The sequence below is a fragment of the Archocentrus centrarchus genome, chromosome 3, assembly GCF_007364275.1.
Source record: "Archocentrus centrarchus isolate MPI-CPG fArcCen1 chromosome 3, fArcCen1, whole genome shotgun sequence".
NCBI lineage: Eukaryota > Metazoa > Chordata > Actinopteri > Cichliformes > Cichlidae > Archocentrus > Archocentrus centrarchus.
This window is the reverse complement of record NC_044348.1, coordinates 16,208,737-16,280,460: the sequence shown is the minus strand read 5'-3', so window position 1 is coordinate 16,280,460 and position 71,724 is coordinate 16,208,737. Positions and strand designations below refer to the sequence as shown.

The 71,724-nt window shown below is 42.5% G+C and overlaps 1 protein-coding gene across 3 annotated transcripts; it reads left to right on the top strand.

The window, feature by feature from the left end:
• Window positions 1–27,963: 27,963 nt before the first annotated feature.
• Window positions 27,964–63,723, top strand: mical2a (microtubule associated monooxygenase, calponin and LIM domain containing 2a). Of its 3 annotated transcripts, XM_030723930.1 has the most exons (22): window positions 27,964–28,088; window positions 38,101–38,469; window positions 43,446–43,653; window positions 45,465–45,572; window positions 46,758–46,859; window positions 48,336–48,491; window positions 49,541–49,641; window positions 49,979–50,236; window positions 50,924–51,039; window positions 51,147–51,273; window positions 51,369–51,459; window positions 52,121–52,268; window positions 54,705–54,904; window positions 55,422–55,525; window positions 55,684–55,752; window positions 55,841–55,975; window positions 56,355–56,459; window positions 58,010–58,273; window positions 60,148–60,255; window positions 61,418–61,598; window positions 61,675–61,760; window positions 61,842–63,723. In XM_030723930.1, exons 2-22 carry the CDS (start codon window positions 38,209–38,211, stop codon window positions 62,238–62,240), a joined length of 3,327 nt encoding a protein of 1,108 aa, XP_030579790.1. In that variant the 5' UTR covers window positions 27,964–28,088; window positions 38,101–38,208; the 3' UTR covers window positions 62,241–63,723. The 3 variants fall into 3 exon arrangements, with proteins under 3 accessions (XP_030579790.1, XP_030579797.1, XP_030579801.1); XM_030723937.1 differs by lacking the exons at window positions 56,355–56,459; window positions 58,010–58,273; XM_030723941.1 differs by lacking the exons at window positions 56,355–56,459; window positions 58,010–58,273; window positions 60,148–60,255.
• Window positions 63,724–71,724: the final 8,001 nt, after the last annotated feature.

Genomic DNA, 71,724 nt, shown 5'->3' with positions numbered 1-71,724 from the left:
TAACTTAAATTTTTATTAATTTTTAACAGAGCAGTTACACAGCCAGCATCAGCAATAATTAACAAACATGGTAATAATGTTGAATCTTTCCACAAATTAAACATCTCAGCATAATGATTTACAGTTTCATGTGGGTTCAGCATCATCATACAATCCAAGAATGAAAAAACGAACTAACTCCACTAATCCAGCTTCTACAGATACATTTTTAAGCATTTTACCCATCCTAGATATGGGGGTTTGAGAAACTGGTTGTATATCTAGTTTTGACAGTGTGCAATTAAAATCCCCCCATAATCAAAAGGCCGGAGCTGTACTCTGCAATCATATTAAAAACTGACTTGATAAACCCCAGGACATCTTCGTTAGGAGCATATACATTTATGAAGGATACTGCTGTTCCATCAATTATCCCATTTACCAATATGAATCTACCCTCCTTGTCTTTAAAATTAATTTGCAACACCCCTTTTCCTACCAGAACAATGTGATGAGTAATAAACTTTATCAGCCCAAGACTTGTTTAACTTCTTTTGTTCAACATCTGATAGGTGTGTTTCCTGTAACAGTGCTACTTGACATTTTTATTGTCTGAGTTGCAGGAAGAATTTCTTTCTTTTTTTATTGGACTACGAAGACCCTTCAAATTATAACTTATTACAGTTACCATACTCATGGCTAATTTGAAAAATGTATGGTAATGTTAAGTTGTGTTGGAGGCAGCAACGGCCAGTTGGCGGATAATACCAATCATTTAAATGGAGTGAATGCTGAGAACCGGAGTGATGAAAAAAAATGAAAATACTGATGCTTTGCTGTACAATATTTTAAGACTTGGCAAAACTGTGGTTCAAATGCTCTGTTGTTTTTTTTTTTTTTGTAGTTAGATCCTCGTAGAACAGATGGATCAGAACGCAAAGAACACAATAATTATTAAAAGTGTGTATTGCTAACATAGCGCAAGGTAGTGGGTTTAAGTCCCTGGCCACTATAATAAGCAGCAACAAACAGCCCGAGAAGAAAAATTAAAGGCTGTGTAGAGGAGCAACGAAAGGGAGGGAAATTAAAGGGAGAAAAAAAAGTGTGGGAGTTCAGGCTCCCACTGGTGAACATGAATGTAACTACTTGAACAACATATAAGATCTACCATTAATATTAATACAATCCTTATACATGAGGAAGTTCTAGTTGTGACTTTGTAATATAATAAAGAAATTAATTAAGAGCAACAATGTTAGGCACAATTCCGTAAGACAGACCAGTGTAGAAAAGTGAAATAGTCGATCATACTCACAGTTAGTAGTTGAGCAACTTAAAACAGAATATTTCAGTGTTAAGATCTACTGGTCCAAATTATACCAAGTTAACATTTAAGATTAAGCCTACGTTTCCATTTCAGTGGTTGTAGCGAGGCTGGTCTTCTTGATGTAGTCCATGGCCTTTACGGGATCCTGAAAGTCCTTACTGTCCTCTTTATATGTGATTTTGAGTCTTGCTGGATACAGTAATCCAAAGCGCACATCACTTTGTCCCTGCAAAGCTCTCCATACATCCATGAAGGCAGCGCGTGCTTTGGCCACACTGGTGGTGTAATCTGGAAAAATTGCAATTCTTTTACCATTGTAGGACAGAGGGGCTTGATCTTTGGCTCTCCTCAGAATGTCAGCGGCATCTCCATCATAATGCAGCTTGGCAATGATGGCACGGGGTCTTTCTCCATCTCTCAGTTTCTTGGGTGCAGACACCTGATGTGAGCGGTCAACTTTTACATCCAAGGTCCATCCATAGAGCTTCTTTAATCATTTTGGAGATCTCTTTAGGGCTGGTAGAATTCCGGTGCTCCTCAGCACCAAATATACGGATATTTCTGCTACCTCGTCAGACCATGATGGCCGTCCGCCTTTCACAGCTTCAATGTCTGTTTCAATAGAGGCGATTTCTGCATAGATAGCAGTGGCATTGCTGGCTATTCGGCCCTCACAGCATTAATGTCAAACCTAAGAGCGATGAACTGTTCAGACAGCGCACTCCTCATTTCCTCTCTTATAATTTTGGAGAGTTCCCCTCGTATAGAGGCTAAAATATCTGCTTTTATCTGCTCACCCATACTTGGGTTCTTGGGTTGTGGATCTTCGTCTTCTGGGGTGTGCTGCCTTGTGGATCTGGTGTTAGCCGTTAGCTTTGGTGTGCTACCGTCATATTTAAATTTGCAAAGTTTATCTGCCATTTAACGAGAAACGTCAGCTAGAACCGAGTTCTTCAAAGTCCAAAACTGTTATCAACCCGATTTAGGTCACCTTTAGTTAGGAATTGTCATTTTTAAAACAAAAATGTCCATAAAGCTGCGGAAGCACTGAATTATCCATCTTTACTCCATCTTGGCTCACTAGCGCCCCCCAGCTCTTGATGTTTCTGCTCAAAATCTTTACATTTCTGTTCCAGTTCTTGCTTTTCTTTCAGATATTTGTCATACTGAAATGTCTTGTTTTCATTCTCTATTTCAATTCTGATGTCTGCATCTTTCAATTTTTCCTTCAGTTCTCCCACTTCCAGATGCTTCGGTTCCTCAATTATTTTGTTTTCCAGCTCGAGTTGATTATTCCTTTCCTCAAGCTGGTTGTATTGGCTCTTTATGTTCGCCAGTTCTTGAGGCTTCTGCTGGCACTGCAAAAAGTTCTTCTTCAGCAGTTCTTGCATTTCTTCCTTCATTCTTTTGTTCCAGCTTTTAGTTCCTTTACTCAAGTTGCTTCATTTCTTTTTTAAGTGGTTCAAATTCATCTATGTGGACTAAATTTCTTCTTTCTGCCAGAAGCCTGTAGAGGCGTCCCCCTCAGCTTGTATGTGCTCTCTCTAAGGTTACAGTTTTCCATCAGGAGGCGGTCAATTTCGTTTGATGGAGGACACTGTTCCAGTGTGCTCCAGTGAGGAGGAGCCTCACTATTTTTTTGGATAGTTGCTTCGTTGGGACATGGCAGCAATCTAATGTTCTGTCTTATGTTTCAGCAAGATGAGTTTAAATCCTTCTTGGACACCAGTTAAAATCTTGTAGAAAATCTTTGCTAACTGCAAATCAAGTTTTGTGAAAATTTGACAAAGTCACTAACGTACAGACTGAATGCAGCTCCAACCTTAACTGCCTTTCATCTTTGTCTTTGATCCATCGTCATCCATCATAAAGACGCCACGGAAAGCTTGAATCTTTGTTACACAAATTAGTTTAAATGGCAAAATCAACTGCTACCACATGACATTTGTATAATGGGGACACCGGACGCCATAAGCTGTAATTCAGAACAAGGTTTTTTTTACTCCCCACCCCGAAACATGTACAGTCAAAACATTATGTGTCAAAAAGCATTATGGGAACACTGCTACACCTCCTCCTTTTAGCTAAAGTTATCTTTTTTTAAAAAAAAAATCAGGACATCTGAACTAGTTTACCTAAACTTGTGTTATTCTTAACTTTATATTCACAGGTCCATTCTCTCAGGTGGCTTAGAAACACGACCCAACCTGGTAACAGTCCCTGTAGGCCTAAGGTGACTTCTGTTTCTCCTCAGAAGACCCCTGTCAGTCTCAACCACATACGATCTTGGGGTGTGGGCAGGCCTAATTACTGCTCCGGTAGTCCCCTCAGTGGTAATCCAGACTTTCTCTCCTGAGATGAGCTTTGGAAGACGTCTAGAGCGATGTCTGAGGTTGTAGTGTGTTGCCTGCCTTTGCCTCCCCTTCTCATTCTTCTTGCGAAATGCCTGAAGATCCAGTCACTCTGGGTTAAGCTTCCCTATGTGCTGAGGTAGGGAGGTGCGTAGATTTCTCAGCATCAGCAGCTGCGCTGGCGAAAACCCATGCTCCAGTGGAGTGGCTCTGTATGCCAGCAGCCCTCTGCTGTTATCACTGTCTTTTCTCCGCGTCCTTGGTGGTTCAAACCACACGTTCTGCCTCTCCATTGACTTGAGGGTAACGTGGACTTGAGATGTGTGTGAACTGGTAATCCTTTGCAAACTGTCTTAACAGCTTAGAAGAAAACTGCGGTCCATTGTCTGTAACCACAGTCTCTGGTGTTCCATGTCTTGTAAAGACCTCTTTAACAGCCTGGATAGTAACTCCAGCAGTAGTGTGTCTGAGCTCTGCTATCTCAATATATCTTCAAAAAAAGTCTATGATCAAAAGATATTGTTTCATTGACCATTCATATAGGTCCATACCGACCTTCTGCCATGGACATTCTGGGACTTGAGTTGGTAATAATGGTGCTCTGTTTTGTACTCTGTGTTTCTGACATGTTTTGCACCTGTCCACCATCTGACTTATTTAGGTAGAGATGCCTGGCCACCAGACTGACCCTTTAGCTCTTGCCCAGCATTTTGAAATTCCTTGGTGTCCTTAGTGCAGGCGCTGAAGAATTTCGGCTCTTAATGGGGGTGGTATCACAAGTCTTCCTCTTTTCATGAGAAGGCCGTGAGCCAGGTGAAAATCCATTCTGTACTGCCAGTATGGCTTAATCTCTGGGTTCAGCTCACATTTCTGTGGCCATCCTGTGTGACATACTTCTGTTATTTTAGTGCACACATCATCCTATTTCTGTGTCATCTTTATCTCCTCCAGTTTTCTGTCTGTTGCTGGGAGATGAGCTACAACACAGTCCACAAAAACTTCTGCCTCTCTCTTCAGCTGAAGATTTCCTGCGGAGGGTGGCCCTGCCAGTGAGGCTCTAGACAGGGCATCTGCCGTAATGAGGTTCTTCCCTGGGACATGTATAATTTGGTATGAGAATCGCAGCAGCCGCAGGTGGAATCTCAGGATCCGTGGGGGAAGATCATCCAAGCTTCTTGTGCTCAACAATGGAGCCAGGGGTTTGGGGTCTGTCATTAGTGTGAAATATAGACCCAGAAGATATGATGAGAGTCTGTCACATGCCCAAGTGACCGCCAACGCTTCCTTTTCAATTTGGGTGTATTTTTTCTCTGTGTCTCTCAGCCCCCGTGAGATGTATGTGACTGGTCGCCATGAGCCATCTATCTGTTTCTGCGTGAAGACCGCTCCAATACTGTACGGCGATGCATCAGTGGCAACCCTTGTTTCAGCTGTGTTAGAGTACTGAGTGAACACTTCTGGAGAGCTCAGTAACTCTTTCAACTTTGGAAAAGCTGTTTCCTGGGGCTCCGCCCATATTCATTCATTTCTGTCTTTCTGTAGCTCTTTCAGTGGAGTGGTTAATGTGGCCAACTGTGGCAAAAACTTTGCAAGGTAGGTGGCTATGCCCAAAAGGCATCTCACATCCTCCACACAGGTAGGTTGTGGCAACTGCTGGATTGCCTTGACTTTATTTGGGTTGGGCTCTATGCCATTTGCTGAAACTGTGGCCCACAAACATGATTTCTTTCTTTGCAAATTCACATTTTTCATTCAGAGTGAGGCCCTCCTGTTGCAACTTCTGGAGCACACGGTGCAGTCTCTGGTCATGCTCCTGTCTGTCTCTGCCATATACTAGAATATCATCTGCATTATAGATCACTCTTTCGAAATTGTTGAGCATCTGAGACATTCTCCTCTGAAAATGTTCCAGTGTTGATGCTATGCCAAAAGGGAGTTTGTTAAATTGATATCTCCCAAAGGGGGTGATGAAGGTCGTGAGGGTCCTTGACTCTGATGTCAGAGGAATTTGCCAGAATCCAGATCAGGCATCGTGTTTTGTAAATTCTTTGGCATCTTTCATCATTGCCAGTGTGTGATCCACTGCAGGTAAGATGTGGTGTTCTCTTTTTTCAGCATTCAGGGGTGTGAGATCCACACAAATCCTAGGTGGCTTTTTTCCAGGTTTAGGGATGACTACCATTCCTGAACACCATGCTGTTGGCTCTGTGACCTTTGAAATTACGCCCGTCTCTATTCTGTTCAATTCAATACGCACTGCATCTCTGAGAGGTAGAGGGACCCATCAACGGGAGGAGAGGGCAACAGGTGTGGCTCCCTGTTCTATGTCTATATGATAGGGCTCTCTCAGCTTGCCTAAACCCTGGAAAACGCCTGGATAAGCTGCCCTGAAGTCTGTGTTAGGATCAACGACTGTATCTACTCTGGACACCAGTCCTAGGGCTTCACAATCTGGTCTGCTTAATAGTGACTGTGCTGGTCCCGACACAAGATAAATCTCTTGCACAGTATCGCGCCCTCTGGCAGACATTTCAGCTGTAAAACAGCCTTTTACTTTAAGTGGGTATCTACTTGGCCCCAATAGCTTCTTGTTAGGTTTGTGCAACTTACCATCTCGTTCTGGGTTGTATGTCTCCTCTGGAATGGAAGTAACATCTGCCCCTGTGTCTAGTTTAAATCTGATATTTTCACTATTTATCTGGACCATTTCTATCCATGGATCTGATGCCCGTGTTCCTAGCTCTCCTAAGAAAGCACATTCACTGCAGACTACGTCATCCTGGTTTTCTGTAACCTCACAAAGCCTCACCACTCTGCCTGAATGACAAACTGCAGCAAAATGGGCCTTTTTCTGGCACTTTCTGCATTCTACATCTCTTGCTGGACAGTCTCTCCATGAGTGTCTGGCCTTTTGCCCACACTGGCCACACCCTTCTTAATGTGGAATTTCAGTTTTCTGTCCCTTCTTTGAATTTTGCCATGTCTTTTTCTTTAGTTGTTTCATATTTGTTTTTATGGCATCCATGTTTGATATTTTGTCTTCTGCAGCACTGCTGTGCAGTATCACTTGCTGCTTCTTTATTGTTTTACTTTGTCTAACCTTTTGTATGGCTTTTGTTAGTGTTAATTCAGAGTCCATTTGAAGTTGTTCTGACAGCTTTTTGTCTTTTATTCCAACAACTATTCTGTCTCTTATCAGTTCTTCTTTCAGCACTCCCAAGCCACATTTTTCTGCAAGTTTGTGTACTGCTGTTATGAAGGCTTCTGCACTCTCACCTTCTTGCTGACATCTTGAATTAAACTGTGCTCTTTCGAAATTCATGTTGAGTTTTCCAACATAATGCTGTTCAAAGCTGCTTTGACCACATCATATTTCTTTTTGTCGTCATCAGTCAATGGTAAAACAGCCAGTACGTCATCAGCTTTGTCTCCCATTGCATACACAAGTGAATTCACCTGATATTCCTCTTCATTTTCATTTAGAGCAGTTGTGATACGAAATCTCTCAAATTTCCTGATCCATCTTACCCATTCTGCATGGCAAGAAAAGTCAAACGACTCTGGTGCACTTGTCTGTACAGTTGCAGCCATTTCTTCATTCTTTTTCCCACGTTTCACTCACATTCCAGACGAAAGCCGAGTCTCTCCACTTCTCCGTCTGCCTGCCTGTGCAGTGCAGGGCCGTATTCTAGCAACAGTCACTGACATCCTACGTTTCCACCGCCGGGGTGCCGGTGCTCGTGCCAGTGCTGGTGTCGGTTTAAATGAGACGGCGAAATGTTTAAGAACGGACCTGCATTTCCACTGAGCTTTGTGAACTGATCCTTTACGTATGAGTGTGGACGGGTCCATGTCTGGACACGGAAGCCGAAGGGTACACACGCGGGAGAACACGCTGTTGTGTTGCAAACATATTTTACAGTCCAAACAAAACTACTGCAGCATCTATACGCGGCACAAGGTATACACTGACAGTGATTATAAGCAAGACAATAAGTTGTCATGGTCCTGGGCCAGTGGCCTAGTGTTTTGAGTTTCTTTTGTGTAGCTTTCTTTTGTTATATTTTCCAGGTTGTGTTTCTTATAGTTTACTTTCTCAGTTTGTTGTTTGAGTTTGCTGTTTTCCTTGTTGTTTGGGTAATGTTCCGTTTGTTAAGTTTCCTGTGTTAGGTCTGCATGTGTCTTGTTCACTTTCTGTTTTATTTTGGTAGTCTTGTGCTCCATGTGTTTTGTGTTGTGTTTTACTTCCTGTTATTAGTCTTATTCATTTCACCTGCTGTGCTCAGCACTTTCCATTCCCCCTCGTTCCTTCTGTGTATTTAAGTCTCAGTGTTGTTTAGTTTGGTGTTCAGGTCCTCGTCAGTTTTCCATCTGTGTGTTTTGTTTTCTAGTTTTGAGTTCCAAGTTCCTGCTTTCGAGTTTGCTGTTTTTGTATTTATTGAAAATAATATCAATAAATCTTCACTATAACACTGCTCTCGCCGTGTCCTGCACTGGGGTCCTTCCTGCCTTGCCTGCACCAGCCATGACAGTAGGACCCGAACCAGTATGGACCCTGCGGACCGCGAGTTATTTGGGCCGGGAGTGTTAATGTGGGAGCCGCGGCTCGCTTCGAAAGGCGAGCCACAGTACATTAGCACTCGCCTGGCCGTGGGACGGCCCGGCTGGAGGAATAAGCATTGGCGTTGCTGTTTTCCGCCTTCGCCTCCAGCCCAAGCTTCCCCACAACAGCTGCCGTTCATGACAGCTGCTGTGTTTCCACCAGCCTACTCTTCTCCCGCCGCTTTCCTGGCAAGGATGTGGGATGGGGAAGAGGAGCCTGCCGCCGCTACGCTTCCGGTTCATAGGGGCGGATGGAAGCGCAGCTCACGGCGGCGAAAAAACAGCCTCTGGAATTCCTGCACAGCCCCAGCCTGGGACCGCTGTCCATCCACAGACCACTGCTGTCACCACAGCCTCCGCCCCTGTGTGTGATAACGCCAGACAACTCGTGTACACTGTGTTTACCGATCTAACTGGTAATAACACCTCATCCGGGATTGTTTACACACCAGAAAGACGCAAACAGGATATTGACTCTGTTATTTTGCTCTGTGAACAATGGATTGAGCTGCCAGATGAGGCCTGTCAGGATACCATTAAGCACATTATACAGAGACTGGTAACCACTCATTCAGGACTTTTGGATGATGTACCTGAGTTAATAAAGGACTTTGTTATGGAAGTAATCTTCGCTGGTTTTTCACTCTCCTCTGCTATGGTTATTGGACTGCCTGATAATGTTGCAACTATGGCATTGGAGACTGAGGATGAAACACGGACTTGTGATGAGGCTAGGTGTTTTGAGATGAACACTGAAAAGACTGAGAACAAAACTCCTGCAAGATGCCCTGCACCCGTTTCAGTTCCACGGGAAGGAGTAGCCGTGGACCGGCCCACTTCGGCTCCCGTTTTGTTTCTGTGGGTGGGGGCTCCCAAGGACTGTTCCAGTTCTCAGCCTCACATGGTGTCAGGGAGCCCTCTTAAGCAGCCCCAGCTGTCAGAGGAGACAGCTGTGCGCACTGCCGAGTGCATCCCACAATCACCACAGTCTTCGGCCTCAACCTCATCAGCCTGCTCATCTGCGTCTGTGTCTGCACCTTCAGCCCCTTCAGCGCCACCGGCCACAACTCACCCACAGTCTGAGTCACCTCATCCTGCTTCAGAGTCTTTAGCTTCGTCCCCAGCCTCAGAGTCTTCAGCTTCGTCCCCCTCAGCTCCTGCTTCAGAGCCTCCAGCTTCGCCCCAGCCTCAGCGCCCTCAGTCCCCTTAGCCCCAGCTCCAGCTCCCTCTGCCTGCCCTTTAGCTCCCTCTGCCTGCCCTTTAGCTCCCTCTTCCTTAGCTTCAGTGCCTTTAGCCTCAGTCCCTGTTCCAGTTCCCTCAGCGCCCACAACTCCTGCTCCTTCAGTCCACCCAGTTCCCTTTCAATCGATCAATGAATCAATCAAATATACTTTATTGTCCCCACAGGGAAATTTGTCTTGGACATCGTCCAAAAACAAGCTGCTACCACAATAATACAGTATAACAATAAAAGTCATTTTAAAAGTGCATAAATACCCCCCCCCAAAAAAAATCAATAAAAACATACAGTCAGAACTTTAAAACAATAGAACATATATTGCACATGTTGCATTCCCAAAAACATTCCTGCAATGAACAAGCCAATAAATCAGTCAGCTAGAGCATCAGAGCATCGCAGAATGTGTCATGTCCTGGGCCGGTGGCCCAGTGTTTTATGTTTTCTTGGTATGGTTTCCGTTTTCTCAGGTTGTTTTGTTATCTTTTGTATTTGCCCTCAGTTATTTGTAGTTCCTTGTGTCTCTCTGTATTCTGTGTCAGGTTTGCGTCTCTGTTCCCTTGTCATACTTCCTGTTTTATTTTGATATTCGTCCAGCCCCTGTCTGTTGTATTCAGTTTTGCTTCCCTCTGGTCTCGTCTTAGTTATCAGTGTCACCTGTGTTCCCACCTGTTTCCTCTTCCCTCATCAGCCCTTCTGTGTATTTAAGTCCTGCGTTTTCTCTGCCTGTTGTCGTGTCGTTGACGTTATTGTGCCTGCGTGTTCCTGTGTTCCCCATGTCTTCCCTTTGTCTCTCTTACATAAATAAATACCTTTTAAGTTATGCCTTTCTCTGGAGTCCCTCGTGTTTGCCCTTCCTCGCCTGTTTCCTCCCCGGCCATGACAGAATGCCCCTTTAGTTCCCTCAGCTTCAACTCCACCTGCTTTAGAGCCCTCGCTCCCCTCAGCCTCGCCTTCAGCTTCGCTCCTCTCAGCTTCGCCTTCAGCTTCGCTCTGCTCAGCCTCACCTTCAGTCAGTGCTTCGGAGCCCTCTGCACCCTTAGCTCCTTCAGCCCCTACTCCCTCTGTACCCTCACCTCCCCCAGCTTTAGTTCCCCCAGATCCCACTGTAGCTTCAGACCTCTCAGCCCCAGCTCTAGTTCCTTCCCTTCCCTCAGTCAGCACCTTGGAACCCCCAAGCAACGTCTCAGAGCCAGCTCCCACAGCCCACTTAGTTCCTGTAGCTCACGCTCCCTCACCCTCTTCTCTCTTAGCTTCAATGCCCTCAGCTCCCTCCTCTTTAGTCCCCTCGGTCCCTTTAGCCTCAGTCCCTGCTCCGGTCCCCTTGGCTCCCTCCACAGCTTCGGTCCCCACTATAGCCCCCTCGGTTCCCTCGGTCCCCACTGTAGCTGCAGTTTTAGCCTTGGTCCCCTCAGTTTCATTCCCCTCAGGTCCCTCCTCAGTTTCGGTCCCTTCGGTTCCCCTAGTCTCCTCAGCTTCGGTTCCCTCCTCTGTCTTGGTCCCCTCGGTTCCCCCAGCTCCTGCAACTTGTCTTGTTCACTTTCTGTTTTATTTTGGTAGTCTTGTGCTCCATGTTGTGTTGTGTTTTACTTCCTGTTATTAGTCTTATTCATTTCAACTGTTGTGCTCAGCAGTTTCCATTCCCCCTCGTTCCTTCTGTGTATTTAAGTCTCAGTATTGTTTAGTTTGGTGTTCGGGTCCTCGTCAGTTTTCCGTCTGTGTGTTTTGTTTTCTAGTTTCGAGTTCCAAGTTCCTGCTTTTGAGTTTTGTTGTTTTTGTATTTATTGAAAATAATATCAATAAATCTTCACTATAACCCCGCTCTCACCGTGTCCTGCACTGGGGTCCTCCCTGCCTTGCCTGCACCAGCCGTGACACAAGTACGCACTTTTCTTCCATTTATCTGTGATATGAACTGATACAAAGCAGCAAGTTCAGCCATAGGGCCCAACCTAATTCACAGCGTGAAAATTACATCGCTTTTCTCTACACACCATGCAGTGAAATAGCGGTAGAAAACTTTATGTTGAGATGGCAGAGTCGCGCCCTTCTGCTGCTTGCGTCACATGTTCTTGGTTCGAGACCAGCTAGCTTGCGGGAGCCGTTTTTTGGCCGAGCACCGAGTGCGTTCGCGGTGGAAAAAACGTTGAATGGTTCCAATACTGGTGCTGGCACCTGGTCGGTGGAAAAAGGGCCACACTGTTGCGCGGTGAAACTGAAAACACAGCGGAGAGTCGTAGTCCGTCACTTCTGAAACCATGTATAATGAAGACAGAGCCGGCCCGAGGCATAGGCGACAGATGCGGCTGTATAGGGCCCCCTGACCAAGCTCACCTACATTTGTGATGAAACTTTGTTCTTTTTTAACATGCCAGTGTCCTAAAAAGAAACTATTCCACCTCTTCATATTTGTACAATTGTAAAAACACTAATTTAATGAGTAAGCCTCTTGCTGACTGACTGCGTGTGTCAGGTAGTTTGGGCAGGCTGCGCATCAGCAGTGCTCCAGGTGACCTGATGGTCTGTTAGTTTCTGTCATTTTTGGATGAAGCTACAAAACAGAAATGTGACGGAAAGGATCTGTCCCTCTGAGGCAGAGAGGGGGGAAAGGAGAAGATTAGAGGACAAAAGAAAACAAAGGTGTCATGGTCCTGGGCCGTCTGCCCAGTGTTTTGTGTTTAGTTTTATTTTTCCTGAGTTTTTATTTCCCAGTTTGTTTTGATGCTCTTGTTCCCTTTGTGCCTGTCTCCCCTGCTTCCATGGTCTTGTCTGTTTTGTCATTTTGTACCGACCCTGACCTCCTGTGTTTTCTTATTGAGTTTTATTCCTAGTGGGCCTGGTGGGCCCGGCTCAGTCGGAGCCGCGTCTGAACCCCAAGGGTCACGCTCAGTACGAGCGTCTGGCTCAGTTCGAGCCTCCTGCCTCGGCTTGCCTCTGCTTGGAGCGCGGTCAGCCGCCTGCCTCATTGCCGCCGCTTGGAGCGCGGTCAGCCCCCCGCCTCGTCTCCTCGTCGCCACCGCTGCTTGGAGCGCGGTCGGCCCCCAGCCTCGTCGGTCGGCCTCCTGTCTCGTCGCCTCGTCTTGCCTCTGCTTGGAGCGCGGTCAGCCGCCTGCCTCATTGCCGCCGCTTGGAGCGCGGTCAGCCCCCCGCCTTGTCTCCTCGTCGCCACCGCTGCTTGGAGCGCGGTCGGCCCCCAGCCTCGTCGGTCGGCCTCCTGTCTCGTCTCCTCGTTGCCGCCGCCGCTGGTGCCGCGGTCGGCCTCCTGTCTCGTTTCCTCGTCGTCGCCCCGTCGCCACCGCTGGAACTGCAGTCGGCCGCCCAACTGGTTTGAACCCTACTTTTTGGCCCCTTGGCCTGGGCGGCCCCCTGAACTGTTGGGCTATTTTTCCCCGTGCCATTTGCTATTTTTGTTTTTGTCTTAGCTCCTGGACTGTTTCTTGTTTTGACCCCCTATTTTGTACATGGAGCTTTCCGGCCTTGTGCCGTCGCCTTTAGTTCTGGTCCTGTGTTTTTGTTTTGTTCTGTTTTTGTTTTTTGCTTACCCTCATGCCCTGTTCTGACCCCTGTGCTTCCTTGTCCTTGTGTTTTGTTTCCGTTTTTTGAACTATTGTTCCCTGCCTTTGTTGCTCCCTGCCTGGTTTTGTTTTTGTTTCGGTCCCGTGTCTGTGTGCCAGTCCCCCGTATTTAGTCTGCGTGTACCTTGGTTAGTCACTTCCTGTTTTATTTTGCCAGTCTTGTGTTCCCTGTGCTTTTTATTTAGTTTTGCTTCCCCTATGTTATTAGTTTCATTTGCTTCACCTGTTGTGCCCTGCTATTTCCTCTTGCCCTAATTACCTGCTGTGTATTTAAGCCCTCAGTTTTTGTCTGATCATTGTTGCATCATTGTCAGCGTTTCTCCTCCCTGTTGTGTGTTTCCCAGTTCACATATTCCCTAGTTCTCCCAGGATTGTTTTTTGTGGTTTTGCCTAGGTTGAGATTTTGTTGTTTTGTTTATTTTCCCTTGTGAGCTGCAGCATAATAAAGCTGTCTAAGTTTAGCTCAGTGTTACGCGTCCTGCATTTGGGTCCTACCCTTCACCCACACAGCCAACCATGACAAAAGGTATGTTTCCATGAGCAATTACAACACTGGCTAGTTTGTAACCAGCTCCAAATGTACTTAGCTATCGCTAGATGGCTAAGTATGGTATTTATCCTGTAGCTGTGTCTCTGTCAAAAACAACCTGTCAGCCTGTGTCACCATCCTCAGTGTGTTACTAGTTAATATACATTTTGTTTGGATCTTATCATCGTGGTCGTGGGTTTTTGACCCAGCGTTTTATAATTTTAGATCTTTCAGTTTTCAATTCATATTGTTAATGTTACGGTTTGATTCCTAGTTTATTGTGTTTTTGCAGTTTTTAATTTTTGTCTTTTTCTGCTAATTCCTGGTTCGTTTCACTGTTTACATCCCCAGGCTTCTTAGTTTTCTGAGTGCTGTTCTTGGCTATTCAGTTTGTATTTAATCCTGTTTTAGTTCTTAGGCTTCCCGTGTTCCCGGGTCTGTTTGGTGTTTCATTGTTTCTGGTTTGTTCTCCTGTTAGGTGGATTTTAGTCCTGGTCTCTGTTCCTTGGGCTATCTTTAATTCCTCCTCTTGTGTCTAGTTATGATGTTGTTCCAAAAGCAGGTCAAACACCCTATATCACATATTTCCAAAAAAGTATGAGGGGGGCACCCAAATCAAATGTCGCTTAGGGCTCCTCCAAGGCAAGGTCTGGCCCTGTATGGATTCCACAGTTGTGTAAGTTAGGCTAACAACTCCGTAGGCGAGTTGAAGGTCCAGGGGTGGTCATCTGCCATGACCGGTTGGGGCTGGAAGTAAAAAAGTTCAAATAAAGTTTGAAAGTGAAACAGTTAAAACCCAACAGTCAAAACAACCCTCTATGAGCAAGCACATGGTAACAGTGGGAAGGAAAAACTCCCTTTTAAAAAAGAAGAAACCTCCGGCAGAACCAGGCTCAGGGAGGGGCAGTCATCTGACGCAACCTGTTGGGGCTGGAAGTGAAAAAGTACAAATAAGGTTTGAAAGTGAAACAATTAAAACCCAACAGTCAAAACGACCCCCTATGAGCAAGCAAATGGCAACAGTGGGAAGGAAAAACTCCCTTTTAACAGGAAGAAACCTCCGGCAGAACCAGGCTCAGGGAGGGGCGGTCATCTGCCATGACTGGTTGGGACTGGAAGTAAAAAAGTAAAAATAAAGTTTGAAAGTGAAAACTCAACAAGCAAAACGACCCCCTATAAGCATGTACATGGTGACAGTGGGAAGGAAAAACTCCCTTTTAAAAATAAGAAACCTCTGGCAGAACCAGGCTCAAGGAGGGGCGGTCATCTGCGGCAACCGGTTGGGGCTGGAAGTGAAAAAGTTCAAGTAAAGTTTGAAAGAGAAACAGTTAAAACCCAACAGTCAAAACGACCCCTTAGAAGCAAGCACGTGGCGACAGTGGGAAGGAAAAACTCCCTTTTAAAAGGAAGAATCCTCCAGCAGAACCAGGCTCAAGGAAGGGCGGGCATCTGCCATGACCGGTTGGGGCTGGAAGTAAAAAAGTTCAAATAAAGTTTGAAAGTGAAAACTCATCAAACAAAACGACCACCTATAAGCATGCACATGGTGACAGTGGGAAGGAAAATCTCCCTTTTAAAAGGAAGAAACCTCCGGCAGAACCAAGCTCAAGGAGGGGCGGTCATCTGCCATGACCGGTTGGGGCTGGAAGTGAAAAAGTACAAATAAGGTTTGAAAGTGAAACAATTAAAACCCAACAGTCAAAACGACCCCCTATGAGCAAGCACATGGCAACAGTGGGAAGGAAAAACTCCCTTTTAACAGGAAGAAACCTCCGGCAGAACCAGGCTCAAGGAGAGGCAGTCATCTGCCATGACCGGTTGGGACTGGAAGTGAATGAATTCAAATAAAGTTTGAAAGTGAAACAGTTAAAACCCAACAGTCAAAACGACCCCCTATGAGCAAGGACGTGGCGACAGTGGGAAGGAAAATCTCCCTTCTAAAAGGAAGAAACCTCCGGCAGAACCAGGCTCAAGGAGGGGCGGTCATCTGCCATGACCGGTTGGGGCTGGAAGTGAAAAAGTTCAAATAAAGTTTGAAAGTGAAACAGTTAAAACCCAACAGTCAAAACGACCCTCTATGAGCAAGCAAGTGGCGACAGTGGGAAGGAAAATCTCCCTTTTAAAAGGAAGAAACCTCCGGCAGAACCAGGCTCAGGGAGGGGCAGTCATCTGCCATGACCGGTTGGGACTGGAAGTGAAAAAGTTCAAATAAAGTTTGAAAGTGAAACAGTTAAAACCCAACAGTCAAAACGACCCTCTATAAGCAAGCACGTGGTGACAGTGGGAAGGAAAATCTCCCTTTTAAAAGGAAGAAACCTCCGGCAGAACCAGGCTCAAGGAGGGGCGGTCATTTGCCATGACTGGTTGGGACTGGAAGTAAAAAAGTTCAAATAAAGTTTGAAATTGAAAAAGTTAAAACCCAACAGTCAAATTGACCTCTTAGAAGCAAGCACGTGGCGACAGTGGGAAGGAAAAACTCCCTTTTAAAAGGAAGAAACCTCCAGCAGAACCAGGCTCAAGGAAGGGCGGGCATCAGCCATGACTGGTTGGGGATGGAAGTGAAAAAGTTCAAGTTAAGTTTGAAAGTGAAAAAGTTAAAACCCAACAGTCAAAACGACCCCTTAGAAGCAAGCACGTGGCGACAGTGGGAAGGAAAAACTCCCTTTTAAAAGGAAGAATACTCCAGCAGAACCAAGCTCAAGGAGGGGCGGTCATCTGCCATGACCGGTTGGGGCTGGAAGTAAAAAGGTTCAAATAAAGTTTGAAAGTGAAACAGTTAAAACCCAACAGTCAAAATGACCCCCTATGAGCAAGCACGTGGCAACAGTGGGAAGGAAAAACTCCCTTTTAACAGGAAGAAACCTCTGGCAGAACCAGGCTCAAGGAGGCGCGGTCATCTGCCATGACTGGTTGGGACTGGAAGTAAAAATGTCCAAATAAAGTTTGAAAGTGAAAACTCAACAAGCAAAACGACCCCCTATAAGCATGTACATGGTGACAGAGGGAAGGAAAATCTCCCTTTTAAAAGGAAGAAACCTCCGGCAGAACCAGGCTCAAGGAGGGGCGGTCATCTGCCATGACTGGTTGGGACTGGAAGTAAAAAAGTAAAAATAAAGTTTGAAAGTGAAAAAGTTAAAACCCAACAGTCAAATCGACCCCTTAGAAGCAAGCACGTGGCGACAGTGGGAAGGAAAATCTCCCTTTTAAAAGGAAGAAACCTCCAGCAGAACCAGGCTCAAGGAAGGGCGGTCATCTGCCATGACCGGTTGGGGCTGGAAGTGAAAAAGTTCAAGTAAAGTTTGAAAGTGAAACAGTTAAATCCCAACAGTCAAAACGACCCCTTATGAGCAAGCACGTGGCAACAATGGGAAGGAAAAACTCCCTTTTAACAGGAAGAAACCTCCGGCAGAACCAGGCTCAAGGAGGGGCGGTCATCTGCCACGACCGGTTGGGGCTGGAAGTGAAAAAATTTAAATAAAGTTTGAAAGTAAAAAAGTTAAAACCCAACAGTCAAAACGACCCCTTAGAAGGAAGCATGTGGCGACAGTGGGAAGGAAAAACTCCCTTTTAAAAGGAAGAATCCTCCAGCAGAACCAGGCTCAAGGAAGGGCGGTCATCTGCCATGACCGGTTGGGGCTGGAAGTAAAAAAGTAAAAATAAAGTCTGAAAGTGAAAACTCAACAAGCAAAACGACCACCTATAAGCATGTACATGGTGACAGAGGGAAGGAAAAACTCCCTTTTAAACGGAAGAAACCTCTGGCAGAACCAGGCTCAAGGAAGGGCGGGCATCTGCGGCGACCGGTTGGGGCTGGAAGTGAAAAAGTTCAAGTAAAGTTTGAAATTGAAAAAGTTAAAACCCAACAGTCAAAACGACCCCTTAGAAGCAAGCACGTGGCGACAGTGGGAAGGAAAATCTCCCTTTTAAAAGGAAGAAACCTCCGGCAGAACCAGGCTCAAGGAGGGGCGGTCATCTGCCATGACCGGTTGGGACTGGAAGTAAATGAGTTCAAATAAAGTTTGAAAGTGAAACAGTTAAAACCCAACAGTCAAAACGACCCCCTATGAGCAAGCACATGGCGACAGTGGGAAGGAAAATCTCCCTTTTAAAAGGAAGAAACTCCGGCAGAACCAGGCTCAAGGAGGGGCGGTCATCTGCCATGACCGGTTGGGGCTGAAAGTGAAAAAGTTCAAATAAAGTTTGAAAGTGAAACAGTTAAAACCCAACAGTCAAAACTACCCTCTATGAGCAAGCACGTGGCGACAGTGGGAAGGAAAAACTCCCTTTTAAAAGGAAGAAACCTCCGGCAGAACCAGACTCAGGGAGGGGCGGTCATCTGCCATGACTGGTTGGGACTGGAAGTAAAAAAGTAAAAATAAAGTTTGAAAGTGAAAAAGTTAAAACCCAACAGTCAAAACGACCCCTTAGAAGCAAGCACGTGGCGACAGTGGGAAGGAAAAACTCCCTTTTAAAAGGAAGAATCCTCCAGCAGAACCAAGCTCAAGGAAGGGTGGACATCTGCCATGACCGGTTGGGGCTGGAAGTAAAAAAGTTCAAATAAAGTTTGAAAGTGAAACAGTTAAAACCCAACAGTCAAAACGACCCCCTATGAGCAAGCAGGTGACGACAGTGGGAAGGAAAATCTCCCTTTTAAAAGGAAGAATCCTCCAGCAGAACCAGTCTCAAGGAGGGGCGGTCATCTGCCATGACCGGTTGGGACTGGAAGTGAAAAAGTTCAAGTAAAGTTTGAAAGTGAAACAGTTAAAACCCAACAGTCAAAACAACCCCCTATGAGCAAGAACGTGACGACAGTGGGAAGGAAAATCTCCCTTTTAAAAGGAAGAAACCTCCGGCAGAACCAGGCTCAAGGAGGGGCGGTCATCTGCTATGACCGGTTTGGGCTGGAAGTAAAAATGTTCAAATAAAGTTTGAAAGTGAAAACTCATCAAGCAAAACGACCACCTATCAGCATGCACATGGTGACAGTGGGAAGGAAAAACTCCCTTTTAAAAGGAAGAAACCTCCAGCAGAACCAGGCTCAAGGAGGGGCGGTCATCTGCGGCGACCGGTTGGGGCTGGAAGTGAAAAAGTTCAAGTAAAGTTTGAAAGTGAAAAAGTTAAAACCCAACAGTCAAAACGACCCCTTAGAAGCAAGCACGTGGCGACAGTGGGAAGGAAAAACTCCCTTTTAAAAGGAAGAATCCTCCAGCAGAACCAGGCTCAAGGAAGGGCGGGCATCTGCCATGACCGGTTGGGGCTGGAAGTAAAAAAGATCAAATAAAGTTTGAAAGTGAAAACTCATCAAACAAAACGACCACCTATAAGCATGCACATGGTGACAGTGGGAAGGAAAATCTCCCTTTTAAAAGGAAGAAACCTCCAGCAGAACCAGGCTCAAGGAAGGGCGGTCATCTGTCATGACCGGTTGGGGCTGGAAGTGAAAAAGTTCAAGTAAAGTTTGAAATTGAAAAAGTTAAAACCCAACAGTCAAAGTGACCCCTTAGAAGCAAGCACGTGGCGACAGTGGGAAGGAAAAACTCCCTTTTAACAGGAAGAAACCTCCGGCAGAACCAGGCTCAAGGAGGGGCGGTCATCTGCCATGACTGGTTGGGACTGGAAGTAAAAAAGTAAAAATAAAGTTTGAAAGTGAAAAAGTTAAAACCCAACAGTCAAAACGACCCCTTAGAAGCAAGCACGTGGCGACAGTGGGAAGGAAAAACTCCCTTTTAAAAGGAAGAATCCTCCAGCAGAACCAAGCTCAAGGAAGGGTGGACATCTGCCATGACCGGTTGGGGCTGGAAGTAAAAAAGTTCAAATAAAGTTTGAAAGTGAAACAGTTAAAACCCAACAGTCAAAACGACCCCCTATGAGCAAGCAGGTGACGACAGTGGGAAGGAAAATCTCCCTTTTAAAAGGAAGAATCCTCCAGCAGAACCAGGCTCAAGGAGGGGCGGTCATCTGCCATGACCGGTTGGGACTGGAAGTGAAAAAGTTCAAGTAAAGTTTGAAAGTGAAACAGTTAAAACCCAACAGTCAAAACAACCCCCTATGAGCAAGAACGTGACGACAGTGGGAAGGAAAATCTCCCTTTTAAAAGGAAGAAACCTCCGGCAGAACCAGGCTCAAGGAGGGGCGGTCATCTGCTATGACCGGTTTGGGCTGGAAGTAAAAATGTTCAAATAAAGTTTGAAAGTGAAAACTCATCAAGCAAAACGACCACCTATAAGCATGCACATGGTGACAGTGGGAAGGAAAAACTCCCTTTTAAAAGGAAGAAACCTCCAGCAGAACCAGGCTCAAGGAGGGGCGGTCATCTGCGGCGACCGGTTGGGGCTGGAAGTGAAAAAGTTCAAGTAAAGTTTGAAAGTGAAAAAGTTAAAACCCAACAGTCAAAACGACCCCTTAGAAGCAAGCACGTGGCGACAGTGGGAAGGAAAAACTCCCTTTTAAAAGGAAGAATCCTCCAGCAGAACCAGGCTCAAGGAAGGGCGGGCATCTGCCATGACCGGTTGGGGCTGGAAGTAAAAAAGATCAAATAAAGTTTGAAAGTGAAAACTCATCAAACAAAACGACCACCTATAAGCATGCACATGGTGACAGTGGGAAGGAAAATCTCCCTTTTAAACGGAAGAAACCTTTGGCAGAATCAGGCTCAAGGAGGGGCGGTCATCTGCCATGACTGGTTGGGACTGGAAGTAAAAAAGTAAAAATAAAGTTTGAAAGTGAAAACTCAACAAGCAAAACGACCCCCTATAAGCATGTACATGGTGACAGTGGGAAGGAAAAACTCCCTTTTAAAAGGAAGAAACCTTTGGCAGAATCAGGCTCAAGGAGGGGCGGTCATCTGCGGCGACCGGTTGGGGCTGGAAGTGAAAAAGTTCAAGTAAAGTTTGAAAGTAAAAAAGTTAAAACCCAACAGTCAAAACGACCCCCTATGAGCAAGCACGTGACGACAGTGGGAAGGAAAATCTCCCTTTTAAAAGGAAGAAACCTCTGGCAGAACCAGGCTCAAGGAGGGGCGGTCATCTGCCATGACTGGTTGGGGCTGGAAGTGAAAAAGTTCAAATAAAGTTTGAAAGTTAAACAGTTAAAACCCAACAGTCAAAACGACCCCCGATGAGCAAGCACGTGGCAACAGTGGGAAGGAAAAACTCCCTTTTAACAGGAAGAAACCTCCAGCAGAACCAGGCTCAAGGAGGGGCGGTCATCTGCCATGACCGGTTGGGGCTGGAAGTAAAAAAGTAAAAATAAAGTTTGAAAGTGAAAACTCAACAAGCAAAACGACCCCCTATAAGCATGTACATGGTGACAGAGGGAAGGAAAAACTCCCTTTTAAAAGGAAGAAACCTCTGGCAGAACCAGGCTCAAGGAGGGGCGGGCATCTGCGGCGACCGGTTGGGGCTGGAAGTGAAAAAGTTCAAGTAAAGTTTGAAAGTGAAAAAGTTAAAACCCAACAGTCAAAACGACCCCTTAGAAGCAAGCACGTGGCGACAGTGGGAAGGAAAAACTCCCTTTAAAAAGGAAGAATCCTCCAGCAGAACCAGGCTCAAGGAAGGGCGGGCATCTGCCATGACCGGTTGGGGCTGGAAGTGAAAAAGTTCAACTAAAGTTTGAAAGTAAAAAAGTTAAAACCCAACAGTCAAAACGACCCCCTATGAGCAAGCACGTGGCAACAGTGGGAAGGAAAATCTCCCTTTTAAAAGGAAGAAACCTCCGGCAGAACCAGGCTCAAGGAGGGGCGGTCATCTGTCATGACTGGTTGGGGCTGGAAGTGAAAAAATTTCAAATCAAGTTTGAAAGTAAAAAAGTTAAAACCCAACAGTCAAAATACCCATTTAAATTGAAATTCCACCTTCAGGTTTGCCCTATGCTCCTTTAAAAAGAGCATGAAGGCATTTGGTGGCTACTTGATGTACGGCTGGCTCTCATCCTGCTGCTCATGACGCTTCCTCTTTGTACAGGAGTAAAACACAAAGTAGGAGCACATATTGCCACTGTGTGCAGCTGTGAGGTAAGTATTTTAAAAACGTGGGTCAAAGCTTCATTAAAGGAGGCTGAGTACAATAATTCATTCAGACATCTACAGCTAAATGACGGATACCTGCACATGACAAGGCAGTCCCACTCAAAAAAAAGTCTAAAAGCAGCAGAGCAAACTTACTTTGGAGGGGGTGTGTTGATTGGAGGAGCAGAACAGGCAAAATCACACATCAACACACTGTTCCTAAATAGATACAGAGAGACAGAAAGAGTTTACGAAGATACAGATGTTCAGCAGCTGTGTTGACTTGTGTGTTTGTGTGTTTTACTTACAGTACTCCAACAGGACGCAGGTTTTGCGTCATGGTATCAGGAGTCCTGAGCACATTGCTACACTGGAAACACAAAAACAATGTAACAAGTGGTCACACAAGCTGCAATAGTGTCATCTATCCACCAAGTGGCAGAATTTACCCTCTCTTTTAGACCAAAACACTGAAACTGAACATGCTACATCTGTCAGATGAAAACAATATGCAGGTGAACAATTCTAATATGCCTGAATGTTTCTGCTGAGGCTCACAGAGGTCAGTAATAGATGGGAGACCACAGTATGAGAACATTTGTACCAACAGTGTACTGTAGCCTCTTTCCCACCAACAGGGTTCCGGAACCGGTGCCTCAATTTGAACCGTTAGGCAGGTTTTCCACCCGCGGCGGAGGCACTCGGTGCTCGGCCGAAAAAACAGGTTCAACTCCAGCCCGCAAAAACTAGCTGGTCTCGAACCAAGAACGTGTGGTGAAAGCGGCAGAAGGGCGGAACTCTGCCATCTCAACATCAAGTTTTCTACCATATTACATGTGTATTACATGAGAAAAGCGAAGCGATTTTCACGGCTGTGAATTAGGTTGGGCTCTAAGGCCGAACTTGCTGCTTTGTATCAGTTCATATCACATATAAAAGGACACAAAGTGAGTACTTGTCGTCTTGCTCTAATCGTTGTCTGTGTTTACCTCTGTGCTGCACACAGATGCTGCAGTAGTTTGGTTTGGACGTCAGTGGCGGTTTCTGATATGGGCGACATGGGCAGCCGCCCAGGGCGGCATTTCATCTAGGGCGGCATGACCGCCCCCCTCCCCCCAACGCATTGCGATCCCCGCAGCAGCGCCTACCGCACTGCCCCACTTGTGGGGTAATGGGCGCCCTCTGCTTGCTGTGTATTGCATGTAGCTTTCTGCCATGGTCTGACAGGTTGTAACAGAAGGAAAGGGGCAGGCGGGGGATTCTCTCTCTGTCTCGCTGTCACTGCTTCACTCGATCGTCACACACACAGCGCTGCCCCGCCCCCTTCTCCTCTCAGCCTGGGGTGCGAGTCGAGTGAAGCAGTGATGGCGTGAGAGTGACAGTCAGCCGGGTTCATTCATTCATGCCTGTACAGTTTGGGCCTGGTTACAGCCAACAGTAACTGCTGAATTATAAATAAAGGCGACTTTTGCTGGCAGTCTCTCGCCAAACCTTTCATCCTCACTGACACTGCCGTATCAAGATTAATGCGAAGTGTATGTCCTAATATTGAAAAGTTTTGCGAGATCTCGCAAAACTGCCTCTTTTTTTTTTTGTCCTCCCATGTTTTTTTCCCCATGTTCCACAGAATGAATCTGTGCATCTAATAAAATTAGATGCACACAACTGATAGAGCACAAAGCCCATTTCATTTATAATACTGTAAATATGGTCATTAATTCACAGTATTTGTGTGAACCTGAATCCTAATGAAAAAAATAACACAAATACGAATCTAGACAGTTTGGACAAATGTTGGTGGATGGTGCAGTGTTGCCAGATTGAGCAGCTTGTGAACACATTGGGCTGGAAAATTATATAGATATATCTATATAATTGTAATATTATATAGATATATAATTTTACAATAAAAACTTCCTAAAAACCTACCAAATATGGTGAAAAGCAGCCAAAATTTTAGCAACTCACCCAAAGCTTGTATATTTACCTCCGCCAAGGAGGTTATGTTTTCGGTCACGTTGGTTTGTTTGTCTGTTTGTCAGCAGGATTACTCCAAAAGTTATGAACGGATTTCACTGAAATTTTGTGGAGCGGTTGGAAATGACAAGAGGAAGAAGTGATTAAATTTTGGTGGTGATCCGAATCACGATCTGGATCCAGGAATTTTTTTAAGGATTCTTCAGTATTGCGGGATACAGGCAGAGCCTTCCCCTTTAAGAGACACCACCCACTTTTCTCTGCCCCGTGTGTGTGTATGCGGGCTAGCGCGGGAGACGACGCGAGGGAAAAAGTGTGTTCGGTGGCGGTGGAAAAAGGAATAAAAGTTCTGTTGCTAAAATCCTTCGATTTGCTGCATTTCTCCGCCTTGCTGAAGCTGACCCACATGGATGAGCAAGTTAGTTACCAGCCACGAGCCAAGCGAAGTAGAGACCAGAGGTCTCCCTACTACGGTTAGGAGCCGCGATCTGGTCGAGGTCACACACTATTGCGGGATAGGGGGTTATTGTTGTCTGGGAAAGATGAAAGATTATTTCAAAGTATTTAGATACACGTATTACAGCGTCAGTGACCCTATGGCCTTGGCGGAGGTTTGCGCTCTCTGAGTGCTTCTAGTTAAATATATATCACACCTGGTGCTATTAACATGAGTTTCAATGGAGGTTTTGTTGTGTTGGGCTGGCAACTGTCAGTCAGATCTGACAACCCTGTGGATGGGCGGTGGTTATAACCTATTCAGCTTCAGTGCGAATTACGGCAGATGGAAAGGAAAAGGTCAAAGCCATCAGGTGTGCAGTTTAAGAAAAAGAGAAAAGAAGAAGAAAAGAAAGAAGCAAAGATGAAGGTAAGCAGAAGCTGTGTAATATTTCAGTTTCTTCCATGTTTTTTCAAATAAAATTTAAAATAAATTCTGAGTGTGCCTGTGATAGTGGGGGGACCTTCTGTTAAAACATGCACCACACAGCAGGTGCTCATTACCCCCCAAGTGGAGTAGTGCGGTAGGCGCTGCTGCGGCGATCGCTATGGGGGGTTGGGGGGGGGGGGCGCCGGCGGGGATGCTCGCCCGGGGCGCCAAACAGGCTAGGACCGCCACTGTTGGACGTAAAACGTATTTGCACCACAAGAAAGGGGAGCGTGTTCTCCCACGTTTGTGCACTTCGGCTTCAGTGTCCAGACGAGGACCCACCCACGCTCATACGTAAAGGAGCAGTTCACAGAAACGCGGTGGAAACGCGGGCCCATTCTTAAGCGTTTCGCCGGTTTGCTGGGAACAGCACGAGCACTAGCACGCGAACCGGCACCTCGGCGGTGGGAAAGTAGCATGTGTGACATAAGCTGCTGCTTTGCGTATATGTTTCGGATCATTTCTGATAATTTTGTTCTATTTCAAATTAATTCTTGTGTATTTTTTATTTCTTAAAATGATGCAAATGACTTCATTCAGTGCTCACACAACATCTCATTAATTCCAACTGAACTTTTGACATTTTCTGTTCAAGTTCAAGGACACGGCAACAAGTTTTAGGGAAAATATTTATGTAGAAACACAAATTGTGGCTTAAAAGTGTATTATTGAGAAGTTCCATTGTATAAAACTAAATAACCCTAAAAAAGATCCATGTGAGTACTTACCGTTGATAATCAGAGATGGATTTGTTCTGTGCTGTAAAATTTTTGTTTTTGGAGCTTTGAAAAGTAGGTGTTCACGCAGTGAAGTTCATCCATGAAGTGAATCATTTCAGCCTAAGATGTCTTTGATATTTCGGGTTCTATAGATCACTGCAGAGGAGCTACATTGTGACATCACTTCTAAACATTCCATTCCACTCCTGCCTGTTTCCAGCAGATTCTCGTCCATAATCTTTATCATGGCTAGATCAGTGTCCTCAGGGACTTCAGAAAACAGTTGGTGGGCCCCCACCGAGTCCACAGTACATATCAGAATCCTTATTCCCTTAGAAACCAAATTATAAGCACAGACACAAAACAGTCCTCAGAAATCCTCATTTTTGTTTCTGTTTGGAGCAATTTATTTTTTGAGTGGGTAGAGTGGAAACAACCCCTGTTGTTGAGTTTCCTTTTCCAGAACAGCTGATGGTAAATGGCTTTTCTACTCAGATATGAGCACTCAAAGCGCTTACACAACACGTTCACATTTACCCCATGCACACGCATTCATACAAGCACTTCCATGATTAATGAATTAAGCTAAGTGCTTTAATCATCTAACATTCACTCACATTCATACTCCGACGGAACGGTCGGAGAGCAACTTGGGGTTAAGTTTCTTGACCAAGGATACATTGGCACGCAGCCTGCAGTAGCCAGGAATTGAACCACTGACCTTCCAATCAGTAGGTGACCTGCTCTACCTACTGAGCTACAGCCACCACCCATCAGAGTTAGTTCAAGCAACAAGTATTATCACCCTGAGTTAGCGCATGCGTGAATAAAAAAAGAAAGCCATCACCAGTGGAGCTCTGATACCAGGATTCACCATGGCAACGGGTAAATAAAGGGCAGCGCCTCCATTTTAATCCGATGGATGGAGGATTGCACATGTCAGTGTGGAGTATGATCAGCCTGATCCACTCTGTCATCATCATAGACTGAATAAAAGTTTGTTATAAAATATTATCTTTTTTAAATAATATTTTCTGTCATCATTTACACAACTTGAATCTCCCTCAGATTAAGCTGAATCCTAGTTTCACATTTAATTAATAAAATTTAATTATTCAGCTGCGGCCTGATGGACAAAATGCAGGAGACAGAAAGTGAAGATTAAAAATGTGGCGATACAGCTGTTCTTTGTCTCGTGGTCTCACTTAGGTAGTGTGTTCCAGTTGGACTTTCCTAGCTTCCTTGTATCTGATGTGCATCCAAAAATAAAACGGCATATTTCACGCATTTTTTCCATTTTCTTTTTCTTACAGTGTTTGGGTCTTTATCGCACCTGTTACACTGTAAAATCATGACACTTATATGTCAAGGTTGTTGAATATTTGCAAGGTTCAGTGGATGGGACATTCTAGCTGGGCACATCTTGGCTTTATTCATGCATGAATGTTCAGACATAACTGTGCATTTGTGAGATGTAGTGGTTTAATCTGATTGGTTAACTCACTGTTCCTGTGGTGACAGTGTTTTGTTGTTTTCATGCTGTGATCAGATTGCATGGATAGACTAGTAGATCTCACTTTTATACTTCATTCATGGTCTCTGAGTGCCACCACGCAATTTTGTGGTATAGTTTTACAATATGTATCATATAGAAATACATTGTTTTTCAATGGGCTGAGACTAAAACAGCAATGCATCCCAAAAAAAATTAATATTCAACTTCAACCTTTCAGCATTAATAATGGTTAGGCTCAGGGGACAATGAAGTGGTATGAGGGGGGCCGCCAAATCAAATTTTTCTTAGGGCCCTTTCAATGCTTGGTCCAGCCCTGAATGAGGACACCGGACGCCATAACCTGTAATTCAGAACAAGGTTTTTTACTCCCCACCCCGGAACATGTACAGTCCAAAGATTCTGTGTCGAAAAGCATTGTGGGAACAGTAGTCTCACTGCTACAACATTAATGATTAAAATGTATTTATTTGCATGGCGGAAGTATCAATGATGTTTCAGTCTCTGAATAATGAACGATTTCAGAGCAAAATACAATTCAGTGATCGGGTTACAATATTTGCAATATTACAATACAATAACATAGTGGAGCAAAGAGCAGCACCAGAAATGATGTCCTTTGTTGCTGTTTCTGTTTAAATAAATGACAGCAAACTGCAATTGCGCTTGTGTCATTTCATGATGTATTCGGACATGCATTTCAAAAGAGGCCACAAGATGGCAAACTTGCTTTTGTTGTGGACCTATACATGTCCGCGCCGCGTTTTCAATGCTGCTGCGCTCTGTGTGAAGCGTTTGTTCAGTGGTTTTGTCCACGGTGCAGCGTAGATTACATTTTCTGCTGACTGGCTGCAAAAATGTGGCCTACAGTGTGTTGACTAAGTGGGGTCTGTGTCGCCTGATAGTCTCATATAAAAAGAGGAATTTCATCTTCCATCTGCATGACTTTTTTTGATATTTATAGGTTTATGAACTTCCCCATATTAATAGTAGCGTAATCGTGTTAAAAATGTTAATTTGGCCCATGCGCGTAAATGAGAGTTCATTTATTTAGGTATTTCATGCTTTTTGTCTGCAGGCCGTTGATATTCAAGGCTTATTGATCTTCAAAGCTACATCTAGGCTGTTTTGTGGGATCTTTCTGTTTCCTCCGCGCAGCTCTCAGTGTGGATTAAACAGCAGCCACAGTAGCTGCACTGGGATGTGTCCCGCATTAGAGCACCGCCCTCCAACAGCTGTACGGAGAAACTGCTGCCCGTCAGTCTGACTGAGGACGCACTTTACGCAGGGAGCTCGTTTAACCGAAGGCGCTGGAAGAAAGAAGAGTTTACACACATCAGACGTATGAGGTAAGTTCTGCTCTTTTACACTGTGTAAGTTTTTGACGTTATTAAATCCCAGCTGTGGGAGGTGTGACCGTGAGACACCTGACACAAGTTTTGTCCTGTTAAGCAACGCGATCAGACTGGACTTTATGAAGTTATTACACCGGCAGCGAATCACACACATGTAATCAGCAAGAAATCCTGGATTCACTCCAGTTGTTACTTTATGTGCTATTTTTGAAGGTGGGATAATTACTGATTTGTCCCGGTGACGTTTATCTGTAAGGAAAAAGGAATTGTGTCTGATATCTTTGGAGCTTTCTGAACTGGTGCCAACAACTGAGGTCTTATCATCTCACCTCCAGGTTGAAGGCTGCCTGAGAGGAGTCAGACATCTGGCTGGGCTTGTCCCTATTCCCTGATAACAAAAAGGTTATCTCCACTTTGCCCATCCTTGCCCATTTTTTTTTCTTTTTTTGTGTTAATGTAAGCCATAAAACACTTTTGAGTGCCTGTGTACTGTAGCTGCTTTTCAAACATGCCTCTTGGCAGAGCCATTCAAAACCAGAATGAGATCTTTTCTATGCATGCGAGCTCAAAGACAGTGCAGAGCAGAAATAGGTAAAGCTGCAGATTAATAGACTTTTCTTCTCACTGCACCTGATCAGTGGCTTCTAGACTTCATGGCACTTCAGCCTTTCTTTTGGGTTGCTCTGACTGCATAATAAAGAAAGGTGTGGTGTTGACAGCCTTTACGTGCCAGTCACTAAAAGAAGCTCAGTGAAAGGTACAAGCTACCTGTTAATGTTTTCCAGCATAACTGCAGGTTGATACACAATAAGGCGCTCCTGATGAAACAGGAAAAAAGCCCTTCAGCTGGACTCATCTGTTTGTCCTTCTTCCATGTGTTTGAACATACTGCACGAGCATGCCGTCTGGTATGATTCATGCGTCTTGCAAGATGATTCATTTGGCACAGTTTTCTGGAGAATCTAAAGAGTAACACAAACAGCGGTAGCTCTCGTTCCCGGTGCTGCGTGAGCAATCATTTCCTGTCTATGTTAAGAATGTGAAGTGTGAGAGTAAAAGATTACTCTCCAACATTGAAACAGTGTTGCTGATCCCTGCTGGACCATGTAATTTGTACTGAAGAGCCCCCTTCTACGTCAACATTCAACTGCAACCACATAATTCTCCACTTGCTGGAATTTCCCCTTCACTAAGCCTTTTTTGACTCCATGTATTAGTGTATAAAATATATGGAAAGTCACGGTAAACTGCGTATTGCTCATGTGTTCTTGCCAAATAGCTTTGATGCTTATGGGCCAAACATCCTGAGTGATTACAGGTTCAGCTGTGATTCATGGTTGTCTCCTTGCAACACTGATGTTATTGTAGAGCTGAAAGAACAGACAAACATAAAGAGTTAATAAGGATGTATGTCAGATCCTAGAACCACTGTCACACATGAGGAACCAGTGAGACAAATGGACTCACAAGACATTTGCATACAAACATCCACATTTGTAAACTGCCACTTTATTGTTGGTAAAATGTTGGGGGTGGGGGTGTAGTAGCTTACAATTGCAAATTCCAGTGCCATATTTAGTTTGTAATTACCAGTTTTTCTACCTAACAGCAGTGCTGCACAGGCCCCTTGAAGAAGAACTACATTTTTATGACACTTTTGAAGAGTCTAAGGTGATGCTAATTACATCGTCTGCCTTCAGTTTGATGCTGGTTTTCAGTGTTATAAGTCTTTTGCGGCTCAGACTGACAAACAGGTAAATTTTACATGGTGGTTAGCACCATCACTGCACAGCAAGAAGATCCTGGGTTCAAATCCACTGACCGGCTTGGAACTTTGTGTGTCAAGTTTCCATCTTCTCACCTTGTCTGCATTCTCCATACTCCAGTTTCCTCCCACTGTTCAACAGACTACCAATAGGAAGGTCGGTGGATCAATCCCTGATTCCTCCAGCTGGTGTGCTAAAGTGTCTTTGCCTCCCTGTGCCTCAATTGAAGTGTGAGTGTGTTTGTGAATGTTAGAAACCACTTAGTTATAGAAAGCACCTTGAGTGCTCAACTGAGTAGAAAGGTGCCAGTATAACTACCAGCCCACTGACCATTCACCAAGATCCCTCACCTGTAAGATATGATTGTGTCAAACTTGAGGCTTTACTGCTGCAACATAATTGGTCAACTCTTACAGTGTCTTGCATGCAAGTAAATATATAATTAATACTAACAATATGAGGCAGTATTTGTTGCAACAGACAACCCCTCACCCTATTTCAAACTAGACAACAAAAGCTGTTCTTCATACTGCAGTTATTGCTGAGCTTTGACCTTTTTAGACGTTTAGACGTTAGGTGAAGTATTGCCAGAAGCCTCTACCTTGAAAAATGTGTTTCCCCAGATGCCCAACACCTAGTCAATGAAAGTGTAAATTTCAGTCATTTAGCGGTTGCTAGAGGTTGCAAGGATTTTTGTGTGCCACAGGGTTCACAGGGGCTTAATCTGCAGGTGGCATGCAGCCACAAGGTGAAAAATATGAAGTCAGGCTGAGTTGAATGGAGTAAATGGAAAATAATAGAGCAAAATTTTGCTAAGGCTGTTCTTTTTTTATTGTTCTTCCTTCTGCTGCTCCCATTAGGGGCTGCCACAGCAGATCATCTTCCTCCATTCCTTTGTTAAAATTGTTCTTTTTCTTTTTTTTTTTATTGTTAATGAGTGATAAAATTTGTGGGGCGTGTGGCTTCTGAAGTTGGGCCAGAAAACGTTTGAGAACTGCTGCATTTTTCTCATAAGTAGGCAGGAAATTTGGTCAACTCGCGAGTCCTCAGGCTTTCCCCCCCGCCTCCTTTTCCTCCCATATTTTTCTTTTTCAATGTAGCGTTTCCAGAGTTGGCCTTCTCTGGTTTTCTCTGCATTCACTGCTTCTACCTGAGGAGAGCTACCAATTAAACAGAGAGCTACTCATTAAGCAAAAGAGCTATCCTCTTCCTGTTTTGGTTGCTCTGCTAATTTTGTACCCAGTAGCAGAAAGAATTGCAAAGTGAAAGAGAGGCTTATAGACAGATCAATTCAAAGACATATTGTCAGTATTCTGTATCCACTATATTTACTTTATAATGAAAAATTAAAGCAAAAAAGTTACTTATTGCCCATTTAAATAACAATTTAGTTTAAGAAACAAATGCAAGGAGGTAAATAGTGTCCAAAATGAACTTTTTTTCACTCACCAGCTAAGTGGAGTGGTCGACCCACAAACCAAAATGATAATTTGCCTTTTTCTTCAGACAGACATTTGTCTCAATAACTTTCATTGAGCTAAGAATAAATCCTTCTGAATGCAAATTTAAAGAAGAGGCTTGAAGCATTAAACTACATTTAATGGTTTTTTAAACACATCAGATGGTTCTTTTTAATCAGCCTAAACCTCCCGATCATACCCATCCTCTACGTTGCACAGTTCATGATGTCTTGTCCCAGTTCTGGCTCTGAATCTGTGTTTGTTGCTTGGTTAAGGTTAGGTTAGATGGTTAGGGTCAGAGCTAGGTGGGGTCAAAGCAGGGAATATGGGCAGGAAAGTAATGGCTGATTTGTGTGTGTGTGTGTGTGTGTGTGTGTTTGTGTGTTTGTGTGTGTGTGTGTGTGTGTGTGTGTGTGTGTGTGTGTGTGTGTGTGTGTGTGTGTGTGTGTGTGTGTGTGTGTGTGTGTGTGTGAAGCAGCACGTCCTTAAATGAGACAAAACGTAGAAGGAGACTCTTATTAGATCACTATTTTGGTACGGACGTCTATCAACAGACGCCAACTTGTCAAATATTTAAATCACTGAATGAATCTGTTAAAGTAAAGGTATGCGAGGTGCAATGAAACAATGTGTTTCACACAGCCTGATACACTGACCGAGAGTGGAAGCTTGCAGTCATTATTGCCAGGGAGGTGTTGCAAACTTTCTCCTTCCTCTGTGCAATATGTTTCCTTCCTTGTTCCACAGCATAACAAAAAACCGACACGTGTGTCCAGGCATCAGCTACACTAAAAGACACAGGAGCTCTTGGAGATACAGTACCAGTCAAGGGTTTGGACACATTTAAGTGGGTAAGTGCGGCCTGTCGTTCTCCGTGGCCTGCTGCTCCATCATCAGCACCACCGTTGAAGTTCCCATTTGACTGGTAGGAGTCATTCTCTGCCACTTCAAGTCAGCTTAAAATAGGACTGCACAAAAGCACTGCTTCCTCGTTTCTACATTGCAACATTGGCACATATCACATGTAAACACAGTTAAGTTGGAGCCACTGAAGGACTGACACAGCTGTAGTAATTTTACCCCAGGACATCATTAACAGGTTTCCTATGGCACGAATGGGGGCAAATTTAAAAACACCATAGTCATGCCTCAAAACTGTAGAGGTGGAATTTTACAGCGGCTGTTTCCATCCAGGCTTTGAGCTGGACAGGAAACTAGGCATACTCCACAGGAAGCGTCTGGATAAGAGGCGTCTCCGGGAGCTCAGGCACTTTGTTGCTACAGTGCATCACCTGAAGTGTTGGCCTGATGCTACCGAGCCCTGACTGTTATTGGGTTGAACTTTGTGCAATTTTGAGTTTTTATTGAGGCAATCTTGTTTACAGAGTTTCTTGTTTACATGGTGCAACTGATGATATCTTTCCATGTCATGTGCTGTTTTCTTTTGCAACACGACACTTGTCTATTCCGAGCTTGGCTTTCGTGATTGCTGGCATACGGAAGCTGCTGTTCCTGCCAGGCAGTGATACACAGCTGCCCAAACCTTTACTGTGCCTCTCTGTGATGTGAAGGGTCCAAGGTCACTAATGTGTAATGTTTGGATGGTCATATGAGTCCATTTTTTTGGTCATTATTGATTTATTAAACTGACTGTAGGGGTTTCTAATAACGTGTAGGCAGACAGAATAATTGTTATTGTAAATTGTCGGTGTCGGTGCGACTCTGCTCCGTGTGTCCAGATAAATCATTCACTAAGGGAGCCATGCGGAGAGCACGTCTTGCGGGTCAGCCCTGAAGCTTCACAAGTCTGCTCCTATTTGTGTAAATTTACACTTTTCCCCTCTGAAGTTGACTGATGTATACTGTGCTCTGTCAGTTTTTCAACGTATCTCATGACAAATCTTCTTTTGTTTTGGCAATGCTGCCTGAACACGCAGCCAGATTTCTGAGAGCTGAGATAATACTGTGGAGCTTTGGGGCCTGGTGGAGGGCAGAGCCCACAGATTGAAGTCCACATGAGTGCAATGTTTTCAGAGGCAAACTGCCTGTTTATCAGGCCTGCAGAGGGTTCCTTCCTGGTTTTCTTCAGTCCAGTCTGTAATTACTGTAGCTGGCTGACTGCACTACAGTATGTGCATTTCTCAGCATTCCCAATGTTTTCCTTGTGTTCTGAGCTTCTTATTGTATCCTTATAGGCAGAAACTCTGTGCGCTGCAGAAACAAATGAAGACACTGGATTGACACTTGATTCAGTTTCTTAATAGTTTGGTCAGGTCCAGATGTATTGCCTTAGGTGTAAAATGCTACTGGCTTTTACATGGTGTTGTTCACTCATTGGTGGTCTTACACTCTGTGCGTTGAAAGTATCTCTTAGGGATAATGATGTCGATATTCTGTACTTATTTACATTCACAGATTCCTGTGGAATCTGACACAGAATTGATCTTTTTAACAAGTTTTGCTTGTGAAGCTAAAAGCCAGATATAGCTCGCTCTTTGACCTCCAGTCTGCACTAGAGTCAGACTGATATATCAGTCCACGCTTGTTATTGGCTCATGTTTGCCTTTTGCAGATTTAGTTCTGAGCTTTTTAATGCAGAATATATTTTGCAAAAAAAAAAAAACTGTGTAATGTGGAAGTGATGTAATGACATAGTTTCTCCAGCACTTTGTAATGCTCTCAGCACTTAGAGGCAGATCCTGTGTTTCCCTCAACCATCAAGTTAGCTAATGTATCATAATAGGCCGCTGCTCCTGTTAATAATTTTACATATAAAAAAAAAAGGCTTGGAAAAATAATATGACCTAATACTGTTGCATGTGTCCACTTATGTGATTGTTGTAGGCTGGATCATTCATTGTAGGAAAAGAATGAGGTTAAATGCTACTCCATGCGCACTCGCTGGTATAAAGTGGAAGCTGGAAAAAACCCACCAGTGTCTCCCCGTCTCTCCTTTCACTCACCATCTGTATCCACACCGTCCCATCTTTAGTGCAATAGTGGGTGAATAGCTCTAATATTGTGACTCCAACCTGCTTAACTAACTTAACTAACATGCTTAACTTTTGTAGTGGAAGTACTGATGTTTATTTTACATTGTATAGCCTTTTTCTGGAGATAGAGAGGGTTGTCTACCAATTAAAAGTTTAGTGGTTCCAGAAATCTTGTGGTTTGTTCAGATGCAACTTTGCAAACCTAAAGAGTGCTGTCATGTTAATTTTTTTTTGTTCATCCTGGCAACTCTTCCAAACAAGCCATACTTGTTCAGGGCTTATTTTACAGTATAGTAAAATAACAAAGCACTGCAACATCATAGACAATTTATCAGTCGTTAGCACTTCCTAAATTGATAATTAAATCAAACAAACCAAAGATATTTCTATAGAAATACCCATCTCGTTACAATTAATCACTGTCCGTGACTTTGTCAGGACAAACCAGTTTAACCTAATTAAACTCTTTTCTAAACAGACAGGAAACATAAACCTACATACAGTCAAACTCTGATCCTCTTAAGTATTATATGATTCGACTGAGATGTCTGGCGTGTGTATGTGTATTCAGTCTGCTTCATCTGTCATTAGTTAGATTTTTTTTTGCAGCCGCTTTGTGGGTTCGCTCTCTCGGCCCACAAGTGACTTTCCATTCTGTCAGATGGAGATGGTGAAGTCATGGGACTCTGTCAGAGACAATGTAGTTAGAGTGTCGAGCATCGACTTCGCTCTGAAGACAGTAAGTGGTACCTTTTCATTAGTCCTTGCAGACTCTTACAGCAGATGGTTCCAATAACTGCGCCTGTTTTACCACTTCACTTGGACTGCAATGTGAAAGCATACGTGCAGTAAACATCTCTTTAACTGAACCTTTCACCAGCGGCCTGAGAGCTTACTGAACATAGCCCAAAGTTTAGAGTAAAATGATGTCATTGCATTGAAAATACAGCAACAAACAATAGTGATGACAATAGAAATTTGTTTTTGTATATCTGTGGTATAGTTTAGTAGCTTAAAAAAATAATTTCAACCCAATTGTCAAATGAAATGAATAAGAAGAGGCTATGGAAGATATTGCCCCCCCCCCCCAAAAAAAGAGTGTCCTGCTAAGCATGTAGGAATAAAGCTTGTGCATCATTAATCACACTTATCATATTTCTTGCTTGTCACTTCTTGACAATTAGAGTAGATTCCCCAAAAATCAGTGGTCCTATGGTCGTCCTATGATTCGTGGCTGGTGAAGCCAGAGTGCTAGCAGTGTGAGTGTTGAACTCGTGCTGATGGAGCAGTTCAGGGCTCTTCTAGCCACGTGGCAAAGGAATGCCAGCTCACTGAGTGAGGCTTGCTGTTAAGGCCTCAGGGCCCCATAGGGTCTACTGACAGGAGAGGAGCGTTTCGAAGCTACAGGCGTCTATCAGGGTGTGCCTCTTTTCGTTCAGTTGGGTAATGTTCCTTTCTCAGCCTACATCTGTCTCTAAAATGTAAAACAACAGCAGCAGGAGCAGCAAAACAGGATGCAAACACAGGGTCAAACAGGATCTTTTGCAAATAGATATGTTAATTTTATCCTAGAGACACTGTTGTTGCTCTGGTAGCAACATTCAAAATCTCGCCATATTCAAAATATAATCAAAATGTCCTGACTGTGGACTGAATGGTCATTGAATGTGAGTAATTTTTGTGTGTACAAGTTCTTTTGTTTTTTGTTTTTAAGTCCCCGGCTGAAGCTCACTGTGGCAGTTGCACTCATGCAGGTACCTGGGCTATTAGTCGTGATAGTAACAATGGATTATTGTGGAGCCCTGATCAAATCCTTCACTTGTGGTCTGACCTGTCTTCAAACCATGCATCTCACTCCATGAGACATTAAAATACCAAAGGCAGACTTCACCCAAAACTCACAGAAGCTGTGGTCTCCACCCAAATAAACCCACAGATGCTTAATGCAGACATTTTTCACATTTTGCTTTGATGTTGCGCTCTGGCACAGACTTTCTGGCACGACTTTCAAAATGCTTGAAGGTTGTTTTGGAGAAAGAGAGAAGTAAAGTGTATTTTATTCTGTCAGTTCAGCTCTGTTCTGACATAAGCATGTGTTAGTCGCAATTACTTTCACACGCAGGGCACATATGTAAGCATAATGAATACAAATGTCTGAGTACAAGGTGGGCTATTAAGCGTGCATACCTAATCACATCTATCAGCCTATGTTAGTCTAACATTTCCTTACAGTGAATTTCAAGGATCTCTTTCTTCCTTCTAAAAACACTGTCTGCTTTTCTGCTGGAGTACAAAAATGCTGCAAGACAAATGCAGTGTTGTGTGCAAAAGTCTTGAGCCACCCCTCATTTCTTTCTGTTCTGCTTCCAAGGTGTCAGACTTTATTTACGTGTTTTTAAAGTGTTCTTGAGGAATAGCTCTCCAGGCTTTCTGAATTTCAAAGTTTTTTGTTAGACACTGGTTGCTTTGGGATATCTCAGCATGGTGTGCAGTGGGCAAAAGTGATTAGGAAACTGGGTAGGTGGAGGGTAAAAGAAGAAGTGGCAGTGGCAGGCCTAAAAAACAAATTCTCTACAGCAGATGAACAGTATCTGAAATTTGTGTCCTTAAGAAATAGGAAAAAAATCCAGCGTAGACCTTACACAGGACCTTAGAGATGCATTTGATCCTTCTACTGTTCAGTGAAGCCTCATCAGAAATGATCTCAGTGGAAGGGTGGCTGTGAAGAAGCCATTCTCAAGGAAGGGAAACATGGAGAAAAGGCAGAGGTATGGCACATTACACAAGAACTATTCCTGAAGACTGCTTAAAGAAATGATAAGAAAGCTTAGCTTAGAGAGTTCAGACTGTGTTGAAGAATAAAAGGAGGTCAAATGTTGACTTTCAAGATTGTTAGAATTGGTTTTGCCTTATATTTCAATCGCTGCACCTTTTTCCCATTTTCCCAGCAAAATATAAAGAATGAGGGGTGGCTCAAGACTTTTGCACAGTAATGTATGTAAATTGTATGCAAATGTTAGCAAATGGTAATTCCACGGAGCCATGACATGAAGAGCTCATGATGCATCCACTGGTGTGTGATCTAACATCCAACATTGGCCACGATGGAAACTCTTTACTTTTGTATCAAAACTGGTGAATCCCAGTCCCAAAAAATGCCACAGTTTTAGATAAGGGCCCAAATATCTGTAACAGTATATTATTTTCACTCTGAAGGTGGAAATCTTGTGTAAAATGGAAACTGCTGAAAAGTTTGATTTTTTTGTTGTACCAAGACATACTTCACAAAACCACAAAGACCTCCATTTACAGGCTCCCATGGTTATGCCTCTATAAAGCACAAGTTGTAAATATCCTCCAACAGCTGCCCGATGTTGACAGACTGGCTCATTCTACTTCTGTGCTTGATTTTCTCTCTAGTGTGTGTCTCAAATCCTTCAATGTGCTTGAAATTTTATCTTGTTGATGTGGGTGTAAGCTTACTGTGTTTCAAAATGCCTGTTGACTTAGTGTGGAGTGGTACTGACTGTCCTGTAATTTAAAGCAATTCGTTATGGTAAGCCAGAGTCATGCAGTAGATAAAATCCAGCTGTGTTGTCAACTTACCTTAAAATACTTCAAGATTTTAGTCTACAAACCATTAAACGAGCTTGATGTAATGTCAGGAAAATGCTCAATTTAATCATTCTAATAATAGAATATGGAAAACGTAATTCGCCTAAAGCCCTCTGTGAGAGTCTCCTTGCCATAAGATGACGTCAGGCTCTTGTGTGTCTTGCCTCCTCAGACAGGGCATGATGGTGCGGGCCAAGCTGAGGGTGTAGCCACATCTGGCAGAGATCGCTGAAGAGAGCAGGAGCCTCAGTACACCAGACCATCTACAGCAGCTGGGAAAATGGGAGAGACAGAGGAGGAAAGGGACAATGTGGGGAAGCTGTTTGAGAACTTCATCCAGGCTTCAACGTGCAAAGGAACCCTTCAGGCCTTTAACGTCCTCTGCAGATGTCTGAACCTCGACCCCGTGGAGCACAGCACCTTCTACAACAGTCTGAAAACAAAGGTTACCTCCTGGAAGGCCAAAGCACTTTGGAGTAAGCTGGACAAGAGGATGTCCCATAAGGACTACAAAAAAGGCCAGGCCTGTGTGGGCACCAAGGTTAGTTTGATTCTATCTTTGTGCATCTGTACTTTACACACTGCAAAAAAAAAAAAAAAAAAAAAAAATCAAATATTCCAGCTGGGGTGGTGATGATGCTTTTGAAAAGAGCAATATGGTATATAATGATAAATTCTATATATATTTGTCTTCTGCTCTCCACTTCCCATAAATTCTTTATTTCCTGGGGTGACCCGATGGCTGAGTCGTTGGTGTTCATAATACTCCCAGAGGTCCAAGCCCGTGCTGCAGTTCATTCCCCTGGTCTCTTTCCCCAAATTTCCTGTCCTTGTCTCTATTGCATCTATCTAAAAATGAAAAAAAAAAAAAAATCTATTAAAAATGATTTATTTCCTACCATCCTTTAGAGGAACAAGAGGCATTTTTAATCTGATAATTCATTTCACTTCATCTGGACTAAATGTGCAAGTTTTTTTGTGGATGTGTGTTGTTTATGTGGCCACGTAGTTATTTTTAAAAGTCTCCTTGTTAGTGGTTTGCAGGCTCCTTTACCCCAGACTGATGTCTGCTGCATCACAGCAGCTGTTTTTTTTTTTTTAATAGAAGAAACAGCCACGAGCGTCATCTTTTTCACACCGTTTTTATTTGCTTGACAAAACCTTTCAGCGGCCACCTCTCATATCTTGACTCTAAGCTTATCTTCGCATCTCTTGAGCTTTGTGGCTGCAGTGAAGCTGATTTAAAAACAATAAACTGGAAAAATTGCTTCATGTGATGGGGTGTCTATCATAAGCATGCATCTTTAAGTTCATGCACTAAAAGCTAACAATGTTTTTCATGGCCTGAAAGTCTAAATTATAAAGTTTGATTCACAGATCATTAAAGTTGATGTTTTATGATTCAGGAAGTGTCTTTATGGCTTCACCTCACATGGTTCCTTTTTTATTTTTACCCAGTTCAGCGACACTCTCTGAGACCCGGCTAAAGTGCTCTACAGAGTGCCATAGCTCAAGTCGTCTTTACTTTAACCTCTACTTGCCCATACATTTACTCTGCTTTAGCAGCTCTCAACAGACAGGACAGGAAATGCTTTCTGCTGCAGACAGGTGTTACGTGACAAAACTGAAGTAAAGGCATTCTGAATTTTTCTTAAAGACAAATCTGCCAGCAGATAAAAACATACACATTCCAAACAGCAAGCAGCGGATAATTAAAAGAAGAAGAATTTACATTTTATTACTATTAAAGACAATGAAGAAAGCACAGAACAGCTGGGCATTGCTTTACTTAACCCTCAAATAGCACAAAAATTCAATCATATCCAGACAGCGGATTAAACATGCAAAAATAGCGCTATTCACAGGGTAGACCTGAAGTGCATAATGAAAAGAAACTTGTAAAAGGGACAAAAGAGCCATAAAAGGGTGTGTATAGTGTCCTGTGTGTGTGGGTGTAGGGGCAGTAAAAGTGATGAGGGAAAATATGAAAACCTGGAGGAGTGCGATTACCCTGCAGCATCTTGAGAGAGTGAGTTTTTTTTTTTTTAAATTGTCCAGAGAAACAGACAGCATCACTCAGCAACTGTGATTATTTGGCCCCAGCTATACTGAAGGTGGGCTCTGCTCTTTCATAGGCTCGTGCCAAAAGGTTGGAGCCAGGCCAGGGTTATTATTAAAATGTGCTTTTAAATGCGTCAGTGTGAGCCCAGTTTTACTTGTTCTGCCTGATTTAAGCCAGCACATAAACAGGTAATAGGAAGGAAAAATATTTTTGAAGAACGTGTGACCCCTAAACTTTGGAGCCAAGACTCTTAATTCTGACAATCCACAGGGTTGTGTTATAAAATGTGGACAGTTAACCAGTGACTGGGACATAACGAATTTAGATTTGTGAATTTGTGAGTGTGCAAAAGCCAAAAATTTAATGAGCTGGGTACATGTGCACAATGTTTTAATTACTCTCGGGACTAGGCGGTCTGGTGTTAGAGGATTTAAAACGTCGCCTCTGAGAATCGTGAGGTAACGAGTCATTTTTATGACAGCTCAGCGCTTTAACGCTGACAGATGTGATATCACTCAGCACCTCTTCTTCTTCTTGTTCATCATATTGCTGCTATAGCGGTAAATTTTTTCAAAGGATGTGATGTCATCTGGGTTTTATTACCGGACACAGCTGGCTGCGGTGACATGTAGCCATAGCTTGTGTCTTTCTCATGAAGTTTTATTGCGCGCAGTAGAATGAATCTTTTTATAATATAGACAAGACATTCTCAGTGCGCTTCATTGCATCATTATTACACCTCATATAAATGCATTTAAACTTAAATGCGCCCCATGACTTTTTCTTTTAGTTTCTGTTCACATCCAGCTTCACTTTCCAAACTGCGTTGTGCGCATACACGAGTTTCTTTTTCTCTGCCTTTGCCAGCTCATTACCATCACCTGCACATCAGAGAAATCACGTGGAACAGTGTCTTGAGTTTTGCATCACCTGTGAGTGCAAGCATGAAAATAAACAAAACTAGAGTCACAGCCTTGCTGTTTTATGCCTCCTTCAACCAGTTGAGTTGCAGTTTACATCCATCTCGCCCTCTGTTTCATGCTCCCAAAAATGGGATGGCCAGATGGACAACAGTGATACAAAATGCCTCCATGACAGTGACACTACAACATGCAGGGTGCCTGGATTATCTAAGGAAGGCAGCTTCCATTATTCCATTATTCTACTGATAGAAGAAGCAACTGTAAATCTACCATCATATTGATAATTTGCTGATTATTTAGAATCTACTTTTTGAATATTCCTGACACAGGGTATTTGTCATAAACCAATCAGAGTGTTTTGTAACCTGCTATTTTTTTATCCCTATGAAAGCCTAAATTATAATATTCCATGTGGTTAGACTGAAAAGCCTTACTAACAGGGGCAGTGATGCAGTATATCAGTTCTATTTTTATAATTGTTACAAGTATTGTTAGTTTGGCTAAGAGCTCATCAGTATCAATATGCAGAAAACTTATTGCTGGTTTTAATCACTGCTTAATTAGTGAAACCATCTTACTGGTGCAGTGTAGCAGTCAACAGTGACTTAATTGCGCTGTGCCGTAAAATAAACCTATTGTTCCCATAAATGGACATATTACTTTCTGTACAAAGATGATTCTTAGTTTTTCTACTTATCAGGTCCAAATAATCCCAAATAGCTAAGAGAAATGAAATAAGTACATCCAAAACAAGAGGTCATGTCTCAGGAGGTTAAATATGATGATAAACTGAATAGTTTGACTATTGAACAAAAACGCAAAATGAAGACACCAGATTGACAATATAATGTGAAGATGAGTCAATAACCTCTTGATTCCCTCCTGATGATAAAGCAAAGGTATCTTGGTTATGCTACGTACGTGTTCACACCAAACTGTGAGTTTGTTCAGACTTTGGTTCACACAGCAGTACTGACTGACCGGCTGGGCTTGGTGATAAGATGGGAGACACATGTCAGGGTTGGGATGAGAACGAGGTCACAGGTGGGAAGCTGAAAGGAAGCATTTGTCCTGACTCGGCAGATGTGGAACCGGCCCTCAGGAAAACTCTCATATCTGCAAAAATATATGACCGAATGGAAAAGCGCTTAAACAAACAGCACATCTTTGTTAATTGTTGACAGAGAGATCCAAGCAGTGACGTGAGTTTAGAAAAACTGCGCACACTGTGAAGATACCTCTGAATAAACTGATTCAGTCGTGTTCTACTGCAATCATCGCGTTTTCAGCATCCTCAATCTCAGTCTGGCTGTGTAAACAGCTCGTGTGCGTAACTTCCCCTTTGTTAAGGAAAACACACTTTGTTATTAGGAAGGCTTGTCCTGGCAATGCTTCCACCACCTGTTTGTGCTTCACACCTGAGAATACCTCATTTTTATAACCTCAGGCAACTTGTGGTGCAACATTGTGTTTTTCCATCGCACCTGGCACTCAGCTACTCAATCTGAGAGGCAGAATGTTGAGTGATGAAAACCCAGTTGTCTTGTTTTCAGTGCAGAGGAAGAAGCCGTTTAGGTCATGATGTTGGATTGTCTCGCAGAGCTGATACATGTGAACCCTTCTCACCCTTTTGTGTTATCCAGTTGGTGGAAATACAGGATGACAGGGAGTGAGCTATGTCTTTGTGCGGGATAAGTGGGAATCTTTCTGAGAAAAGTGAAAGAAAAGATATTTTTAGCACTCAATGTGGCGAGTCTATCGAGACAGGAGACAGTCTACCTTGTCGCACCCAGCAGGAGTCGCTTTCAGAAGTGGCTTGGTTCTGGATTAAATCTCAAAAGAATCAAGACTCACACATCTCTCTACACAATTCTTCTGTAAAGCCCCTTAATGTGTTCATAAAGAAAGAAGACAGAGTTTGCCAGCACACATGCGTCACTTTTTTTCATCTATCACTCAAGGGATGATGTCATGTTTGAACCACACATTCTCAGACAGACGCTGCAGCCTCAGTGAACTGACTTCACGCATTTTTGGGTGAGGCTGGTGCGTGAATAACACCGTAGGTATGTAAAGGTTGGTTTAGGTGGGTGGAAGTCATTTGCAAATATCCATTTTTGGGAAGTTTACCCGATAAATGTGCCACTTCGGGCATGCTCAATCTGTTTCTCTCATGTTTAATGTGTTTAAATAACAGTCCTCAGTCACCCACCAGGTGGTCTGGGGAAGTTATCCTAAGACTCAGTAATTCTCTGAGTCAGTGCCAGTCTTCTCTAAGGGTCTTAAAGTAAGACACTCAGCCTCTAAATGGTCCAGTGGTGCAGTAAAATGGTGCTCTCTCTTGTGATCTATGCAGATGTTATAATGCTCCCTGGCATGTTATAAACAAGTGGGCTTTGAACTATTTTTCATCTGGGATTCATCTGCAGGAAAACTCTCAGCCTTCTGTTATTAATGTCTTACAAAGATGGAGATTATTTCTTTGTACCTTGTGTTGTTAATGAGGTCAATTTGTCATTCTCTCTTATTTAGTGCCTCATCATTGGAGGAGGTCCCTGCGGCTTGCGGACTGCCATTGAACTTGCTCTACTTGGTGCCAAAGTGGTGGTGATTGAGAAGAGGGACTCTTTTTCCAGGCACAACGTGCTGCATCTTTGGCCCTATACCATTCATGACCTCCGGGGCCTTGGGGCCAAAAAGTTCTACGGAAAATTCTGTGCCGGAGCCATTGACCACATCAGTGAGTATCTGAAGGCTTCTGCTTTTCATTGACCTATCATCACTTATTATTAACCTCTAAGGACCCTTTAGTCTTCTCCTTTAATCTGCAATAAAATCCTGGACACTGAAGTTGCAGCCTTATTTAATTTTAATTTTATTTAGTATTTAGTTATGTGGTATTTTATATTATACTGTATCAATTATGACATTTAACTGCTGTAACAGTCTTTCCTTTTACAAACCCAATTCTGAAAAAGCTGGGATGCTGTGTAAAAACTATACATAAAAACAGAATGCAATGATTTGCAATTCTCATAAACTCAAAAAAAGTTGGGACGGGGCCAGCAAAAGGCTGGAAAATTAAGAGGTACTAAATAGAAACTGCAGGAGAAACATTTTTGCAGTCATTTAGTTTCATCATCATTTAGGCGTCAGTTCAGTAACATGACTGGATATAAAAAGAGCATCTTAGAGAGGCAGAGTTCCTCAGAAGTAAAGATGGGCAGAGGCTCACCAATCTGCAAAAAATATGTAAACAAATTGTGGAAATTTCAGAATAATGTTCCTCAATGTGAAATTGTGAAGATGTTGAATGTCTCATCATCTACAGTACATGGTATCATCCAAAGATTCAGAGAATCTGGAGAAATCTCTGCGCACAAAGGACAAGGCTGAAAATCAGTGATGGATGCTCGTGATCTTTGAGCCCTCAGGCGGCAATGCATTAAAACCAGGCCTGATTCTGTCATGGAAATCACTGCATGGGCTCAGGAACACTTCCAGAAATTACATGCCATATGTGAGCATGATTCAGAAAAGCCACTGTCTTCTCTGACCAATGCTCATTTAAAATGGACTGAGGCAAAGTGGAAAACTGATCTGTGGTCAGACAAATCAAAATTTGAAATTCTTTTTGGAAAACATGGATGCTGCATTACCCAGACTAAAGAGAACAGGCACCATCTGCCTTGTTATCAGGACTCAGTTCAAAAGCCTGCATCTCTGATGGGATGGGGGTGCATTAGTGCCTCTGGAATTTGCATCTTGCACATCTGGAAGGGCACCATCAGTGATGAAAGATATATGCAGATTTTAGAGCAACATGTACTCCCATCCAGATGATTTCTTTCTCAGAGAAGGCCTTGCCTATTTCATCTAGTTTATGCTAAACAGTGTACTGCATCTGTTACAACAGCATGGCCTCATAGTAGAGAAGTTTGGGTCTGTCTGCAGTCCAGACCTTCCAGTAATTGCCAAAACATCATGAAATGAAAAATATGACAAAGAAGACCCAGGACTGTTGAGCAGCAGCCATAGGCTCTTAATCTTCTAGACGATTAACAATAAATATATAAACTACAACATTTATAACAAAATAATAACATGGACCCAATAAACTGTAGAAAAGTCAGGTTCGTGCACCTCCGGGTTTGATGTGCCGGACCACAGAAAAGAGAGAGAGAGGTCTGCACACTTTTTAACTCCAGTGTTTTAGTACTGATTTTCTTTCTAACAATTTTCTTTCTAACAATTTTCTTTCTAAGAACTAAAACTGACTGAATGTTATTAAACTTTACAACTTCCCGAAACTGCAGTAAGTTACAGGATCTTCTCTCACCGAAACAACTGACAATACAGTCAAAAGTGGCAGTTTCATACAAACTGCCTGAGGACGATCTCACAGATCCAAACACTGCTTTTGTAGAAGCCTTTCAAACTGTCATGTAACAAGCTGTGTTTCCTCTCAAATTTCTTAAGATGATATAGGAAAAAAAAAAATGGCAGTTTGGCATCTGTATACAAATGTTGATGTGAATCTGTGTCTTGCAGGCATTCAGCAGCTGCAGCTGATCTTACTGAAAGTTGCCCTCATTGTTGCTGTTGAGTTTCACATCAATGTGGAGTTTGTCAACCTGTGGGAACCTCAGGAAAATGAAGGTCAGTTTCATGTGCAAACAACAGATTCATTTGGTCTTCACTCACTGACAGGTGGTTTATTGGCTACAAGATTTGGGGAGAGTTATAGAGCAGAAACTACAGCTTGCTCTTTTGGTAAGGTTGAGAAGTTTAATAATGTGTTAAGCTTAATGCAGACATTTTACTAGACAGCTATACTGTGGAGTTTCCCGGAGGATTTGTAGTAATCCTCCTACTCTGCAGCTTCGGCTCAAATTCAGGGCTGGTTAGACAGCGAGAGACTTCTCATCCCGCAGTATTTAATTTCCTTGACAGCCGGCATTAAACACGGGACAAACATTGACACTGATCTGCTTTTCTATCATATTTAGATGAGGTTAGCAAAGGTTACTTGATCTAATTCTAACTCATATCTGATACATGAAGACTTCTTGTAATAAAAGCAGTGGAAAAAGTATTACTTTCCTCTGTTTTCAAACTTAGTGACATTTGGTGCTTCAGATTAACTGAGTTTGAACACTGCACTGATCCCGTAAATGACTACTGACCCTCACGTCCTGCATTTCCCTTTAAGTTCTGAAGAAGAAAATACCCAACATACTGTTGTACTGTTCCTCCAACTGTTATATCAAACACAATGATAAGAAGAAGAGCCTCGCCTAAATTTAGACACAGACTTGTCCCCCGTGTTCTGCTGTGACGGACTTAGCCGTGCCCTTGACATCATGGAGTGCATTTTCCACATGATGATATTGCACAACCTGCCAAGTAGTTCCTGTGCTGGTCTCACACGTCTACAGCTCCCACTGCATGCTTAAAATAAAGTTGAAAGAATACTTCAGACAATTATGCTGACGATCTGCAGGCCAGATGTGGTAAACTTTATGCTTTGATTTTCCTGCTTTCCTGTTTATTGAAAACCTCCATTTGTCCTTTTATTGCCGTCATAGTAAGGACAGCTTTCCAGCAACAGTACTGAAGTATATTTATTCCTTTTCATTCATTCTGCACTGACGAATTTAGAGTTGCACAAGCCTGGCAGGCGGCAGAGTTGTCCAGGGAGAAAAGGTGTCCCTATCATGCAACCTTCCCCATGCCGTGTGCTAGTGTTCTGTGGGGGAATATTCAAAAGGGAATGAAAGGCTATCTTCCTAGGATTTATAATATGTGGTTTTTAACTCATCACAATTTTACTCTGTCTTTCAGGGGTTGGGTGGAGGGCTGCAATCCGACCTGCTGATCACCCTGTGGCTAACTTTGAGTTTGATGTTGTGGTGGGGGCTGACGGACGCAGGAATACCCTGGAAGGTGAGAAGGCAGCAAACAAAAGACATGAACCATATAGATGCCTCAAGGATGTACTGTACTTTTAGACCTGATGACAATTATGATCCTTTTCTCAAGGTTTAAACCTGCTGACACTAAGAAATTATTTGAAAGGTTTAAATAGCAGAAACAGGATTCTTATTGTGTTATCTTTACGGTTTTTAGTCTTTAAGCAACTGGGTTACCAGGCATAGCCCCTCCAAAGTTGTTCATGTTGAATAAAATGAGTTAGTGGCTTAGTGTATATCAGATCTTTCGTTCTCTTTACAGCCCTTACATTCCTCAGGACCTTTTCTGGGCTCTCACTATAAATAAACTTGTTGCGCATTATTGTAACGCTATAAATGAAACTCACCTTTTAGAAACTTGCACTTGCACAAAGCCATTGATCTCTCCCAATGGGACCGGCTGCACACAAAAACAGCCGAAGCACCGTACATAAATAGAGCAGAGCTGGGGCTCAGTGCAGCAGCTGATGCTGTCATGCTGGACCGGCTCCATCTCCCTATCTCCCTCCATCTCTTCTCTTTTAAAAATGCTGTCATCTAACAACCAATTCGCAACAAATGCTTATTCCTAAAAAGGGCATTCTGAGGCAGAACAAGACGTTTAGCTCATTCTCCAATTATGAAGACTCCTGGGGGAAATAATTTTTCCCTGCAGTGAGACTACTTTTGTGTCTTAGCTACGGTAACAGAGAGGAAAATGCTCTCTGTTTGTTGTTGCTGCTTTTGGAAACCAGCAGTAAAGCGGTGGATGATGTTTAACAGTGACAGTGTGGAGAAGCTGCAGAACATGCTCAGAACATTGCTTCCACTGCGGCTATCGCACACGCTCACTTTGTTGTAAGCACCCAGTTTATTTTTTCCCGTATCCTTCACGTACTCACAGTTTTAGAATTAGTCGCATTTTTTTTGTGAGTCCTTCGTTTACTGGTTGAAAAAAAAAAATAGTTTGATAGTTTGATTTGCCAGGAATATGTTGAACCTTAATTTTAGTTGGTTTTAGGGTTGAAGAATGCAGGATTTATTTTTTTGTTTCCCGTGTCCATTTATGTTCGAAATAGCTGACATTGGCAGTCATCAGCAGAACTATTCACCTACTTTTGTATTTGAAATATTTAATTAGATTCCTCAAAGATACTTTTAAAACTACTTTGAACTACTTTTATTCTTACACCTTGAATAAATTATTAATAAAATGAAAGAATGTCACATACTTTTGGTTCTGAAAGCTACATTTGACAATTTACTTCCTCGTGCTTTTTTACAACAAATAGCTTTTTGTTCTCTTGTCTCTATAAAGGATCACCTTGGTAAAGCTGCCTCTTATCCTAAAATGGCTTATTTGTAATTGTGGTTCAATGCTAGATTTCCTCTGGAAAGGCTGACAGGCCTTTGTTTTCTCGCGGAGATCAACATTCATTCACACTTCCTTCTTCTTTTTTCATTACCCCAGGTTTCAAAAGGAAGGAGTTCAGGGGTAAACTGGCAATTGCTATCACAGCCAACTTCATCAACAGGAACACCACCGCAGAGGCCAAAGTTGAAGAGATCAGCGGAGTGGCTTTCATCTTCAACCAGAAGTTCTTTCTTGACCTAAAAGAGGAGACAGGTGGGAAAGAAGTACAATGAGACTCATTAAAACGGGCAATCTCAGAGACTTAGATTGAATAAATGTCTAGTAAGCTGTTATCTAATGCTGAATTGCTGTTACAGTATTGCTCATGCTTCAGTATTGTTTGGTCTATGATTTTAATCCATTGGTAGGTAGCTGCTAGGCAATATGATATATAATGGACAGTGAAAGTTTAGTGTTGTTTTTTTGATGTTATTGCTGTGAAGTTTAAATCATGTTATACTTTCAAAAGGCGCCATGGGTGCATTAACGTGACAAATGAGTCATTTTGTTGGCAGGTGGTTGCTTGGCTACACAATGACATCATAATGTCTGATAAATAAGAACCATCAGGCATCTAAGGTGTACCTGTGTGCCAATTCTGGTTGCTCAACTCCTGATTGTGTAGAGTTTGTGGTCAAACAAACAAACAGAGATTTTGTGTATTATAGGAAGATTACAAAGAGGCAGTTACGTTACAGCTACAAAAACATGAAACTGCTGCAGTTTCACATTAAAAACATTTCAGATATTTGGCAGAACACAAGATAAATCTCATTATGATGATGTCACAAAAAAATACAAGTTACATCATCCAACTTTTGCTTTTGCTTCACTGGAAATACTTTTTAAAAACAAGATTTTTTTTCTTTTTCGCCATCACCAGCTTCTTTCACTGTGCCTTGCTCTTTACAGACCAATGCTGTGTGCAGCAAAAATCGGACCTGAAATCATCAAATTTACTTAAACTTTCAGGGGTATGATGCACAGTGTGCTCAGTACCTGAAGAAATATCTGAAATGTTGTTCAGTGACTGTTTTTTTAACCAATAAAACTGAGTTTTAATGTAATATTTTGGGTCTCGGGCTCCAGCAATACAAAATAAGAAGTTGGGACACCATTTGTTAATCAGTAAGAGACACTGGTGTGTTTAGATTCCATCTGTTTAAACACACATTCCAGCATATAGGAGCTATTTGAAGCGTTCACCTCGTTGGTGATTTTTACAAACTGCAGCTTTAATGCACACTTGCCAATTCTCACAGGTATCGATCTGGAGAACATTGTGTACTACAAGGACAACACACATTACTTTGTCATGACTGCCAAGAAACAAAGCCTGCTGGACAAGGGAGTTGTCATCAATGTAAGCAAAATATATTCGCTCCAGAGATCTGCTGTGTCCTTATTTCACGCTGTTTCTGTCTATTATTATTATTTTATAGATAAAAAATGTAAGGGAGAAACATATCGGCTAACAATTGCAGACAGATGTCAGAGCTTCAGAGATTTAGAATCAGAATTATTTCAGTATATCATTTATAAATTTGCACACATCAGTTTTACTTACCTTTTGTTTTTTCTTAATTTTTCAGTACCAGAGAGCTTTTTTGGGGGTTTTTTTCACTTTTGTGTGCAGCATTTGCACAAAGCAGATTGTAGAGAAATTCATTCTGGTTGTTCTGACTGCTTCGGTCCAACAGGATTACTCAGACACAGAGATGCTGCTGAGCAGTGAGAACGTCAACCAGGAAGCTCTTCTGTGCTATGCCCGAGAGGCTGCTGACTTTGGCACCAACTACCAACTTCCCACGCTGGACTTTGCCATGAACCACTGCGGGCAGCCAGATGTTGCAATGTTTGACTTCACAAATATGTACGCGTCTGAGAATGCCGCCCTGGTCAGAGAGAGATTTGGACACCAGCTGCTGGTGGCGCTGGTTGGTGACAGTCTGTTAGAGGTAAGACAGAAAGTAGAAGAAACCATTAAATTAGCTGGCATTCATAGCACAGATATTCAGATTCCTTTGTCCAAATGCTATAGGTAGAAGAGTGTGAGTGAGTAGAAAGGGGTCCTTTTCACAGTTTGCTCCGTCTCAAACTTCTTGTCTGGAATCACTGAGGGAGATGAATATTTTGCATTTTAGGAACATATTTAGAGACATGGGCAACCTGAACATTTTTAGAACAGTGTGTAAGCTATTCAGACTGACAGTCAGTGTTCTGGTATGTGACATGACGAATCAAAATGTAACAACAAACGGAAAACTTGAGACATATCCCAAATTCCAGACAAGTCCACTGTTTCCCCTAATTGATCCACATTTTTCACTTTTCTTTGGTTTCTTCCACTTTTATTTTTTATTGTATAAGCTAGCTTTCTGTAAAAGGAAATCTACACTCAGAAAATGGACTCAACTCTGCTAACAAATCATTCATGTTTACTGTATGCTTAAACATAACTTTTTTTCTCCATTATATCAACTTCCATGTCCTTCCCTTGAATCCAAAATACTTGACTCCATGTTTGTGTGTTCCCTAATAACCAAAAAAGAAGTATGTCAAACAGACTTAAAGTCATGCCACGCCATGTGTCCAACAATATTTAATGGTCCTAACTGGCTATATTGTTCTGTGTTGCTGTGCAGCCTTTCTGGCCAATGGGAACGGGCTGTGCCAGAGGCTTCCTGGCTGCCTTTGACACGGCCTGGATGGTAAAGAGCTGGGCGCAGGGTCGGCCAGTCCTTGAAGTGCTGGCAGAGAGGTACTCACACTTTGTACGGCGTATTAGTGAGTCTTCTGTAAATCAGTGCTGCTCGAACACATTGTTCACATTAAAGTGATGCAATAATGCATCTTGTCTTTCTACAGGGAGAGTATTTACCGACTACTACCACAGACAACCCCTGAAAACATTGCCAAAAACTTTGAACAGTACACCATAGACCCAGCGACACGATACCCCAACCTCAACTCTACCTGCGTCAGGCTTCACCAGGTGAGAGGAAGAAACGGCAGCAGACCTGTCATCGGATGCTTTAAATTCTTTAATATCTCAATTCAAAGAGCTTTTTCTTTGCTTTTCTTTTTCAGGTGCGCCATTTGTACATTAGTGGACAGCTTAACCCCTGCTCTCTTGAGCGTGCTGCTACCATACGACGACCTGTCAATCTCTGCAGACGAGGTAAGTGTTACAGGAATTGACTGCTGCTGACTCATCTCTGCTTATTCATGTAACTGATAGGTTTTCCACTCTTTTGACAGGCTTCTAATACAATCATTGTAGCCTAAATCTCCCCCATTGAGTCCCTTCCCTTCTAACAGAAGTAGTGAGCTGACAGAATGAACTTCAGTTTAGGGAGTAAGTCACAATATGAGGTTTGTTTTTACATGTGGGTCCATTGAGGAGAGGAAACTTTGAAAGAAGAGCTTGCGGGGCTGTGAAAGAAACACTCAAACACACATATCTCTCTCTCCAATATCAACATTACTCTATGTTCCTGTCCTTCAAATGACCCCGTATTTAACTATATATTTTAAAAAATCACTGGCAAAAATTTTGAAACCTGAGACAAAAAGTAAACATTTGTGCTTATTTATGACTAAATTTGATTATAGTTTAGTCTGATTGTTCTGCACTTGGAGCTATTCAAGCCAAGCTGTATCTTTGAGTAACCTAACTTAAGTCGGTCATTCACCAGTACAAGCAAGTATGTACTTGTCTCTGTAAAGATATGACGTCATATCATCTTCACAGCTGAAACTTCCCTCTAACACAGACTGCCTTTGTATTTATTTTAGGAATTTGACCATTAAAAATCCAATTTTTGGTGCTTCTGTTGTAGAGTCGGAGATCAGACCAGCGAGGCTTCTCACTTGGTGCCAGAAGCAGACAGAGGACTACAGGAATGTCATAATCACAGACCTGACGTCTTCTTGGAAAAACGGCATCGCTCTCTGTGCCCTCATCCACAGGTTCAAGCCTCAGCTGATGTACGTATCATCTGTCCGATAATATCAGCCTGCAGAGCTACAGACGGTTGTGTTATAGTAATCTTAGCATACATCTATTCACATTAACGTTATCTGTTTTCACGTAAAGAACTCTCCGAGCTCTCCATAACAACTAATTATGAGGACATTCATGACTTATAATGGAGTGATAAATATGCCTGATATGAAAGCCACACTTTGATCTATATGTGTGTTTATCTGCTGTGCTCTCTACCTCTTTACAACTTGTGCTCATAGATGGGTAAAAATACTTCATACAGCTGTCCCTGTACATAAAGCTAGCTGGGTGCACACAGAGAGGAGTGCAGCTGTGTAAATTTCACATGTCAGAAATTAAATAAATTCTAGCTATTCCAGTACCTGTAGCAATGTGTGTCCAGCAACATTTCTATTGACTTGTATGTAATTCTAAAAAAAAAAAGTCCTTTTTGTCTCTTATCGATTTGGAGCTGTGGAGAAAAACAGCTAATGAAGAACAAAGAACAAAAGCCATGCTTTCATACTTTGCCACTTTCAGGATCAGCCTGCTGTACACAGCATGGATTCAGTCAGTGCAGATTAGCACATTTACCAACCTAATTTTATCCTCTAAACCCTTTAATTATTGCCTTCATACCTTGGCACATGCCACTACAATTTCATCTGGTCGTGTAAGTTTCCAGGAACCACTGGCATTTTCCCCTTATTTCTGTTTTCCATATGCATGCCTGTCAGCAGATCAGACGGCAGACAGAGCAGGTTCACAGAAGAGAAAGGCAGAAAAAGTGAACCTCAGCACTTACTGAATAATACCAGAGTTTGTGTGTGCTGCTGCTAGGTAACTGCTCTCGTCTTTACATTACTTCATGAATTCTGAAGTTGTCTGCACACTGTCCACTTAGGTAATGACATAAAGGTGCCGTTCCTCCCGCTTAAGGTTATTTTCTGCTGCATTAGAAGAAACTGGTTGTTTGACACGGTTGGAAATAAAGATGAGTTTCTGTTTGACGTCATTCCTTTGCACACATGGTTACTATCAGTCATCTCATGTATAGAAATGAAATAATGAAAGAATGTCATTTACACATCCTACATATCCTCATCATTAAGTGCATCTTAACTAAACATATACTCACAAGCCACTTTATTAGGCACACCTTGCTAGTACTGGGTTGGACCTGCTTTTGTCTTCCAGGCTGTTTTAATTCCTTGTGGCATAGATTCAACAAAGTGTTGGAAACATTCCTCAGAGCTTTTGGTCCATATTGATATGATAGCATCACACAGTTGCTGCAGATTTGTTGGCTGCACATCTATGATATGAATCTCTCGTTCCAGCACATCCCAAAGGTGCTCTACTGGATTGAGATCTGGTGACTGAGTACATTGAACTCATTGTAATGTGTAAAAAAACAGTTTGAGATTACGTGAGCTTTGTGACATGGTGCGTTATCCTGCTGGAAGCAGCCATCAGAAGATGGGTACACTGTGGTCATAGAAGGATGTACATGGTCAGCAACAATACTCAAGTAGGTTGTGGTGTTTAAATGATACTCAGGTGGTAATAAGGGGCCCAACGTATGCCGAGAAATTAGCCCACACACCATTATACCACCACTGCCAGCCTGAACATTGAAAGAAGGCAGGAGAGATCCATGCTCGTCACAGCAGAAGTCAAGACTCATCAGACCAGGCAATGGTTTCCCAATCCTCTATTGTCCAATTTTGATGAGCCTATGTGATATGTAGCCTCAGTTTCCTGTTTTTAGCTGACAGGAGTAGCACTCGGTGTGGTCTTCAGAGATGCACTTCTGGTTGTAACAAGTGGTTATTTGAGTTACCGTGGCCTTTCTATGAACAGTCTAGTCATTCTCCTCTGACCTCTGACATCAACAAGGCATTTTCACCCATTTTCTCTTTCCTAGACCTTTCTCTGTAAACTCTAGAGATGGTTGTGTGGGAAAATCCCAGTAGATCAACAGTTGTCTGAAATACTCAGACCAGCCCATCTGGTACCAACAACCAGATTGAAAGTCACTTAAATCACCTTTCTTCCTGATTCTGATGCTCAGTTTGAACTTCAGCAGGTCATCTTGACCGTGCCTACTTGCCTACATGCCTAAACGCATTGAGTTGCTGTCAAATGACTAATGGCTAATTAGATCTGTGTTGAGGAGCAGGAGAATGAAGTTGATTGTAGGTCACTGGATTGTTCATATTTTAGAAACAATGAGAAGTAGAACTCTACTGTGTGTGCTGAGAAGAGATTTGGGAAAATGTAAACCTGTAGCAGACAAAAGTAAAACAGTATAAAACCTTAAAAAAACCCAACTCTTTAAAACCGTGACAACCTGGGATAAATCACAATAAAAAAAATAAGCACAGTAAATACTTGTACCATTAAATACTTAGTGTGGGTGTTTTTGCCTCCATCAGAGATTTTGACTCATTAAATGAGGAGGACCATGTTGCAAACCTCCAGCTGGCTTTTGACATCAGTGAGCGGGAATTTGGGATTCGTCCATTCACATCTGCCAAGGAGCTGAGTGAAGAGGAGGAGCTGGATAAAACCAAGATGATCAACTACCTGTCCAAGTTCTACGAGCTCTTCCGTGGCACGCCTCTACCTGCATCAGGTGCTCTGCTCTACTACCACTCTTCTTCAGTTATGCACACTGATGCCTGGTATTCACAGTATTTCTGCCCCTTCTTTGTTTTTGCTCCTTATCTGTTGCACAAAATTCCAGTGGCACTGAAGGTTTTAAATTTCTTTGGATTTTCTCTGAAAAAAAAAAAACATGCATGTTGTTCCATCCTGTTAATCAAGTGTAATGGTATGAGAGGAATGTGTGTCTGCACCAGCACTGTGAGCTGCAGAAGTCTGAGATTCTCAACAGCATACAGCTGTCCATCTCAACAGAAGTGCTTTTTAAATTTCTAACTTAATTCTTTGGTAATATTCAACTTTAGCCAACTTCTTACTTTAGCTTCATTGTTTTAGGGAAACAAACAGTAGATCTTTTTTTTCCCCCTCCCAAACCACTTTCACATCTTACCCGATCTGTAAGGGAATTGCGCATTAATGTGACATTAATGGCTGTACACAGTGCAAAAACGTGCAAACTCTTAATGCAGTCATGTGTTATTCTGCAGGTTCCAGAGGAGTGGATGAAAACAATGAAGATTATCCATCGAAGGAAGTCAGAAGTAATAATAATGTGCTCAATCTTGCACTGACCAGGAAACGAGTGCCAAAGGTAATTCCACGCTGAAGAGCTTAAGTTCAGTGCACTGAGTGCAAGTTTGCCTGTTTCTGCCTTCACTTAAATATATAATATAAATAGTTTATGTGAACAGTTTATGGTTTTCTCGTGACTGTGGAGCATTCAGATTTATTTCCTTTCTCTGTGTTCAGGAAGAGAAGAAGTTAGACGGTACAGACCCCATTTACAAACGAAGGCGAAAGTTCTGCTATTTGGAGGAGGTTTGTTAACATGTTATTTGCAAGTGCACAGTTAATCGCGTTGCAGGTTTTTTATTTACTCTAATATGTTTTGCCTGCCTATCTTTAGGCCACTAATCTGTCCAGTAATGGCTCCTCAATACGAGACAGGCTGGATCCAAAGGAAAATAAAGTGCGTTCTATGGCTACGCAGCTGTTGGCCAAGTTTGAAAATACACCCAACTACACTGTCCGCAAAACACAGGTAAAAACACCGCAGCAACATGTCTGACAATCATCTGTAGATTCAAATTTGTTTTATTTTTACATTATACTTTTTAATGAACTGTTTAAGTACTATATCTGCTACATTTATCTACACATCTACAGTGTCTTCCCTGAGTTCAGAGAGGGTGAAATCGCCAGAGAATTTGTCCTTTCTTTCTTTCAGTGATCATAAATATGATTTCAGTTTCCCCAGTTATGAGCTGGAGTTCAAACTGTGGTTTGTGGTTTTAATCTGACAAAACTTTCCTTTCTCCAGTGCCTCAAAATCTTGTCTGTTTTTTGCTGGTATTTAATCTACTCACATGTTTCTCTTTCTGTTCTTTTTTTACTAACTCTAACCCTCTGCAAAATCACAGTCAGACTGCGAGGAGTCCTCATTCCTCTGTACTCTCCACCTGACTGACAGTCTCCCCGTTAAACTCAGACCTCCGGTCCCACCCAGAACTCCTCCTGTGACACAGGTAGTCTGGAGCAGCACAAATTATACAAGCCAAATGCATCTGAAAAAGTGTTTAAAACTGGCCATTGTCTATCAAAGGTCACATCAAATGCAAATTCATCAAGCTCTCCCTCATCACGTGTATAGCACATTCAATATATGTAGCTCATATAATGTATATCTCTTAAACACACATCACTCTAAAGCTCTAGCACAATTGATCTAAAATAGAAGTTTCCTGTTTTTTGGGATCTTTAAAGGGCCATACTGGTGGTTTTACTGTGTTTGGTCCTGACTGACATGATCCCTAATTTTCCTCCAGAAACCGACTGAATGTGACTCCTTCATGCATCACTGCAATTATATGCTGCACAAGCAACCTCAATCAAACTGGCACGAAACTGAAATCTCAAAATGTAAAATGCACAATAAGACATCTCTTTGTTACTTTAAATCAAGTAAAGCTCGCTTGCTTTGCAGTCGGCTTTAAATTAAAGTTTTGGTTTTTTTTAATTCAAATTGAACAGATTTGTGGAAAAACACGAACTCTTGCTCGATCGATCTATATATAACGACCTATATGAGCATTTCCAAACTGAGCGCTCTCACATGTGGCTTCACGTGTCATGTTAGCTTGTAATGTGGCTGTATAGCAGGCCACCTGCTAATTGGAAGGTTAGTGGTTCAGTCCCTGGCTGCTCCAGTCTCCATGCCAAAGTATCCTTGGGCAAAATACTGAAATGCTTGTATGAATGAGGCATGTTATATGAAGCACTTTGAGTCCTCAAGTGCATTAAAAAAGCGCTATATAAGAACGAATCTATTTATTAAATGTTTAAGCTTCTCCTGTGGCATCTAATGCCATTTAGTCCCCAAATAGTCTTTTTCAGAAATATGAGAAAATCTATATTTATGTATTTCTTTGGAATTTGGCAGGGAAAACTGAACACTTTATTCACATGTCCTTTTGTGTACCACTGTTAGAGATCGCTTAATTTTATTTTAGAATGTAGGAATTGGTCCTCTGCCTACAAAAACACCTTATGAAGGAGGACAGACTCTCCCATTCAGTCACTGCTGAAGGCAAAGCAGATCATTCATTCATAAGCTGAGCTGTTGGAAAGTCATCAGAAAGCAAAAGTCAGCAGTGTTGCAAATTCCTTCATTCAAGTTTAGTCTTTGGTTGCTGACTTGCAGTCTCAGGTGTCAGGCTGGTTTTCCAGTTCATCCCCCAAACAAATCTTATTTTAAAAAACAGGTTCTTCTTACAAAGGCATTACCATGAGATAGATGTTACGTAACTTTGGGAAAACAGAAAGCAGACAGGCCCTGTAATGTATTACCTGTAAGTGTGTGTGTGTGTGTGTGTGTGTGTGTGGGGGGGGTGGGGGGGGTGGGGGGGTGTCAATCTGAAAACTTGTGCTGTACTTTAACATGGTTTAGCACGGAAAACCACCTGTATGGTCCTTTAAGTTATCTGCTTTATTTGAGTTGATGGGTAAAAAAAAGGCTTCATTGTTTGTTTTCTTAGTGAGGAGTTATAAGAGCTCACTTGTGCATTGTCCCTTTCAGTTTGAAGTCAGTATCAGAAAAGCAGCACAACAGTTAGTCCACCTGCCTCCAAAGACTCTGCCCAAACCCCAGGTCCAGCTTCAACCCCCACATCCATTTTCTGTAGTGAAGCTCAGACATGTCGATCTAACGCATGCTGAGACAAAGCCTCAGCTGGAGGGTGCAGACCCTCCTCCTGCTTGTCCTCCCTCCTGCCAGTCAGCAATCCATTTCATGACAAGAATCCTCCATCGCCTCAAGGAGGTGGACGAACACATCTCTGAGGTGAACAGTACCTCTTTTATTTCTTTAACTCCTGTTTTCTGTCTGTTTTCCTCTCTGTCCTCTTTCAAAATCACTGTGATTGTTGCATGTTTTGATTCCCAAAAAGGCCCTAGAGTGAATGCTGATTATATATATCATGTCCTGATTGTACACTTAGGCTTGTGTAATATGTAGTCTGAAGTCAGCCCATTATTATCCAGCCTGACAGAAAAATGGCCAGAGCAGGCTTAGAGACCTGGCACAACCTGACACACACACACACACACACACACACACACACACACACACACACACACACACACACACACACACACACACACACACACACATATGCTAGAAGCCATAGTCCTTTTTTAGTGCAAACAAAGGTATTATTATTACACTATGTCAATCACTATTTTGATTACTGGCAGAAAGAAATAATAGACTGGTAATTTATTAGGAACTTAGAAAGGTGTCTTTTTTTGTAGATATTGCTTAGTTTTAAATCAGGACCGCTTTTCTCCTTTGCCAACTCAACTTATCTGTGTTTTTTGCCATACAGATTTACAAATGAACTTTATGTTAAACGTTGGAACAGTTCATTTGTTTTTTTTTTAAATGATCCTTGACAAAAGTTTTGAGTTACATAATTATTTTAGAGCTGACAGACTGCTCCTAAGTGGCTATTAGCACCACTCTCATATCTGCCAAGTCCAGAACGGAGCCAGAATATTAGTACCTTAGCTTAGCATAGAGAGTGAAAGCAGAGGTAGAAACATATAACAGCTGTCTACCAAAAACAGATGATCTCTCAGATTTGTTTCTTTAACAGGAGTTTGGAAGATATTAGAACTGGTCGTGGCAGATAGCTGCCCCTCCCCGAGCCTGGTGTTGCTCAGTTCTTCCTGTTAAAAGGGAGTTTTTCCTCCCCACCTTTGGAAAGTGCTTTCTCGTGGGAGCTTGCTTGATGGTTGGGATTTTCTCCAATAATGTAGGGTCTTTACAGTATACAGCACCTGGAGATGAGTGTTGTTTTGACTTGGCACTATTTAAATAAACCTGAATTGGATTGAACTGAGCTGACTAGCTGTTTCCTCCTTCCACTGTTCATGCTAGGCTCAGCTAAGCTAAATCCCTTCTGGCTCCAGCTATAGACTGACATGGAGGTTGCACTGACACTCCTCCAACTTTCAGATAACAAAAAAAAAAAAAATGAAGCTGTTTAACACATAAACTCTGACTAATGTCAGGGTTGTAAATTGTATGAAGTTACCCTTATTTATATGTAGCATACCAGAGGGGACAGTCTGTTTAAGACAATTTTTCTCTGGTGGAGATTTTGATTAGTTTAAGCCAGGAATAGCCACTTACAAGGGCTCAATCGGACATCACACAGACTTTGTAGGAAATGGCTGGTTAAAGATTGTTTAATATCCAGTCTGACTGTTTTGGGCATTTGTTTTCTCAAGTACAGGTCAGCTGCTATATGAAAATATTCCTTTAAGCTGCCATCTTCAAATATTTTACCCACACCAGTGTTCAGATAATCCACAGCTGAACTCATGCATTAGTCTCTGATTTCTCTGCAAGGACTGTGGGACTATCCCAGTTTTCTGTTCCCGTACAGTAAGAGTAACTACATCAACTCAGGTGTGAAATTAACGTAATAAGGCAGCCTTTCAAACAGCGATGTCATTGTTCTCCTCTCGACAATAGACACTTAGTAGTCAAATCCCGCTTCTCATTGAGAAGATGATAGAAAGGACTTTCATCACTTATGTGAGCCATACTTATTAAGCATTTATTAGTCTACCTAATTATTCCTGTGCACACAGAAAAGAGCCACAATTGTTGGTGGATGAACTGATGACTTTTCTTTTGCCATCCTGCAGAAAAAAGCTCAGTCCCAACAGGTTAGAGAGTTTCATGCAAAGAGTATAAAGGAAAAAGCCGTCCACCTTAGTGGGCTGTTCTCAGCAAACAGCTCTGCTGTACTTCAGGTGAATATCTCATGCTTGATGTGTGATCCCACACTATGTTGTGTGTCTCTGTGCCGCCTGCGGCTCACAGTGTGCTCATTTGCATGTATTTGAGAACACAGGTGCGGCATGCTCCCAGTTTTCTCCCTCGTCCATTAGTTTCTAGTGTGTTTATGCTTTGTTTTAGTGGTGAAGGCTCAACATATGCATCCCAAAGGCAATAGAGAAAAAGAAGTAACTTAGCCCAAGATTTCTGTTACTATATACCTTCGTAATTTATCAGACAGGTGTTTTCAAAAGCAACGTGCTTTGCATGAAAGCTTTGCTATAACTGCTGTTTCTGTCTCTTGCTTTTAATTACTAGCAGTCCTCACAGACGTGAAGTGTGTGCTCTTGTGGTGTCACTTTGAGGGTTTCTGTGCTACACCCTTCCCGAAAAACTGCCTCCAACTTGAAAGGGCATTTCACCCAAAAATCCAATTTACTTGTTTTACGCCTGCAGTGCTTTTACGGTGCGTTCCAGTCAGAAGTCGGCATTTCTGAATTCCTAGTCAGAATTTTCAACTGGAACACCCCCTCAAGTTTGACTTCCAACTTGGAAAGTCGGAGCAGCCCCACCAAGCCCGACAATCAAAGATAGCTGCAGCAGTAGTAAAACTGTAAAGCAAATCCTGTTTTTCCTTGCTTTTCCAAATTTACTACTGGAATGCGTTCTACTTAGGAGTGACATCACTCCCAGCTCCAACATCCAATTTCCGAATCTATATATCTCACTGCAGGTTGATGTCAAACTTTTAAAATGTATCTTTGGTATTATCAGAATGACAAGGCAAGACTCTTCAAAACTTTGCAAAATACACCAAACCAATCTAGATGGAAAGCACTGCAGGCCAGAGAGAAAAATATGTAAATTTGAATTGGGGATGAACTGTCTCCATAACAGCCAGATGTTACAGCAAGACTTACACTAGTAGAGTATAAAGGAACAACTCCTGGTAGACAGTTATAATCGTGTATTTGTGTTTGTAACAAATGTGACTTTTGATTCACTTTCTCTGGAAAAAATAAACATGAGTACGTATGACCTAAGTACATCAGGGTCATTGAAAAGGAATCAGAGGTCAGTATGTCAGTTGTAGTGATGGATCTGAAATTAGCTTGCATGATTTTGCTGTTTTCCCAGGGCGGCTCAGTACGAAGGGCATTTACCCCATCGGGAGACAAGTGTCACTTGTGTGAGAAGCGTGTTTATATGGTGGAGAGAATCTGTGCCGAGGGGCTCTACTTCCACAGGGAGTGTTTTCGCTGTTCGACCTGCAGCTCTGTTCTGCGACAGGGAGCACATGCTTTCCACTCTGAAGAGGGTATGTTTCTCCAAATGGTGTAGCCACGTATTACTTACATATCACAAAATAACTGACCTTGACTTTGATCTCACAGGGAAACTCTACTGCAAACTTCATTTCGATCAACGTAACAGTGGGACTAGCGTACGGAGGACTTACTCTCTACCCTCAGTGAGACCTGTGCGTATTTATCCACCCCCTTTCTGACAGTGATGAATGTGAGATGTCTAACTTCTCTTCCCATCACATCCCCTCTCTTAGAATCGTGATGGGATCCGGGAGCGACGTCCTACTGATGAAGAAATCACCCGCTCCAGCAGTCCAGCAGATCTGCAGAGTCAAGCTGCAGCAGGTACCTTCAGCTCGTTCATAAGGAAACAGCTGAGCTGGCCTCTGAGTGTGACTCGTGCTGTGTGTAACGCCCCCCGGTGTCTGTCCCAGCGTGCACGTAATGCAGCACAGGCCTTCGCCGGCCACCTGAGGGACAACGCCCAGGACTATATGTTGCTGTATGAGCTACTGAGCATGAGCTTGCCCCTGCTGTTTGTTTTACAAGAAGTACTGGTGCAGATGTACACAGAGGCTGTGCCTGATGGGCCGAGCTCTTTACAGCCTTTACTGCTGTGGCTGCAGGAGCATATCGGGCAGAGGATAATCTAGACTCTCAGCTGTGAATATTTCACCCTCAACATTAAATCAGAGGCTGAGGAGTACAGTAGCTGCAATATCCTCAATATTACCATTTTGTAAATGCGCACAAGCACCTTCCCGATGTTTATTTACTTTTCATGATGACACTGTAGGTAGATGTGTGGATGTGCTGGATGTGCGCCAGCCAAAGATGACACACTGCTTATGCAGATTTTTTTTCACTTTACTTTTAGCAGTTTACTTTGGGACGGTTTGTTGTGCAAAGAAAGCGGCACCAAATAATTCTGCAGTGGGTTTGATGTGTAAACTTTTATAATATGTTGGACACATACTTTAAGGATGTAATATGCAAGTAAGCCAAAAGGCTACAGTCAGAAGACTGGAGATTTTAGACTCCTTCTGTAGAATTTAACCTTTAACAATCTGCCTCATAAAATTGGTCCTGCAGATAACCGGGATCACGACTGACTGACTTGATGCACTTTAACTTTGAGAACTGCCTTATCAATGTAGCTGCGAACTGTTATGTTTAACAAAAGCCTGTTCTCATATTAACAGTGACTGCAAGGCAGGTTTTCATTTGACTATGCATATGTGCTATAGAAATTCTTGATATGTTTGCAGATATATCTTTTAACAGTCAGACAACAATTTGTTTATTATCAATATATAAAATGAATTCTCTGTTTACTCTCGTGAACTATTTGTTTTGTGTGTGGATAACACCAAAGAATATCTGACACTGTGGACTGTCCTAAATACTGGAAAGTATTTAGTTAAACTTTGCTGCCATCTGCTGTTCACTCAGAAAACAAAGCAAAACAAACAAACAAACAAACAATGAAATGTGGAAACTATGGAAAAGATACTCCACCCCTTGAAACAGACATGTATCAATTATATTTAAAATGACAGAACAGCTTAATAATTCTATTTGGTCTAAATGAGAAAAACAGGAAGCACAGGGTCAGCAGCAGAGGGTGGCTCCACCGGAACGGAGAGATTTTCCGTTTTGCTGTAGACAATAGAAGCGGTGAGCATGCTGTAATGTGTTTGAATGTGCTTGCCATTCTTGCCATAATTTTAAAGCACGCTGTTGAAAGATCAACCGTAAACCTCTTTGACTAGAAGCCACACAGTCACCTATTATTATGACAGACAATCTATGGAGTAGATTGAATATTTTGTTTAAGAATTCAAGAAACGTCAGGCATTACTTTTAAGTGTTCGATGACACGATGTTTGTGTTTTGCTGTGTGCTGCCTTATATTTTGTGCCGCATGTGATAAACTGAATGTCTCATTTTCAGTGCTGTGTGAGTGGAAAGCTTTTTTTGGTAAATACCAAAGAACACTTTTCATGCAAACTAACTGGACTTATGTCTGTTTAGCAAGATGAGTCATGCAAACTGTAATATGTACAATGGTGCCAGCATCAACTACGAATGTCAGTATTGTGCGTCATTTTCATAAACATTTTCTATCTTTCTGCATTGAGCTGTGTTTCTTTGTCTTAATATTCTCAGTGTTTTTAGTTCATGCTTCTCTTTCCTCTCATTCAGTGGACGCCTTTTATGAAGCCTGTGAGACAATCGGATGGTTAGGAGAAATAACTTTTTAAAGGTGATCACCTGCATGGTTACATCAATGCGAGGCTGTAGATACTGATATCACATACCAGCAGTTTGAATGCTGAAATAATATTTTCTTTGATGTGACCCTAATCAGCAGTTTGGGAGTGAACTAGTACTAATTCAGCATGGTTTGAGACCTCTGCCCATCTGTATGTGTTTTAAACAAGACTTCAAAGAAGCAAAGAAAAAAATAAATTCTTTAACTTTTAAAAAAAAAAAAAAAAAATCAATCTCACCACAAGGCCTCAGCCTTTTTGGAACTTCTTCTTCTTCCTCACTTTATTGACTTGGACAGTTCTTGTGGATACCTTAGCTGTTCAAATAAACTACTATTTTCAAGGTGAGGGGTAAAGTTTCCAGCTCAAATTCAAAATAAACGTGTGTTAAAGGGGAAAAAAGTGTGTTTTGTTCCCTTTGTTGCTTGAGAACAGCTGCTGTACTCAATGAACCTTGAGGTGAGATTAAGTTTCTAAGGTCAAGATTTAACAGTTCACCCATTTTTTTGTTGAATTATCTCACTGAGCTGATTTTGTATTTTAAAGGGGAGCTTCCATCAACATCTGCTTACAGGTGTAGAGGAGTATGAAAAAGTCATCCCTTCTGGCTCCAGTGGGATGACATGCCTCAAGAGTTTTCGCTTGAATCAGTATCGATTGAATCTAAAGATTATGTATTTGATAGAGGAAAGAAAAATTGTGAGTGTGGGGCTTGAGAGAACTGTTCTGGGCAAACCTCCACAGCCTGCTCCTCATCTCTGCTGGAAGTGATCAGCTCAATGCTACATTATCCACCACTTGAATAACATACCTAAACCTCTGAACAAGCTGTTGATGGTCCAGCGGCTCTGTTTACTGACAAACTTGGTGAAATCAGCAAGTTTCTGTAAATGTCTGCAAGCAGCACAAACATCAACACTCTTTGCACAGTATTCCTGCACTGTGGAGGAAAGGAAAACGCAGACAGGTGACTGGAATAAGGAAGGAGTCCATGATAGCTACATCTAAAATTTGGCAGTGGAGGCTTAAAGGTGAGCCTTCAGAACCAACTTATTCTCAGTGAGGCAGCTCAGAAGCCGTCACATCAGACTGGTGATGAGGGGAAAAGAGGGCATTATTCTCAAGGCCTTTCCTTAGTGAGCTGACAATGAGGGCAAAGAACCGCTAACTGTTTTCAAGCAAATATATTTAACATTTTTCTGTGTATGGACCTCAGTTACTATTTCTTTTAAATCCTTGTTGCAGAACACAAATAGCAGCCACTAAATGTAATAAGATCCATTTGGGGGATGCATCTACATTTTACTGAAAGCTCCACAGCAACGCCCATAGAACTTAAAAAGAGCACCGCTGAGCGGGTGCCAACACTTCGCTTTTTTGGATTTGTAACGGTGTGTGTGTGTGTGTGTGTGTGTGTGTGTGTGTGTGGGGGGGGGGGGGGGGGGGTCCTGTCATAATAAAGTCAGTGAACAAGTGTGTGAAGTTTGATGGGTCTAGCTTGAATGGTATGCATCTATTGTGTAAATTTGAACATTCGAGGTCACATTGCTCTCGAGTCATGGCCAGCATTAAAGTTTTTGTGGAAGAGATGCCGACGCCAAAGTTGTGACAAGACCTTGACTTTTCCTTTGAAATGGCCAAGCTAAAAATGTGCAGTGTTAAATGGTTTTACTGAAAAAGGGTCATGACTCTGCAACACTTTGTGCTGAGACTTGATTTGCTAACAGTGTAAATGGATCTTAATTAAAGAAATGATCATGCTGTTCATTTAACTAATGATGTTATCTCCTGCTCCTAGTCCCACTGTGGTACGTATAGACATAAAAGCAAGTGGCTTATTAATCCACCATGCTGGGTGAGCCAGAGTCATGCACATTAGTCTCATCAGAGTATTTTGAGTAATTTTGGGGGTTTTTTTTGGTAGTGAAGACAACTCTCATCAAACAAAAAAGAAAAAACCCTTTGAAATCTACACCTTAACTCTCAGGCAACAACCTGACAAATGTCATCAACAAAATGATATCTTGCCCTTTGCATCTCTCTCACTTCAGTGCTGGTCAGCCTCTAAAAGCTTGTTTTACGATGGTAATGACAGAGGCACATTTTCTTATTATTGTCTTTATTAAATGTAAAAGCAGACTTCTTTTCTTTGATTTCTCAATGCCATGGCTCTATATGACAATATTATTCTTATACATTACAAATTAAGGTGTTAAATGAGTGCTTTAGTTTCTTTTTGTTCTCACCTTTTCATGCATGCACAGTAATGCCATTGACACATTTCAAAGAGTCCTTGAATATGTATTTGTTTAATCAGTATCAGTTTAACTTGCAAACTATAAAGAGCAGATTTCTCTTCAAATGTGTGATTTCTTTGAATATAAGAAGATACTGTAAAAGCACACAGTGATCATCCACAACTGACAGATGAAGTAAAGCTGATCATATTGTTATACTGCAGTGTTCTGCTGGGAAACCTTGGGTCCTTTGACACATACCAGCTACCTAAACTTTGTTGCACACCAAACACATACATAAACATGGCAACCTTGATCTCTGGTGACAGCGGCCCTGCCGGAGAGCAATATGTGCTGCCTCCAAACTTCCCAAATACTAATCAGATCGAGTGCTGCAGGATGCACAAAAACAAGCCTGATCCATGGAGGACCCATTCTACAACCCACGGGACATGATGTGCCACATTCCGGTGCCAGACATGAGACATGAGACCTCCAATGATCCTGTGTCCGTGCCCTGATGGGTCAGAACTATATTGGCAACATGAGGATGACTTACACACTATCAGGCATTATCCTCTCAATTCAACAGAAGAATATTAAACAAACAACAAAAGCAATTACAGATACTGTGCTGTACATGGCAAAATTAAGTTGGCCCTATGGTGTCATTTATATTTACAACACTCATACAATGCACATATTAAACAAGGACAAAGTTTCAAATAATGAAGTCTACTCTTTGCTCTGTATCAGATATCATAAACAGGGTCATCAACACAACTCTGGCTGTAAGCACAGCAGCCTCATCCACCTACTGTTTACACCTTCTGCTTGCAATGGGCAGCCAAGGTCCATTACAAAATACATGTGGCTCATTTTTGAACTGCGAATCATTGCAAAGAACTTCAAGTAGACTCAAAAAATTAAAAAAAAAAATTGTGAAATGTGCATGCCACGTCACGTTTAAAGAAGCATGTTACAGTTCAAAGATCAACAGTGTAGTGGGTGCATGGGTGTGAATATTAGATAGAAAGCACTTAAGTGTAGAGAAAAGTACTTGTATGAATGGGTGTGAATGGGTGAATGCAGCATGTTGTATAAAGTGCTTTGAATGCTCAGGTAGAGTAGAAAAGCACTAAATAAGAACCAGTCCATTTACCAGCCCATGTAATCAATGAAAACCATAGATATTCTCAGAAATGTTTTTTTTTTTTTTTTTGTACAGATTTTAACCTCTTTCTTTCTTTTATAACTGGAATTCAATCTGGTTTATGATGTACACAAAAAACCCTATCTCCTCGTCAAACTTAAAAGCAAAATACTCCCTCATGTCTTTGAAAACTGTAGGTCTCAGAGGTTAAGCCGCTATTGACTGCTCGGTAAAAACTGAATAAAAAGGAGACAAATGTAAAAAGTAGATAACTGAACCAAAAAGTCCTTGGCTCTAAAAAGTGTGTTCATCTCCTGAGATAAAGACTAGATCGTTCAAAAGAAGAAAAAAAAAACATGACGGAGAGGCCAAAAAGGGAAATCTTCTATTTAAAAGAAACACTTTTGGATGAGACATAGACAGTCATGGGAAAAAGGTTTTCACAGGTGTTCTTGTAGTCCTGTGAAAATCTAAGTACACTCCATGATTCAACAGCTTGTAGAACCACCTTTAGCAGCTTGACGTAATCGTGTCCTGTATGACTTTATCAGTCTCTCACATCATTGTGGAGGAGTTTTGGACCACTCTTTTTTGACAATGTTGCATTGAGGTTTGTGTATCTGTTTATGTACAGCTCTATTGATGTCCCACCATGGTATTTCAATCAGGTTGAGGTCTGGACTCTGGGCCATTGCAACACCTTCTTTCCTTTTTCAGCCATTCTGTTGTAGAGTTGCTGCTTTGCTTGGGATTGTTGTCCTGCTGCATGACCCAATTTGGGCCAAGCTTTAACTGTCGGACAGATGTCCTCACAGTTTACTCTAGAATTCTTTGGTATACAGAGGAGTTCGTGGTCAACTCAATGACTGCAAGGTGCCGAGGTCCCATGGCTGCAAAACAAGCCCAAATCATCACCCCTCCACCACCAAGCAGTTGGTATGTTTGGGCTAATATGGTGTATTTGGTGCTGTGCATTATGGCTAAACAAGTCCACTTTGGTCTCATCTGTCCAAAGGACATTGTTCCAGAAGCCTTGTGGTTTGTTCAGATGCTACTTTTCAAACCTAAGGTCTGCTGCCATGTTTTTTTCAGACAGAAGAGTCTTTCTCCCAGTAACCCTTCCAAACAAGCCAAATGAGGTTGTTCAGTCTTTTTCTAATTGTACTGTCCAAAAAACAAAGACAAACACAGGGAGTCAGAAAGAAAACAAAAGGTAGCAGCACAAGGCTGGGAAAATGGTTCAAGGGTGGATGCAGGAGGCATGGTTGAGCAGGGGTGCAGTTCAGGAGGCTGGCTGGGCAGCCAGTAGCAGAGGTGGAGAAACTCTGGAAGCCGGCTGGGTGGCCAGCGGTGCAGACGAAGAAGTTCTGGAGACTGGCCAGGTAGCTGGCAGTAAAGACAAAACAGTTCTTCAGGCCAGTCGAATGCCCAGCAGCAGAGAGTTAGGCTGAGCCCTCACCACCTGCAGGCTGGGCCTTTGCCACCCTCATCCTGGTGTAACCCAGCTGGAGAAATGGGTTAAATAAGAAGTCATTTGTAAACGATTAGTCTAGTAGAAGAATCAATATTTTGTTTCCATTTCATTGTTACACACATACAGTAAGGAAAGGATTTGTTTTGATTACTTTACTTCCTGTTGTGTTTGGCAGGAACTTATTTTGATGGTCTACAGGAAGTTTTACGTGTGTGTTAAAAGCCTCATCTGCTGGGGTACAGCTACAAAAAGTCAACGGGAGTGCTGAGTTAATAAATGGTGCTCCATGTGTCTCGGTAAGCTAACTAATAGCTTGTCTTGTGTGTTAAGTGTTAGCAATAAGAGTATTTACATGCTGCATTTATTGGTTGCAGATATTTAATATTTAGAAAGAGGTGCATTTGATACACAAAGTATTTTATTACCATGTAGTAAATATAGTAGCAAAATAATACTTTGACATGATTTGTTACGTGGGTGAGTATTAGTGTAAAAAGAAAACCAATTTGATTTAAGTGAATGAATTTTTAGGGTGTTAAATAATTCCAGTTTGTAGTTACTGTTAATTGTTGAATTTATGATTCATTTTAATATTCTACAACAACAGAATATGCAGTAAAATGTAAAACTGTGATATGATAATAAGGAGATAAAAGACTATAAGCCCGTTTGTAAAGATCAGGTCTTTTATTGAGCCATGTGCTCCATGAAGAACGTCCAGTGATTCCACAAGATGGCGAGCTTCGCAGTGTGAACTCCAGATCTGCAGAACCAGTCGGACAACAAAGGATTTATCTGCCTTCTGGTAGGATTCCACCAGTCAAAGTAAAAGAGTGCACTCGAGACATTCATGAGCTGTGGTCATCAGCATCTCCTTGTTTGATCTGCTCTCTGGCCTAACTGACTTTGACTCTGCTGAACTCAGAGGAAAAAAACTGGAATATAAGGTTGTAACCTAATCAAATACCTTTAAAAAGGACAAAGGAGTTTTGTTTTATTATTTTGTTTTTTAAAGGGGCCAGGTTGTAATTCTGTTGTGAAATTGTTACCTGTTGATAAAGTTGCAGTTAACTGAACTCATGTATTATGATCATTTGCACTCATACTCAGCTCCTCCTGAACCTAGAGTGAGGTGTACTCACTGAGTGGGCTACACTGGGAACAGGGAGAGGAGTGGGGCACTCAGGCACAGGGGAGGCCTCAGAGGAAGCAACAGTCTTAAACGAGTCAAATACATGAGCAGAATATACAGTCTCTGAGCTGAGAGTGCAACAAAAAATCTCTGAAGGAGCTGGTTCATGGATAGAAAACACATTTAATTCTGCCGGCTCAGAAACACCACAAGAAGTCTTTTGTTTTGCTGCCTCAGAAGCACAACAAAAAAAATGTACCATTAACAGGCTTGAAAACACAATACCAACTCATTATGGCTACTAGTTTTGAAACTAAAAAATTACCAGGTTTATTCATTAACAGGCTAATTCAATAACAGGCTTAGAGGCACAGGGTACAGTCTCTTTGATATCATTAACCAACTTCGAACCAAAATACTCAGTCTTTGAGGTGGGTGGTTCTTGTGGAGGAAGCGCTCCAAGGAACAAAACATCTCTTTTCAGGAGCATTCTGATGGCCCAGTCCTGGCACATATGGGTGGAGTAACAATAGTGCACCCAGCAGCCCTCATACTCGGCACTGGAACAGACCTGGCGTCGGTTGCCCTAGGAGCAGGCTGGAGCCCGATGTCGACTGTTGATGAGGATCTGGCTGGGGTTCTGGGCTGTTACTGCTGATGAGTGGTGTCGCCGTTGTCCACGCCTCCTCTTAGAGGACCTGGAGGAAGCAGGGACGAGTAGGTAACCTGTGGCTGCCTCAGCTGATGGAGGAACAAGCTGAGGAACTGGCCCCTGTCAAGCATGGCGTCTTCCGGGACCACACCTTCCAGCGAGACCACCCAAGGCCATGGAGGAGTGACTCATAGAGTGGAAGAATGGTGGGCCACGGCTTCCATCTTAAATTTTCTTTTAAAAAAGCAAGAGCTCCCTGCTGCTGCTCAAACTGGTCTATGCCTGCTGGGTCCATTACTGGTCGTGTTCTGCTGTTATGGAACAGTTGTGTGGGAGGCAGAGTTGGACCCAAATGCAGGACTTGTTGGATAGGAGTAAACTTAAACTCAGCTTTTATTCATGGGAAAAATACTAAATGTGCACAGGGCTGGACTGGAGCCAGAAATACATAAACCAGGAAACTAGGAAACAACATAAAAAAAACACAGAGCTATGGAACACACAGCATGAGGAAAGCCGAAGACGAGGACATGACAAAGAACTGAGAAGGACAGACAATATACAGCGGGTAAAATAAGTATTAAATGTGTCACCAATTTTCTAAGTAAATATCTTTCTAAAGGTGCTATTCACATGAAATGTGCACCAGATATCAGTAACAACCCATCCAATCCACAAATGCAAAGAAATCAAACCATAGATGTCATGATGTGCCATAATGAGAAATTACACGGAAAAACTATTAAACACATGAAGAAAGGGAGGTGCAAAAAGGCATGGAAAGTTGTGACACCAGCTGAACTCTATCAGTAATTAAAAAGCAATCCTGTCACTTAGTACAAATTAGTATCAGCTGGAAGAAAAATCATGTTCAAGTGTATTTAAAGTTTGCTGAACAACATTTAGACAAACCTGTGAAATACTGGGGGAATATAGTGTGGTCAGATGAGACCAAAATTCTTTGGATAATACACACTTTGTTTGAAGGTCGAAAGGCACTGCATATCACTCCAAAAACACCATAAATTTAAATGTGACTTAAATGCTGTCAACATTTTGAAAGTTCTGATGTCTGAAATTCAGAGTAGGAATCTTGACATATTTTCCACTGATTCACCGGATCCGCTTGAAGGGATCATAGACTCTGTAACGGATCTGCAAACCGCGTCCGAGTCCACTTGCGCTGCAGGAGGGATCCAAATGGATCGGGATCATG

Coding starts and splice junctions, on each gene's coding strand:
- mical2a (XM_030723930.1), top strand. CDS start 38,209: ATGGGAGAGACAGAGGAGGAAAGGGACAATGTGGGGAAGCTGTTTGAG. Junction 50,237..50,923: donor TTGGTGACAGTCTGTTAGAG/GTAAGACAGAAA, acceptor GTTGCTGTGCAG/CCTTTCTGGCCAATGGGAAC. Junction 55,526..55,683: donor CCAGGAAACGAGTGCCAAAG/GTAATTCCACGC, acceptor CTCTGTGTTCAG/GAAGAGAAGAAGTTAGACGG.